This window comes from Procambarus clarkii, unplaced genomic scaffold (genome assembly GCF_040958095.1).
Source record: "Procambarus clarkii isolate CNS0578487 unplaced genomic scaffold, FALCON_Pclarkii_2.0 HiC_scaffold_904, whole genome shotgun sequence".
Classification (NCBI taxonomy): Eukaryota; Metazoa; Arthropoda; class Malacostraca; order Decapoda; family Cambaridae; genus Procambarus; species Procambarus clarkii.
The window spans coordinates 1-68,652 of record NW_027189936.1 but is presented as its reverse complement, the minus strand read 5'-3'; the positions used below and the strand labels follow the sequence as shown (position 1 = coordinate 68,652).

The window sequence follows — 68,652 nt, the reverse complement described above, 5'->3', positions numbered from 1 at the left end:
TCTCCTCTCTCTCTCTCTCTCTCTCTCCTCTCTCTCTCTCTCTCTCTCTCTCTCTCTCTCTCTCTCTCTCTCTCTCTCTCTCTCTCCTCTCTCTCTCTCTCTCTCTCTCTCTCTCTCTCTCTCTCTCTCTCTCTCTCTCTCTCTCTCTCTCTCTCTCTCTCTCTCTCTCTCTCTCCTCTCTCTCCTCTCTCTCCTCTCTCTCTCTCTCTCTCTCTCTCTCTCTCTCTCTCTCTCTCTCTCTCTCTCTCTCTCTCTCTCTCTCTCTCTCTCTCTCTCTCTCTCTCCTCTCTCTCTCTCTCTCTCTCTCTCTCTCTCTCTCTCTCTCTCTCTCTCTCTCTCTCTCTCTCTCTCTCTCTCTCTCTCTCTCTCTCTCTCTCTCTCTCTCTCTCTCTCTCTCTCTCTCTCTCTCTCTCTCTCTCTCTCTCACACACACACACACACACACACACACACACACACACACACAGCGTGTGTGTGTGTGGAGGTTTGTGTGTGCGTGGAGGTTTTCTTTTAGCGTGAGAGTAGTGGGGAAATGGAATGCACTTCAGGAACAGGTTGTGGAAGCAAATACTATTCATAATTTTAAAACCAGGTATGATAGGGAAATAGGACAGGAGTCATTGCTGTAAACAACCGATGCTCGAAAGGCGGGATCCAAGAGTCAATGCTCGATCCTGCAGACACAACTAGGTGAGTACAACTAGGTGAGTACACACGCGCACACACACATACACATACACACACCGAGACATGATCACCACACACAAAGTATTCACAAGGCTATTTGAAATGGATAGGGGCCACGAGGAAATGCAAAAGGACCCCCCGACTGAGTAGTAATCTTCAGTAAGTCAATAGAATTGGGGGGAATAAGTAGTTTAGGGCAACTATTTTTAAAACTCCACAATTCAGAGAGTTTACCGCTCTGAAACTGTTCTCGTTTACCGTAGTAAACAAGGTAAGTAAATGTGTAACTTCACTCGTGATGTGATTAAGTATAACGACATTCTAGCACAGAACTTGTTCAAATACGTTTAGAATGCATGCTATTGGTGGAGGGGTAGGGGATCCGGTCGGCCGAGCGGACAGCACACGGGGCTTGTGATCCTGTGGCCCCGGGTTCAATCCCGGGCGCCGGCGAGAAATAATGGCAGAGTTTCTTTCACCCTATGCCCTTGTTACCTAGCAGTAAAATAGGTACCTGGGTGTTAGTCAGCTGTCACGGGCTGCCAGCTGGGGCCGGATTCACGCAGCAGTTACGCAAGCACTTACGAAGCTGTACATCTTTTCTCAATCTTTGGCGGCTTTGTTTATAATTAGTAAACAGTTAATGAGCTCCGAAGCACCAGGAGGCTGTTTATAACAATAACAACAGTTGATTGGCAAGTTTTCATGCTTGTAAACTGTTTAATAAATGTCACCAAAGCCGTCAAAGATTGAGGAAAGATGTACACGTTCGTAAGTACTTGCGTAACTGCTTTGTGAATCTGAGTCCAGGACAATATTTGACCACAATTCCGGGCCATACCCAACCACAATCCCAGTCGTCAATACTCTACCACAATCCAATAGCAGAGCTAATATCCTTCGACAATCCGAACAAATACTGCTCTACAATCCCCCGTAATTGTCATTGATAATTCCGGTCAATGTTCGATCACACTGCTAAGACTCAACACCACCCCAGACTTTTAATCCGGTTTAAGATCCGGATTATCATCTTCCAGAACGGATAATTTTCCTCAAAGTAGGATTATATACCCGTCAAATCAATGCCGCATTTGTATTCTTTCCGCTGTTATTATTTAACCCAAATTACCGTCTCTTCGAATTGTTGTAACTAGATAACTGTCTACTGTAATAATTGCTGTCTTTTTGAAATTGGATTGATGTCTGGCGGAACTGCATTGCTGTTCTTTGGATCTACATTGATGTCTCTTAGAATCGGATTGATGTCTATAGGAAACGGATTAATGTCTATTGGAACCTGATTGCTGTTTTTAAGTTTCCGGATGGTTCTTAGACATAAACATGAAATGTGTGCAATGTGACTGGAATTATATTTGTAATCAAATCTTCAGTTGGGAAGAGGGAGGGACTGAGACCATCGGGACGAGGGGTAAGGATGGGCCCCCTAGGTCGGGGATAGAGAGGGATGGAGCCAGGGACATAGAGGGATGGAGCATCCCTCAATGGGATAGGAACAGTAACAGGAAAGCCAAGGAGAGAGGGAGGGAGTGAGGTCCTTCGTCAGTACAAAGAGGTATGCTGGCAGTATACCGTAGCAAATATGGTGGGTATACAGCATAGTGGTATAACTGTGTCTGGTATACTCGGGCCAGGAGTTTGACCACTCATCAGGCTAGGAGAGAGAGAGGGGGGGGGGGAGAGAGAGAGAGAGAGAGGGGGGGGGAGAGAGAGAGAGAGAGAGGGGGGGGAGAGAGAGAGAGAGAGGGGGAGAGAGAGAGAGAGAGAGAGGGGGAGAGAGAGAGAGAAACACTTGGGCAACTGATGGTATAGCAGCAGTTGTGATGATTGTGTTCGTCTTGGTGAAGAGTATTGATTCTCTCTCTCTTTCTCTCTCTCTCTCTCTCTCTCACTCTCACTCACTCATACATAACACACTGAATATAATACTATATACATTTATCCTTATATTTGCCCAACCCCCCATCAAAAGAAAAAGATATTGGTTCGTACTGAAGCAAAAAAATAAAAAAAACTATTTCTCTCAAACCTCGTAAACACCGACCAGGGAAAAGAGAACACGCATCATTCCCAGAAACACATGAAAATTTCCAGAGGAAAAATGAACACTCATAAGACAAGCTTCAACACACACACACACACACACACACACACACACACACACACACACACACACACACACACACACACACACACACACACACACACACACACGCACACACACACCACAAGAAAAAAATAGTCCCCAATCCATCACGCTTTTCGGAAGAGCCATGAAAAGCGCATTTGGGGCTCCACACTTTTGTGGGGGAGGTGGTGGGGGAGAAGGAGGTTGGTGGTGGGGGAAACTCGCACCACGCACGCCAAACATTCCAACCTCATTTTCCCCTGCCCGTTGAGTCTCCAAGTGTATCGGGTTTGGTGGTGTTATGAGTGTGTTGAAGGGGGAGGGGAGGGGAGCAGGAGGAGCAGCAGCGTCGTCGTGAATATCGACGCCCGGGAGAATATTGTCCCTGTCCCTCGGTGATGAGATATTGTGGTGATGAGAGTGGGAGGCTGTAATGCCCTCTCCCCTCCCCCCCTACCACCAGCTGGGGTCCCATCTGTCCACCTGGTAAACAAACATAGGGCTATCTGCCCTCCCTCCTCCTCTCCCGTCCTGCGGAATGAGACGGACGGGGGGAGAAGACTGGACCAAAAGGGGGGAAGGGGGAGATATCACCCCTCAGGTGGGGGGTGGGGTTAGTGTCGCAAGGATTGTGGATAGGTAATCCTCTTGAGAATAGATAAGCAAGGCGGTGAGGGAGAGAGAGTAGAGGTGAGGGGGAGAGTAGAGATGAGAGGGAAGAGACATCTGGTCCAAGTCTGATGACTCGGGTGGCCAAATGAGGTGTGTGTGGTGGGGGCGGGGGGGGGGGGGGTTAGACATTACCCCTAAACAAGAGGAAAGGTTCTGAGGTATTGAGGGGGGGGGAGGGAGTGAGAAAGGGGGGGGGGGCTGGGGGAAGGGAAAGGAGGGGGGAGAAGAGGGATGGAGGTTGGTTGGGGTTCAGAGCGTGGGGCGGGGATAGGTCGACTCAACCAAAATCAACCCCCTTACTTTGAGGTGCTTCCGGGGCTTAGCGTCCCCGCGGCCCGGTCGTCGACCAGGCCTCCTAGCTCTGCCATCTTCCTCAACGTCCCTATCCCCCCCCTCCCCCCTCATAACTTTCAACTCCATCGTGGCCTCGTCCTAGCTTCCTCTCTGGATGCCTTTCAACCATCAACTTCCAGTCGCTGCAATCTATCGTCTCGGGTCAATTGTCTATCTATCGTATTCATGTCGCCTCGTCTGGGTGGACACTATGGATGGTCATGATAGCAGCGTCGCTCCGTCGTCGTTCCGCGACGTTCAGCGTCTCTCGTTTCGTCGCTCCGTCGTCGTTCCGCGACGTTCAGCTTCTCTCGTTTCGTCGCTCCGCGACGTTCAGCTTCTCTCGTTTCGTCGCTCCGTTGTCATACGTCGTTCTGGTTTCGTTGCAGCACGTCGCATTTCGACGTATACTTTACCCCAAGGCTAAAAAATAATTGGTGTACAAGAAAATGGTATTGCGGACGAATTATGACACGAGGGCCCCGTTTTCTGTTCGAGGGGAGGAGGGCACTGGTTGGTTAGGTTAGGGGGGGGGATAGTACGTGTGTACGTACTTCCCCATCAATCTCCCCTTCGTGATTGATGAAGATTAAGCCACCCAAAAGGTAGCACGGGCATGAATAGCCCGTAAGTGGGTGGCCTTTTGAGCCATTACCAGTATCAAGAGCTGATACTAGAGATCTGTGGAGGTGCGACTGCACCCTGCGTGACGGGAGATGTCTCCCGTGCCCCCTTCCTCCTCCACAAACCCTTTTCTATCTCCATTCCTACTATCTCCACCTCATCCCCCCCCCCCCCGAACCACCCTTATCCTCCCCTCTCTTCTCCCTTCCTTCCCTCTCTTCTCCCTTCCTTCCCTCACCCCTCTCCCCTCTTCCATGTAACAGCCAAGCAACACAGCACATTATTTCTATCCCTTTGAGACCGATTTTATTGTCTGAATAAACGTACTTCAACGACACATACTTGACTATTATTGAGTTATTAAGTTCACTTGTTCTTTCATAACTGTGTAGTCGCCATGAAGAACGATAACGGGGTTAACTCTTGCATGAGAGAAACAACAAAAGGCGGGGACCAGGAGAACGAGCCTCGTTTCTACAGGCAGAATGTTGCAGCGCGCTATAGTACCTACGGGGTCACCATAGCCCGTGCTACTTGGGACTGTTTGTTCCAAGTAGCGAATCTTATAACAACATGGAGCGCAACTTGGGCCAGCTGCAGGCATGGTCTTAAAGATTGCTACTTGACTTTATTCCAAGTGTGTGTGTGTGTGTACTCGCCTAATTGTGCTTACGGAGGGGTTGAGCTCTGGCTCTTTCGGCCCGCCTCTCAACTGTCAATCAACCGTTTCTAACTACTACTACTATTTTTTCCACACACACACACACACACACACACACACACACACACACACACACACACACACACACACACACACACACACACACACACACACACTGCACTGCACCAGACCCTGGCACCATCCTGGCACAGACGAGACGGGAGGAGAGTGCCATCAGTGGCCCTGTTTAGTAATTCCTCTCTCCTCTCCCTCTTCCTCTCTCCTCTCCCTCTTCACACCCACTCTTCTTCCCTTCCCCCCCACCTCCCATCTTTTATTATCCCTTATATCTTGCCCCTTTTTTTTGTCACATCCCTTTCTCCATTTACTATTCTATCACATTTTTTTTCTTTTTCCCTTCTCTTTTGTCCCCTTAATAGCTTACCTTCCTCCTCTTACCTCTTCCCTTTCATTGTTTGCTTTCACCTGTTCTCACTTCGTATCCTCTCCCATTGCCCTCTCCTTCACCCTCTCCCAAGCCTGTTTCCACAATCCCAAATGGCAAAGTAGACTCGTTTCCGGCTATCTTTCTATTGTCTATCGTTACAGATAGAGGTGGTTCAGGAGGGCCGGTTGGGTGGGACGTTGCAAGGGGGGGGGATAAATTGATGTCTTGGGGCATTCGGGGGGGGGGTTACATCAATGTGGTAGGGTTGAGAGGGGATTGATTAGTATAGCTGGGAGTGAGCCAGGGGTAAGATAGGCGAGTTGAACTGGGGGTTGAATGGATTAGCTGATTAGAGGGATATTTAATTTAACTGTCTCTCAAGTTCTATACGGCGCTCGCGCGCGCGCGTGTGTAAACTCTTCTAGTTGTATTCACCTAGTTGTGCTTGCGGGGGTTGAGTTCTGGTTCTTTGGTCCCGCCGTTCAACTGTCAATCAACTGGTGTACAGGTTCCTGAGCCTACTGGGCTCTATCATATCTACATTTGAAACTGTGTATTTTAACCGTCGGAATGTACTGATGCCAGATCTATATTTCCTCTTATCTATTGCTATAATATTCTCACATAAATGCTTTGCCCATTTGTTTCTGCCTTGGCCGGGAATCGAACCCTGTCTCTTCGGACTCCGACTCTCGAGCACTGGACCGCAAGGCCCATAAATGTTAATCTTTTGCCTTGTGTGTGTTGAGCGGTAGTTCCTGGCCTCCGCCTTACCAAGTCTCGGTTATGTGATTAACATTGAATCGACTTGAGAATGGTCCAGGACGGACCGAAACGTCGTCGTCCCTTCAACTTCTAGTGTGTGTGGTCTGGTCAACATTGAATCCTACCTCATTATTTTGTACATGCTTTTAGAACTTGCATCGTCTCGTATGAGCGGCTTCGTGTGGGCCAGTAGAGCTTCTGCAATTTATTTTATGCCAATGTTCTCTCATGGTCCCCTGAGATTCTTGACAGGGTACTGACGCTTATAATACCAGGCAGTGTGAGGTCTCTCCACGCCCAGGTGGAGACGGGTATGTCTGGGTACATGTTTCGGCCGGGGGGGGGGGTGGTTATCAAGTGCTTTCCGGCAGTCCTGGAAGACACAGTCTGCCCTCCTGTAGCTATACGGCTCCATGTTTGTCTTCCCATATAGACATCTGTACACACACACACACACACACACACACACTCTCTCTCACTGTCTCTCACTTTGTCTCTCTCACTGTCTCTCTCTCTCACACTATCTCTCACCCCCACACACACACCTGCCCCCAACCTAACACCTTCTTCCCCCCCCCCCCCGCCCTTCCTCCTGCCCCTGGCATATGGTCCTAAACACTGGTCTATTGTAAGGGGCCCAAAATACGGGCGGCGTGTCACAATAGGTGGTTGTCTCCCAGGACACAGTGTGTGTGTTCCCCTCTTCCCCTCCATCTCTTCCCTGACGGTTAGTGAGTTTCTCGATTTTTGGCGAGATTTTTGTGTATACTGTGTGGTGGGGGGGGTGGGGAGGAAAGGGGTAGTGGTTGGTTGTGAGAGAAGGAGAGAGTGAGAGAAAAGGGGGGAGAGGGGGGAAGGTAGGGGTGAGAAGTAATGTTGAATGTGAGGGGTAGGAGGTAAGAGGATGTATTAAAGAGGGGTTTTAACGAAAGGGAGGTCTACGGGCTCACCATAGCCCGTGCTACATGGACACTTCGTTCTGAGTAGCTAAATCTGAAACAAGAAGAAGAAAGGGAGGTGGAGTTGGGGGGGGGGGTTCAAGAGGGAAGTCAATAGCAACAGAGAAGTAGAGATAGGAAAGGCCGCCTGTCTGAGAGCATGATCGACTTGACTCTTGGTGTGCTTGCATCTCTCAATCCGTCTCTTGACACTTCTGCCTGGCGGTTGTATATTAGCATATTCTGAAGGCATATGTACGCGTGTTTTCTTCCTATTGGGGAGTGTTGTACATTCTGCTATGGCGGTGTGTTCACTCACAAGATGAGTGGCGCTGCCCAATACTGTCACTATGGCGGTGTGTTCACTCACAAGATGAGTGGCGCTGCCCAATACTGTCACTATGGCGGTATGTTCACTCACAAGATGAGTGGCGCTGCCCAATAAACTCGCCCCTCGGGGCAAAATTTACATTTACGCGTGTTCTGGGCTAATTGTGCATGCTAGGAGGGAGCTCTGTCTCTTGGGCCCCGCCTCCTGGGTGCCGGCTGTCAGTTTCCACCAGCATGTGTGGGTGATTGTATTGTTAAGCGGTAACTACCTATTGTACACAAAGGCTACAGCTGTATTTGTTTTGACCCAACTCGCTTGTGTTGTGCAATGTTCCCCGTTATAAAATAAATCCCTGACACTACCAGTACACAAAGAAAACAGATTTATCATACAACAGGTCGTCGATAACAAGGCTGTACAAAATAGATCTTGTATTATACAACAGGTCACCAGTAACACTACAAAATAAATCTTGTATTATACAACAGGTCACCAGTAACACTACAAAATAAATCTTGTATTATACAACAGGTCACCAGTAACACTACAAAATAAATCTTGTATTATACAACAGGTCACCAGTAACACTACAAAATAAATCTTGTATTATACAACAGGTCACCAGTAACACTACAAAATAAATCTTGTATTATACAACAGGTCACCAGTAATACTACAAAATAAATCTTGTATTATACAACAGGTCGCCAGAAACAAGGCTGTACAAAATAGATCTTGTATTATACAACAGGTCTCCAATAAAACGGCTGTATAAAATGCAAACAAATACATTTGTATGATGCAGTACTTTTGCGACCCGAGTTCGATTCCCCGAAGCCCGTGAAATTAAATGTTATTTTATAACCGTTAATAATAATAGAAAAAAATATTAATGCTATTAATTTAAAAATATTTCGGCAGTAATTTTTTCTCAATTACTATCGTGTTTTTTTTTTCTTTTTTTGTATAATTTCTTAATAGATTTCCGTTTTCTTCCGTAGTGATGACGTGTGCGTGTGACGTCATGAGTCTGGCGGTGACGTCACAAGATGTGTAGTGGACGTCTAGTCATGACGTCACGATTATCATTCGGCATCGTGATTGGTCGGCAGTATTGATGACGTCACTGGAGGAAGCCCCGCAGGATCGTCCAGTAACGAGTAAGTATCGTGCGCATGCGCTCCTCTCCCTCTTACAACCAACACCCCCCCCCCCCCTAACAGCCACAAACCCCCCCCCCTATCAGCCACAATCCCCCCCCCCTAACAGCCACAACCCCCCCCCCCCCCCCCTCGGAACAGCCACAGTCGTTATAACACACTAAGATTCCTTCTCACTTCTCCTGAGACACTTCGCCGTCCTCCTCCATCTCTTTTTATCTCTTCTTGCGTCTCCTTCTTCGATCTTCTTGGGAGGAGGAGGGGGAGAGGGAGGGGGCGCGGGGGGGGGGGGGATGGGGCAGGAGTAGAACTTTCCGGCTATTTTTGGTAATTTGTTACTCGGATGTTTTTGTTCTGTTTTTGTTGTTGTTGTTGACAAAAGAGACGACGACTCTGCCGCCATTGTTTTTTTTTTTTGGGGGGGGGGATTTTGTTGTCTTTTGTGGGGGAGGGGGCTCTTGGGTTGGCTCTTTATCTTATTCTTTATTTGTTCTTTGTACTTGCTCTCTACCTTCCTCTTAGCTCTCTCTCTTTGATCTGTGTATATTCTCTCTCTCTCTCTCTCTCTCTCTCTCTCTCTCTCTCTCTCTCTCTCTCTCTCTCTCTCTCTCTCTCTCTCTCTCTCTCTCTCTCTCTCTCGTTGTCCCTAACTTGGCCTCGAACGTTACAAATGCAACCTATTAAGAAAAACCGTCATGCTCTCAAATATACACATTTCTGGCTAAGCTAAGAGGTTGGATCCTTTCATGGGGGGTTTTAACCAGTTCATTTATTGCTTGGATACATAGTTACAATTTTCTCACATTTCGGGGCCCTGTCCGTGCTGTGGTGGTGGTGTCACGTTTCGTGCCCTGTCCGTGCTGTGGTGGTGGTGTCACGTTTCGTGCCCTGTCCGTGCTGTGGTGGTGGTGTCACGTTTCGTGCCCTGTCCGTGCTGTGGTGGTGGTGTCACGTTTCGTGCCCTGTCCGTGCTGTGGTGGTGGTGTCACGTTTCGTGCCCTGTCCGTGCTGTGGTGGTGGTGTCACGTTTCGTGGCCCTGACCGTGCTGTGGTGGTGGTGTCACATTTCGTCCCCTGTCCGTGCTGTGGTGGTGGTGTCACATTTCGTCCCCTGTCCGTGCTGTGGTGGTGGTGTCACATTTCGTCCCCTGTCCGTGCTGTGGTGGTGGTGTCACATTTCGTGTCTTGCCTTTGCAGTGACGCCAGATTTCGTGTGGGGTCACCCAGGCAGTGATGCCATACACCCTTGGTCGGCTCCAGTGACATCTAATTTCCTGTTTGTAGAGTCGAGGTTCACAGTCTCATCCAGTCAGGGTGGTGGTGGTGGTGGTGGGGAGTCAGAGAGAGGACGGACGGTCTCTCTCTCTCTGTCTCTGTCTGTGTCTCTCTCTCTGTCTGTCTCTCTCCATCCCACCTCACTAACACCAAGCGCCTGGCGACTCCTGAGGCACAAGAACTTTTTACAAAGTTTCTCTCCCAAAGCGGGTTCCTTCTGTGCTCGAGTTGTATTGCTTTGAATTATGTAAATCTCTTGGTGGCCGCCTGGCTTCCTCCCTTCCCCCCCACCCCCTGATACCTGCTGGTGGTGGGCACCTGGTTCTTGAAGTGGTACCTCTGATTAGAGGTACCTGGTTCCACTGTGGGCACCTTATACCTGCCTGGATTGGTTTCTGATACCTGGTAGTTTGGCTGGTGTGTGGCACATGTTGGTTAAGAGTGCCGAAGGTGGCACTCGAAAATGTATATAGACATCGATATATAAAGGGATGATATTCGATACCAAATGGTGATGCCGAAAGGGCTGTACCCTCTATCAGGTGATGGTACGCAGTACCTACGGGATGAATGGATTATCAGGTGATGGTACGTGGTACTGGAGGCGGTATCTGGTACCTAGAAATACTAGAAATATCACCATGTCCGTCAAAATATATTACATAAATATTTCCAGTATATACATATCCAGTGGATATGTGGGCCTGCGGGGCCGCTCCAAGCAGCAACAGCCTGTTGGACCAAGCTCTCACAAGTCAAGCCTGGGCCCCGGGGCCGGGCTTGGGGAGTAGAAGAACTCTCAGAACCCCATCAACCAGGTACAATCCAGGTATATTGCTGTATACCTGAAGGCGATTCTAGAAGTTCTTCTACTCCGCAAGCCCGGCCTGAGGCCAGGCTTGACTTGTGAACTTGGTCCACCAGACTGTTGCTGTTTGGAGCGACCCGCAAACCTACATATACTCTACAGTGCAATGTTGCATACAGTGTGTTATCAAGACATGAAGATAATGTTTGGGTCCTGTAGCACATTGGGCTACATTCTCTGCGCACAACCCAGGGACCCGGGTTGAATCCTCGGCCGATGACAGAAACGATTGGGCCTCTTCATCGAGCAGTAAAATAGGTGGCCGGGAGTTAGGCAACTATTGTGGCTTGCATTCTGGGGAAGGTCAAGAGTAGGCCTAGGGGGGGGGGAACTCAACACGCCAAAGTATATATATATATACACGTATATAACAACATATATTTAACAACATATGTTTACAAGAAAGACTGCTACCAAAATATACTAATACGTATATAAATATACAGGCGTCCTGTCCCCGACAGCGGGAATTATAATCCAAAGGGATTTGAAACTCCTCATTTTTTTTTCTCTCTTAAGACGTCGGTTAAATATTCTTAATCATCTTGAAGATGAAATAATAGTGACGACGACCCTCCGAGGTGCTGCGACTGTCGGCTGTGCTGGCACCAACAGCTTAGCTGATCACTCCGTCAATAGGAAGAAGTTCGCGTAGCTTTGGCACACCCGACTGATCCCCACCACATAGCTTGTCCATCCATCCCTCCCCCCCCCAACCCCCCTCTGTCCGTCGCCCCCCCCCCAACCCCCCTCTGTCCGTCGCCCCCCCCCCTTCAGCCGAACTGGGTGATTGATGACACTGCTAATTGATGATCCTGGGGTCTTGCCTGACCTTGTTATGACGAAAGGGGGTGACCCCACCAGTGTTTGGGGTACCGGGACCCCCTCCCCCCTTTCTCCCCCTCCAGAATGGGGGGTTACCGGGACCCCACCCCACCCCCTCCCCCCTTCTCCCCCTCCAGAATGGGAGGTTACCGGGACCCCCCCCACCCCCTCCCCCTTTCTCCCCCTCCAGAATGTAGGGGTTACCGGGACCCCCCAGTTTAGGGGGGGGGGTCTGTAGAAGTCCCACAATCGACTTGAGAATGGTCCAGGATGGACCGAAACGTCGTCGTCCCTTCAATTTTCTAGTGTGTGGATTGGTCAACCTCCGGTTTAGGATTACCGGGACCCATCCCCAACAGTGTGTGGGATTACCAGCACCTCTACCCCCCCCCCCTCTCGCCCCAGTTAGAGATTACCGGTGACCCGGTAATTAAGTTTCCCTCAGGTAATCAAGGATCCAGGTGAGTGAGTCGCCACTCTAACGAAGGCAATCTAGCACGTTGTTGTTATAGATTCAGCTACTCGGAACAAGTTCCAAGTAGCACGGGCTATGGCGAGCCCGTAGCTTACCTGGCACAGGAGCCGGCTAGTACGTGGCTTTTCTGCTTGTCATATCTTTTCTAAATCTAAACGGAAGAACAGAAATCGAATTTTTAACCTATGGGGGGTGTATGTATCTTGAGACACATGGCAAGAGTACCATAGGCCGCTGTTAATATTACTGATCGGTGATGGTAGTAGGTTGGTATAGGCCTACTTAGGGAATGGAAATAAAAAAATAGATTCTGCTTGTACCTGCGAGATATCGTAGGTTTGTGTCTATTGATGAATGTCTTAGGTTGTTTGATGTTAAAGAGGTCTCCAGTTCCTTCTCGGTAACAGATTACAGGATGAGCACTCCTGAAAGTTTGTGTGGTTGTACATGATTGAAATTGAAATAAGTTTATTGAAGTAAAATACACACAAAGGGATGAGGTAGCTCAAGCTATTCTCACACCCCGTTCAGTACACCGTGTTAATACATACATATAAACACATCACAAACAATAAACATATTACCAAACATTCTGAGAGATAAACATCTACATTTCCTTTGTACATGATGTTATTCACAGGATGAGTGGCTGTGGTGGTGTATATAATTCGCTCCCAGAATGAGTAACATTAACTAACCCATTATTACGTTGCCTAACAAAAAATAGTTTTAAATAAAGAGCTAAATACTTTAGCTCTCTACCTCCACCGTGGTTTCTTTACAATTAACAAATTGACCAAGAGCTCTCTGAGCTTCATGTCACGCTTCCCGAAGCCCTAGAAAACGCCCGACAGGAAAGCCAGCACAGCCCAGCCCTAAGCATATTGGACTGAATTAGCTCTGGTCAGAAGCATTCCACCCACACACACACACACACACACACACACACACACACACACACACACACACACACACACATGGAGGCTGACTCCATACATAGTTTTAAATGCAGATATAATAGAGCCCAGTAGGCTCAGGAATCTGTACACCAGTTGATTGACGGTTGAGAGGCGGGACCAAAGAGCCAAAGCTCAACCCCCCCCGCAAGCACAAATAGGTGAGTACACACACACACACACACACACACACACACACACACACACACACACACACACACACACACACACACACACACAAGACTCTTGTCTTGTGACCATCGTGTTGGGTGGACGTGGGTTGGGAGCTCCAGGTTCACTAGTGGAGTGGGAGGGGTAATCAGGCAACTTCGAAGTGAAAAAGTGTGTACAAGTGAATGAAAAAACCTTGAGTTTTGGCCAGAGCCATAAAGTAGTGAAGAAAAACAGTTTAAATAGCGTAATTCAAAATAGTTGTAGTATTGTGGCAGTGTGTAGTGTGGAGCAGACCTCACCGACCTCTGACCGCGTGACCTCACCCCGGCAGCAACCCTCCTACCACCACGGGGACGACGCTTGGAGATTCACTCACCTATTGTGTTAGCAGGACGGTAAGATACTTGGAACCCCTGTGGGTAAGGTTGCATTATAGCAATGACTAGGTCAGGAAGGGCGTCTAGGTCCAGCAGTATTATGATTGAGGAAGAAGATAGGTTTGTGGAGAAGATGATTGGGAAATTTGTAGAGAAGAGGGATGTTTGGATAGGTGATCTAATCCAGGGGATTAAAAGTGAAGTCTTTAATAAGATACAGGGCGAGGTTCAAAGACTCAAACAAGAGTTTATGGATTATATTCAAGAGGAAATCAGGAAGAGCAGGGTAGAATGGCAAGGAGAAATATCTAGGCTTACTAATGAATTTGGCAGGAATAAGGGAAGCTTGGCAGGGGAAGGGGAAGTAGTAGTAGTAGGTGGAGTAGCGGGTGTAGGAGGGGTGGGGGTCAGCCAGGGAGAGGGCCACCAGCATGACCCTGAACTGAGAAAGAGGACAATCATAATCCATGGATTACTTGAAGCCAGGGCACCATCGAGGCAGGAAAGGATGGAGATTGAGGATTTGGAACTACAGGGGATCTTGAGAGACATGAGAGCCCAGATGGCAGGGAATGAGGTGCAAGTCCACCGACGCATTGGACCATACAACTGTAACAGGAAACGACCTGTCCTGGTACAGTTCACTAACGAAGAGGCAGTGGATTACATACTGCATCACAAACACCTACTCAGAGGTAGCGAAAATTACTACAACGTATTCATTGACAAATTCATGACGAAGGAGGAACAGATTGCCCACAGAGCAAGCAAACAACAATACGACTCTTCCCATTTGAGCGCAGCTACACACCCCAGTGCTAATCCACCCCATGCTAACCAGCTCACACGTGCTTCTCAGGTCACCCCTTTCCCAAATCAGCCGCCCCTGCTTATCTCCCCAGCACATCCCTTGACCCCTCTGACCCCACTGGAGTCAAATTCATCCCACATTCCAAGGACCCCCTCATCACCTCAACCCCCAAAACCCGTCCAGCCCTCGTCCCCTCAACCCCCAAAACCCACCCAGCTCTCATCTCCTCAACCCCCAAATCCCATCCAGACCTCATCCCCTCAACCCCAAGAACCCACCCAGACCTCATCCCCTCAACACCCAAAGCCTACCCTGCCCTCACCCCTCCTCATCCCCTCTCCTTCCATGTGACCCCCCACCCTTGCGAGGGAGGTGGGAGGTCCCCCCCACCCCCTCTATCCATCCCCCTCCCAACCTCTCAACCTCTATCTGTCTCCCAACCTTACGCCATCTCCCAACCCCTCTATGCCCTCCCTAATCTTCAGACCCAGTATGCCCTTCCTACTCCAGACCTACCTACCCAGGCCCTACCCCAGACCCTCCTACCTACCTTCCTAGAAGCCCAGCCCCCAGTAGCCCCCCAAGCACCCCTCCTGAACTCTTTCACCCCCCATACACCCCCCGGACCCCCCCAGACACCCCCTGGATCCCCCCGGACATCCCCCGGACCCTCCCCGCCCCCAGTCATCCCCCAGACACCCCCCAGATCCCCCAGATCCCCTCTGCCCCCAGTCACCCCCCAGACATCCCCCAGATCCCCCCAGACCCCCAGAGAAAGGGAGAACTCTGGTACAAGAGTTTCCATGAAGAATCTCAAGGTTTGGTACACCAATGCTGATGGGGTATCTAATAAAGCAGAAGAGATAAAAGAAAGAGTGAGTGAAGCAGATCCTGACATAGTTGCAATTGTGGAAACTAAAATTAATGACATGATCTCAGATGCTATCTTTCCTGAAGGGTACCAGGTGATACGAAAAGAGAGGACACAGAGACAGGGAGGGGGAGTAGCACTCCTAATAAAGCGGAAATGGAAGTTTGAAGACCTGGGAAATCGAGTTACCAATGAGTGCACAAGCTTCATACATGGAACTCTGACAGTAGATGGGAGGAAGATTGTGATCATGGTAATCTACAATCCCCCACCAAACAGTAGAAGACCCAGGCAGGAGTATGATGACAACAACAAAGCATGTATTGATGAACTGCAGAAGGCAGCAACACTAGCCCACAGAATGAGAGCGAAGCTGCTGATCATGGGGGACCTAAATCATGGAGAGATAAATTGGGAATCAAGGAATCCCCATGGAGGGGATGAAACGTGGGGAGCAAAATTAGTAGATGTTATAGACAGGAATTTCCTGACACAACATGTGAAGGAAGACACAAGGGAAAGAGGAGGAGATGCACCGAGCCTATTAGACCTGATTTTCACCCAGAACGTAGAAGATATCGAGAATTTAGAGCATGAAATACCTCTAGGGGCCAGTGACCATTGTGTCCTAGTCTTTGACTACATGATGGAATTCAAAATTATGACCATGGGACAAGAGATCTGGGAAAGGAGAGCTGACTACAGGAAAGGGGACTATATGAGGATAAGGGACTATCTGGGTGAAGTGCAGTGGGAGGAAGAAATTAGAGGAAAAACAGTCCAAGATATGATGGACCTAGTCATACAGAAATGCCAGGAGGCCGAAGAGAGATTTATACCAACGGTAAAGGGAAAAAATAAGAAGGAATATAATAACCCATGGTTTAATAGACAGTGTCAGGAAGCAAAAATGGCCAGCAGGCGGGAGTGGAGGAAGTACAGAAGACAAAGAACAGAGGACAACAGAAGCAGATACAACAGAGCTAGGAACGATTACATTAACATAAGACGAACATCGGAAAGGGACTATGAGAACGATATTGCAATCAAAGCGAAAAAACAACCTAAGTTACTACACAGTCATATAAGAAGAAAAATGTCGGTGAACGACCAAGTGACAAGACTAAGGAAGACAGAGGGGGCATATACTGAAAGTGACAAGGAAATCTGCGAGGCACTGAATGCCAGTTTCCATGGAGTGTTCACTACCGAGCCTGAGCAGCTCCCATTGTTGGAAGGGGTTACCCTAGATGAAAGACTATCAGATATAGAGGTGACAGCAGAGGAGGTAATGAAACAGTTGACAACTCTAGATGCAACTAAAGCAGTTGGACCAGACAAAGTATCACCGTGGATACTAAAAGAAGCAGCACAGGCCCTCAGCGTGCCTCTGGCAATGATCTTTAATGAGTCACTTATGTCAGGAGAATTGCCCAGTTGCTGGAAGAAGGCAAATGTCGTGCCGATCTTCAAGAAAGGAGATAGAGAGGAGGCACTTAACTACAGACCTGTATCACTGACAAGCATCCCCTGTAAAATACTGGAAAGAATAATTAGGCTACGACTGGTTGCACACCTGGAGAACATTAGGTTTGTGAACAAACATCAACATGGGTTCTGGACAGGGAAATCGTGCCTAACAAACCTTCTGGAATTCTATGATAAAATAACGAGGATAAGACAGGACAGAGATGGTTGGGCAGACTGCATATTTCTGGACTGCCAAAAAGCCTTTGATACAGTACCGCACATGAGACTGCTGTTCAAGCTCGAGAGGCAGGCGGGGGTGGGGGGAAAGGTCCTAGAATGGATAAGGAACTACCTAACAGGAAGGAGCCAAAGAGTTACGGTAAGGGGCGAGAAGTCGGACTGGCGAACAGTAACAAGTGGAGTACCACAAGGATCGGTGCTGGGACCAATTCTATTTCTTGTATATGTTAACGACATGTTTACAGGCGTAGAGTCCTACATGTCGATGTTTGCGGATGATGCAAAGTTGATGAGAAGAGTTGTGACAGATGAGGATTGCAGGATCCTCCAAGAGGACCTGAACAGATTGCAGAGATGGTCAGAGAAATGGCTACTAGAATTCAACACGAGCAAATGTAAAGTTATGGAAATGGGACTAGGAGATAGGAGACCAAAGGGACAGTACACAATGAAGGGGAACAGCCTACCTGTAACGACGCGTGAAAGAGACCTGGGGGTGGACGTAACACCTAATCTATCTCCTGAGGCACATATTAATAGGATAACGACAGCAGCGTACTCTACACTGGCAAAAGTTAGAACATCATTCAGAAACCTAAGTAAGGAGGCATTTAGGGCGCTTTACACTGCCTACGTAAGGCCAGTCTTAGAGTATGCCGCCTCATCATGGAGTCCCCATCTGAAGAAGCATATAATGAAACTGGAAAAGGTTCAGAGGTTTGCAACGAGACTCGTCCCAGAGCTACGAGGGATGGGGTATGAAGAGCGCCTGAGGGAACTGTGCCTTACGACACTAGAAAGAAGAAGGGAGAGGGGGGACATGATAGGAACGTATAAGATACTCAGAGGAATTGACAGAGTGGACATAGACGAAATGTTCACACGGAATAGTAACAGAACGAGAGGACATGGATGGAAGCTTGAAACTCAGATGAGTCACAGAGATGTAAGGAAGTTTTCTTTTAGCGTGAGAGTAGTGGGGAAATGGAATGCACTTCAGGAACAGGTTGTGGAAGCAAATACTATTCATAATTTTAAAACCAGGTATGATAGGGAAATGGGACAGGAGTCATTGCTGTAAACAACCGATGCTCGAAAGGCGGGATCCAAGAGTCAATGCTCGATCCTGCAAGCACATATAGGTGAGTACATATAGGTGAGTACACACACACACAAGGGGCCTCGTAGCCTGGTGGATAGCGCGCAGGATTCGTAATTCTGTGGCGCGGGTTCGATTCCCGCACGAGGCAGAAACAAAGGGGCAAAGTTTCTTTCACCCTGAATACCCCTGTTACCTAGCAGTAAATAGGTACCTGGGAGTTAGTCAGCTGTCACGGGCTGCTTCCTGGGGTGTGTGTGTGTTTGTGTGTGGTGTGGGAAAAAAAATAGTTAGTAAACAGTTGATTGACAGTTGAGAGGCGGGCCGAAAGAGCAAAGCTCAACCCCCGCAAACACAGCTAGGTGAATACAGCTAGGTGTACACACACACACACACACACACACACACACGCTGGCAACTCCACCCAGGTGTTGCCACACACAGGGGCTTAACTGCTAACATTCTTCCTCATAATCGCTCGATGGAGATGAATGAGTTTTGTGAGAGGGTGTTTCTGGTCTTGGGCGTAACGGAAATGATCTTGGAATCCTGGTTTTGTAGGCAGGCTAGGAGTTAAACAGGATTGATTGATACATAATTGCGACTACAGGACTACAAAGGTTTAAAGGAAGACATGATTACCAAATATAAAATCCTCAGGGAGGAAACATGGAATTTCAGTAAGATAAAGGTAGACTCGGTACACAGTTTTAAATGTAGGTATGGAAAAAAAGGTAGTCCAATAGGCTCAGGTCCCCAGAGCACAAACACACAGGGTCTGACCAAAGAGTCAAAGCTCAACGCCTCCCCGCAAGCACAACTAGGTGAGGACACACACGCCACGCGCGTACGCGCACACTCGCATAAAGAGCCAGAGCGCACCAACGTACGCACGAAGGGTGGACCCCATCTAGCGTTACATTCTTAAGCTCCTTTTCTGTCCATTGAGAGAGAGAGAGAGAGAGAGACGGAGGGAGCGTTGAGGTAAGGTTTCTCTTCATCCACAGAGGGAAGCTCCGTCCACCCCCCGTCCACCAAATCTCCGTCCACCCCCCGTCCACCAAATCTCCGTCCACTCCATCTCTACTATACATAACTCGTATTACACTTGTCACTCCTGACTATACACATACTATACTTGGGTCCTGACCTTGAGTATATACCCTTAACGTGACCTCCAGGTCCTGTCCTTGGGTATATACCCTTAACCTGACCTCCAGGTCCTGTCCTTGGGTATATACCCTTAACCTGACCTCCAGGTCCTGCCCTTGGGTATATACCCTTAACCTGACATCCAGGTCCTGCCCTTGGGTATATACCCTTAACCTGACCTCCAGGTCCTGCCCTTGGGTATATACCCTTAACCTGACCTCCAGGTCCTGCCCTTGGGTATATACCCTTAACCTGACATCCAGGTCCTGCCCTTGGGTATATACCCTTAACTAAGAGACCCCTCTCTATAAGGTCGTCTACAAGGAGAGGGCTCAAGAGAGAAATTGAGTGGGTTTTCTCTATAGTATATAGAGTTAATTGACAATGAAGCCCTTTATCAGGAGTGTAGAGAAGGGAGAACACACCTGATAAGCTGATTGGAGTTTATTTGGGAGAATTACCGAGATAACACAAGCCAGGAATGGTATGCTGATGGCATACCATTTGACTGCCTGAAACATTCAGTACTAGAGTATTTTACCCAATAGTCTCCTCCGCTGAGGAACTAGGCCAGTGTAATTCGTAATTTACTAGAATGGGTGAAAAGCTACAGGAAAATAGGAAATAGGGAGACAGCTGGGGGGGGGGGGAATTGGGGAATGTTACTAGTCAAGTTATACTAGGAATAGTAATCGCACCCTAACTATTCCTAGCATTCTTAGGCCTACAAGGATCACTCCTAGGATCCACCTAGCTTTCATGAAATATATAGTGGATCGACTAAAAAAAAAATTCAGTGCCAGTGTTGGTAAACAAATGGAATAAATGAAGAAATAAAGTAAAAGAGTAAGACTAGGTACACTATTTCAAAGGTAGATATGATGAGAGCCCAATAGGCTTGGCTCGAGGACAACAGTTGATACATGAACACCGCCTGAGAGGTGGAAGCAGAGAGCCGAGGCTCAACTCCCACAAGCACAATCGGGGAAGAATCGTCAAATTTCTGTGTATCCCCTCCTATGTTGGAATATGTGGGAATGAACGAGCAGATGTGCTGGCTGCTGAAGGCGCTGAAGGAGACCATATTGAATACTTCATACCCAAGACTCTACTACAAATTAGAGGCATCATCAGGCAACATCACCGTGACAAGGTTACTAAGGAAAGAAGGATAGAAGCACAAATCAGTGAATCTGTACGATGGTACAACATGGTTGCAGCTGGCAATCCAAATCATTATGGACGAAGAGGAGGTGGCCGTAGGAGAGCAGTAATATCAAGAATCCGTCTTGGATACAAATATCCATGGAGATTCGGAATGGACACAACAGTTGAGCAGTGGAGTTGCAGAATCTGTGATGAGAGTGACGGACACCGCCTTGACCACTACCCGAGAGAGTGTGAACATCTAAGTCATTAGAAATATGTGTAGAATAATAAACTTCACAATATTCGAGTTAGTAAAATACTACTTATCAAATAGTGATACTGTTCTTAAAAGATTCCCCCATTCTACACCCGCAAGATAACGTGAGATTTTAAGGGTTGACAAATGTTAATATTCTTGTTTGAGGAGCTGTTCACTTGAGACAGTTAAGCAAGTCCCAGCTGTGTCTGGGTACAAGTGACAGGATGAACAACCCAGCGGGTTTTCTTCCTATTGGGGAGTGTTGTACATGCTGCTATGGCGGTGTGTCCACTCACAGGATGAGTGGCGTTGCCCAATACTGTCACTATGGCGGTGAGTCCACTCACAGGATGAGTGGCGCTGCCCAATACTGTCACTATGGCGGTGTGTCCACTCACAGGATGAGTGGCGCTGCCCGATACTGTCACTATGGCGGTGTGTCCACTCACAGGATGAGTGGCGCTGCCCAATACTGTCACTATGGCGGTGTGGCCACTCACAGGATGAGTGGCGCTGTCCGATACTGTCACTATGGCGGTGTGTCCACTCACAGGATGAGTGGCGCTGCCCAATAAACTCGCCCCTCGGGGCAAAATTAAAAAATAAGTGGCTGCTGGAGTTTAACCTAGCCAAATGCACCGCTATGAGAATTTGGGTGATTACTCACACTCCCACACCTAAAGCCTCTACATTGTTTTGGAGGAATATATTTACTCGGAGACCCAAACTCTGCCCGCTGACAGCACTCTGCCACCGCCCTCAACATTTCTTTCACTCGGTACCATTAACAGAATGCTGACTCCTCTTATAAACTGATCTAGTCATTATCTCCTCACTAATAGGGGGGGGCCTTGCGTGTGTGTACTCACCTAATTGTGCTTGCGGGGGTTGAGCTTTGGCTCTTTGGTCCCGCCTCTCAACTGTCAATCAACTGGTGTACAGATTCCTGAGCCTACTGGGCTCTACTGTGTGTGTGTGTGTGTGTGTGGGTGGGTGGGTGGGGGGGTACCGGGTGTAACAGCGGGTGTGGGTGTAGCGAGGGCACCCGGAGAGATAATAACACCCACCCCACCACCAGTTTCCTGTGTCTCCCCTCAGACCAGACGTCGCCTCCTCCCCTCATTCTCTCCCCTTTCCCTTCCTCTCTCCCCCATCTTCACCCACATTCTCTCCCCCCCCCCCTCACTCCCCCACACCTGTCTACCCGTAAACTCTCCACGCCCGCTCCGATGCCCCCGAAGCTGTCAAAATGCCCAGGGCATTAGACAGGGGCACGGGAGGACTGGACCACAAGTGCCATCCGTGGTGGCCTTGCCGGAGGGCGGGAAGATGTTGCCATAATTTACCACATATATATATATATTTCGTAACGGTTACTCTGTGATACATAACCGCTTGCTTTTTGTGGTTGGCGGAGATGGAGGGCTGGCAGTAGGCGAGACACTGCTGCTGTTGCGTGTATCCCCGTGGGTGATAGTTGTGGTGAAATAATAGTAATATGGTAATATTCCAGCGTAATATTCCCTCCCCCTCTTGAAGCCGCTGGCATACTTCAGCAGTGTTGCCACATTGTACGCGGGCGGGCCGAGGGCCTCGATGGATTACGGGTCTCTTGTTGTTCTTCCATTGTTACGGCCACAATGGGCATTACGGCCAGCTGAAAATAACTCAGGGTGAGAGGCAGGGAGGGAGGAAGATTTCACGGAGAGATAGAGACAAAAATGATAAAAGGTTGAGAGTGGGGCGGCAACACTGGGTCTTTATTGGTATGGGTGGGGGGGGGGGGACTAGCGGTGCGCGGGGGCACACACATGCGCACGCTCACACGCGCAGGCACATGCACACACGCAGGCGCGCGACACACACACACACACACACACACACACACACACACACACACACACACACACACACACACACACACTCACACTCACACTCACACTCACACTCACACTCACTCACACTCTCTAATTAGGCAGGAAAGAGAAGGATGGGCAGACTGCATTTTCTTGGACTGTCAGAAAGCCTTTGACACAGTACGCCATAAAAGGCTGTTACAAAAGTTGGAGCAACAGGCAGGAGTAAAAGGTAAGGTGCTCCAGTGGATAAGGGAGTATCTAAGCAACAGGAAACAGCGAGTAACGGTGAGGGGGAGAGACATCAGAGTGGCGAGATGTCACCAGCGGAGTCCCACAGGGCTCTGTACTTGGACTCGTCCTGTTTCTGATATATGTAAACGACCTTCCAGAGGGTATAGACTCATTCCTCTTAATGTTTGCTGATGCAAAAATTATGATGAATCATGATAGATGAAGATAGACTACAGGACGACCTGGACAAACTGAATGGTCTAGAAAGTGGCTCCAAAAGTTCAACTCAGGAAAGTGTAAAGTAATGAAATTATGCGAAGGGAGCAGAAGGCTGAACACAATGTACCATCTGGGAGGTGATATCCTGCAAGAGTCAAATAGAAAGATCTGGGGATTGATATCACACCGGATTTGTCCCCAGAAGCCAACATCAAAAGGATATCATCAGTGGCATATGCTAGATTGGCCAACATAAGAACTGGCTTTAGAAACTTGTGTAAGGAATCGTTCAGGATCTTTTATACCACCTATGTCAGACCAATCCTGGAATATGCAGCTCCAGCCTTGAGTCCATACCTAGTTAAACACAAGACAAAGTTAGAGAAGATTCAGAGGTATTTTCCAGACTAATCCCAGAACTGAGAGGTATGAGATAAGAGGAAAGGCTAAGTGAGCTGAACCTCACATCCCTGGAAAACAGAAGAGTAAGGGGAGACATGATAACCACCTACAAAATTCTCAGAGGAATGGACGGGGTGGACAAAGACAAACTGTTTAGCACGGGTGGAACACGAACAAGGGGACACAGGTGGAAACTTTGTAACCAAATGAGCCACAGAGACATTAGAAAGATTTTTTCAGTGTCAGAGTAGTTAACAGATGGAATGCATTAGGAAGTGATGTGGTGGAGGCTGACTCCATACACAGTTTCAAATGTTGATATGATAGAGCCCAGTAGGCTGAGGAACCTGTACACTCCAGTTGATTGACGGTTGAGAGGCGGAACTAAAGAGCCGAAGCTCAATCCCAGCAATCACAGGTGAACACACACACACACACACACACACACACACACACACACACACACACACACACACACACACACACACACACACACACACACACACACACCATCTTAACCCCACAGACTCGAAAATTTCCCACATCGATCCTGAGCTGACAATATTCAGTAACTTGGCTCGTACGTCCCCATGCTATAAAGGTCATGTCCCCCCGATCTTGGCCTTAAGTAGCGCATAAGTGCCTTTGCGTCAACTGTGTGACGCATTGCTGCCTTGCGTCATAAGAACATAAGAACATAAGAACAAAGGTAACTGCAGAAGGCCTATTGGTCCATACGAGGCAGCTCCTATTCTATAACCACCCAATCCCACTCATATACTTGTCCAACCCGTGCTTGAAACAATCGAGGGACCCCACCTCCACAATGTTACGCGGCAATTGGTTCCACAAATCAACAACCCTGTTACTGAACCAGTATTTACCCAAGTCTTTCCTAAATCTAAACTTATCCAATTTATATCCATTGTTTCGTGTTCTGTCCTGTGTTGATACTTTTAATACCCTATTAATATCCCCCCGGTTATGTCCATTCATCCACTTGTAAACCTCTATCATGTCACCCCTAACTCTTCGCCTTTCCAGTGAATGCAACTTAAGCTTTGTTAATCTTTCTTCATATGAAAGATTTCTAATTTGGGGAATTAACTTAGTCATCCTACGCTGGACACGTTCAAGTGAATTTATATCCATTCTATAATATGGCGACCAAAACTGAACTGCATAATCTAAATGGGGCCTAACTAGAGCAAGATATAGCTTGAGAACCACACCAGGTGTCTTGTTACTAACGCTGCGATTAATAAATCCAAGTGTCCGATTTGCCTTATTACGAACATTTATGCATTGATCCTTTTGTTTTAAATTCTTACTAATCATAACTCCCAGATCCCTTTCGCAATCCGACTTCGCAATCACAACACCATCTAGCTCGTATCTTGTAACTCTATCATCATTACCTAACCTCAGAACTTTACATTTATCAGCATTAAACTGCATCTGCCAATCCTTTGACCATTTCAAAACCCTATCTAGATCAACTTGAAGTGATAATGAGTCCTCCTCCGAATTAATTTCCCTACCGATTTTCGTATCATCGGCAAATTTGCAAATGTTGCTACTCAAACCTGAATCTAAATCATTTATATATATTATAAACAACAGAGGTCCCAGGACAGAGCCTTGAGGCACTCCACTTACAACATTTTCCCACTCTGACTTGATTCCATTTATACTAACTCTCTGTTTCCTTTGGTATAGCCATGCCCTAATCCAGCTTAATATAGCACCCCCAATACCATGAGACTCTATTTTTTTAATCAGTCTTTCATGTGGCACTGTATCAAAAGCTTTGCTAAAGTCAAGGTATACAACATCGCAATCCTTACCACTATCAACTGCCTCAACAATGCTAGAATAAAAAGATAACAAATTTGTTAAACATGAACGGCCATTTATAAAACCATGTTGCGACTCAATTATTAATTTATGTTTTTCAAGATGAAGACGAATTTTATTTGCTATTATAGATTCGAGTAACTTTCCCACAATAGACGTTAGGCTAATTGGTCGATAGTTAGACGCAAGTGATCTATCTCCTTTCTTAAAAACTGGTATCACATTAGCAACTTTCCAAAACTCTGGCACTCTGCCTGACTCTATTGATTTATTAAATATGGTTGACAGTGGGTCACAAAGCTCCTCTTTGCATTCTTTAAGCACCCTAGCAAACACTTCATCCGGCCCTGGGGATTTGTTTGGTTTGAGTTTTACTATTTGTTTAAGAACATCCTCCCTGGTAACTGCTAAACTCGTCAACCTGTCCTCGTCCCCACCCACATAGACTTGTTCGGCTGAAGGCATATTGTTAAGTTCCTCTTTAGTAAATACAGATACAAAATATTTATTAAAAATACTACTCATCTCTTCATCACTATCTGTTATTTGACCTGTCTCAGTTTTTAATGGACCTATCCTTTCCCTAGTCTTAGTACGATATAACTGAAAAAACCCTTTAGGATTTGTCTTTGCTTGCCCTGCTATGCGAACTTCATAGTTTCTTTTTGCTTTCCTTATCTCTTTTTTAACATTTCTAACCAGTTGTACGAATTCCTGTTCTAAAGTGACCTCCCCATTTTTAATCCTTTTGTACCAAGCTCTCTTTTTACCTATAAGGTTCTTCAAATTCTTTGTTATCCACTTTGGGTCATTAGTATACGATCTATTCAATTTGTATGGTATACTACGTTCCTGTGCTTTGTTTAGATTATTCTTAAATAAGTTATATATTGAATCCACATCGAAATCCCCATTTAAGTCACCTATCGCTGGGTTCATGTCTCGCTCCAAGACCGGCCCACACCCCATACCCAAGCCTTTCCAATCAATTTGACCCAAAAAATTTCTTAGGCTATTAAAATCAGCTTTTCGAAAATCTGGCACTTTAACAGAATTTTCTCCTACTGGTCTATTCCATTCTATGCTAAATCTGATTTCTTTGTGATCACTGCTCCCTAGCTCACTCCCTATTTCGATGTCATTAATTTGCGTTTCCCTGTTAGTTAACACTAAATCTAAAATATTATTTTCCCGTGTTGGTTCCTTAATGTGTTGCGTAAGAAAGCAATCGTCAATTAATTCTAGAAAATCTTCTGCTTCACTATTCCCTGTTTTGTTCAACCAGTTTATTCCGCTAAAATTAAAGTCACCCATGACATAAATACTGTTAGATCTAGATGCTCTAGATATTTCATCCCATAGATGCTTTGCTTCCATTCTGTCTAAATTTGGTGGCCTATATATTACTCCTATTATAATATTATTAGCTTTTTCGTTTAATTCAATCCAAATAGTTTCTGTGTGTGGCTCTGTTTTGATTCCCTCTTTGAGACTACATTTCAAATTGTCCCTAACATATATGGCTACTCCACCTCCTCGTCTAATATATCTATCTGTGTGAAATAGTTTAAATCCATATATTTGATATTCAGCTAATAGTTCTCTATTTTCTACATTCATCCACGTTTCGGTAAGTGCAATAATATCTATTTTTTCTGTGCAGACAAGAGCATTTAATTCGTTAATTTTATTTCTTAGACTTCTACTGTTAGTGTAATATACCCTAAGTGAATTGTTATTTTGCGGACCTTCTCTTTCCCTGATCGTTTTGCCAATTCCTTTCTCCCACAAACACATACTTTTATTACCTCCTTCCTCCAAATCAATTCCCATACCTCTATCTACTAACAGTTTAAACCCAAACAAACCCCTCTAACCACTTCTTCTAGCGAGTTCGCAACAGCAACAACCCCAGCTCTCGATAGATGCACCCCATCACGAGCATACATTTCATTTCTTCCATAGAAGTGTTCCCAGTTGTCTATGAAAGATATTGCATTTGATTTGCAATATCTTTCCAGCCGGCAATTGACACCAAGTGCCCTCGATATCCATTCATTTCCCACTCCCTTTCTTGGAAGAATGCCACATATGATCGGGATTCCTCCCTTGCTCCTAACTAACTCTATGGCTGTTTTATACCTCTGAATCAGTCAACTTTGTGATGCAATATAGTGCGTGGCGCCAGGATGGCAGCGACCCCTAACTGGCAGTAAGAAGGACACTGTTAGCCCATTGTGTGACCCATCTGAAGAAGGGGGCTGCGCGAACTGCAGATACTGCAGATAACAGCCTCAACATAGGCCAGTAGACCTATTGGCCCATGTGAGGCAGCGTGGCCGTGAACCTGGGAACGCCCCCTGGTCGAGTGGTAGAAGGTATATTGGCCGAGTCGACCAGGTCGACCAGGCAGGAGGGCGGGGGGGAGGGAGGACAGCGTCGCATACCGAGAGCTGTAGGAGGAGGAGGAGGACGACCAGATTATGAAATGAATAGCATTCCTTAACTGGCCAAAATGCTCCTGATGCATATTCTCCTCCCTGGGCTGGTTGGGTCGGCTTCACGTTGTGTGTCTGCTGGCTCTGTCTCTTCTCTCCTAGCTCTGTGTCTGCTCCCACACATAGCTTTTTACTGAGCATAAATATATATAAATATATATATATATATATATATATATATATATATATATATATATATATATATATATATATATATATATATTATATATATATATATATATATATATATATATATATATATATATAATATATATATATATATAATATATATATATATATATATATATATATATATATATATATATATATATATATATATAACTGAAAACTCCACACCCCAGAAGTGACTCGAACCCATACTGCCAGGAGCACTATGCAACTGATGTACAGTGTGTATATATATATATATATATATATATATAATATAAATATATAGTGTATTGCATGTTCTTAAGATATTTAAGATTCTTAAGATTTCTTCTTAAGATTAAGGTTAAGTGTTGTTTGTGCCAAGGGTGAGGGGGCGGGGGGGGGGGAATGACTCTCCCAGGGTGTCTGAGGGTGTTCTTCACCCTCAGGGGACGTGTTCTTTCCAGGGGAACACCTTATATATATACACCTTCAATATTGTGTTCTACATGGTGTTCTTTTCCATCCACAACACTGCCCGGGGGGGGGGGGGGATAGAGGTGCCATACAGGCACAACTAAGAGAACACTGCGGCCACACCTGCGGCCCCACACCTGCGGTCAATTGCAGTTGGAGAACAAAAGACTAAACCAACTCCAAGGGGGGGCGGCAAGACATCCCCCCCCCTCCTATCAAGTGCCGGATCAGCCAGGTTGTGATGGGTAGTATAGTCCCCAGTCACACGCCTCCTCACCCCCCCCCCCCTCCCTCCCTCCCCTTTTGGAGCTCATACACTGCTTCATAAAGATGTAAACAAAGCTGCCATGGTTTGAGGGGGAAAGATGTACAGGTTTCGTTATTGGGCACGTATTATTAAACGATTAAATTATCGTAAAATACTGACGTTTTCTATACATCGGCCTCGATAGGTTAGGTGGGGTGAAAGGGTTCGTACGGTTCTGGTTAGGCAAAACAGTCGCATTTTGTACGGAGTGGTGAAAGAGAACGGGAATAGGCGATAGAGGGAGAAAGGGTAGTGAAGGAAGACAGTGGAAAGGGGGGAGGGGGACCTGATGGGGCATAGGGGTGGGGGGGGGGGTTCTGGAGGGTCAAAAGGGGGGGAGGGGAGGGTGCCCTGGTGAGGGGGGGGGGTGAGGCATAGTCAGGGCGTGAGTAAGGCCACTTAGTCGAGGGAATGCAAACTGTAGTGATAGGGCGGGCATGGGGGGGATGGGGGCAGGGTAGCCCCCCCCCATGGTAGTACCCGGGGGGGGGGGGGAGGGGGGGAGTGGCACCCATGGTAGTGGCACATGGGGGAGGGTGGCATCTCTCAAGCACAACTAGGTGAGCACACACACACTGCAACCCGCAAGAATTCGTGTATCTATTTACTATTAGGTGATTAAAGACATTACTAGAAAGGAAATTGACTTATTTGTTTCCCCACCTAGATCGGGTATCGAACCCGGATCCGTGGACTGCAAATTGCGAGCGCTATCCGCTGGCCCGTGTGTGTGTGTGTGTGTACTCACCTAATTGTGCTTGCGGGGGTTGAGCTCTGGCTCTTTGGTCCCGTCAATCAACCGTCAATCAACTGGTGCACAGATTCCTGAGCCTACTGGGCTCTATCATATCTACATTTGATGTGTGTGTGTGTGTGTGTGTGTGTGAGAGTGTGAGAGTGTGAGTGCGAGTGCGAGTGCAAGTGTTGCGTGAGGCACAACTGAACGACATGGCGTTCTGGCCCCTGAATTGGATGTCGGTCAGCAAAACAGCAACCTTGTCTGGTAGGTAATTAGGGTCAGGCAGGCGCTTATCGGGTCATTAGGGACATCGTCCTCTGTTCTCTCTCTCTCACACCCACACACACTGTGTGTGTATGTGAGTTAGAGGGGGACATGATCACCACATACAAGATTCTCAGAGGAATTCATAGGGTAGATAAAGACAGACTATTTAACACAAGGGGCACACGCACTAGGGGACACAGGTGGAAACTGAGTGCCCAAATGTGTCAGAGTATTAGACAATGGAATGCATTAGGAAGTGATGTGGTGGAGGCTGACTCCATACACAGCTTCAAGTGTAGATATGATAGAGCCCAGTAGGCTCAGGAACCTGTATACCTGTTGATTGACAGTTGAGAGGTGGGACCAAAGAGCCGGAGCTCAACCCCCGCAAGCACAACTAGGTAAGTACACACACTGGTGTACAGTAACAAGTGGGGGTACCGAATGGACCGGTGATATGACCAATACTGTATCTCATATATGTAAATGACCTGTACTCACCTATTAGTGTCTAGGAGGGCGTCAGGCGTAGCTCTTTGTACCCCGCTGACTAGTCTTGTACCTGTGGCGTTTCATCTTAACTACTTTTTCAACTTCGTCGAATCGGGCCTTAAAGTTGTGGATGGCGGTGGTTTCCACAACTTCCTCTTTTAGAACAGTCCACTTAAAATATCCTAAACCTCTTGGGCCTGTGTCTGCAGGTCCAAGAGCTAATGCTCGATCCTGCAGACACAAATAGGCGAAGAACTATAATGCATTAGGAAGTGAAGTGGTGGAGGCAGACTCCTGAATACCCTCAGAATACCAAAATACACACACATACACGTGTGTGTGTGTGTGTGTGTGTGTGTGTGTGTGTGTGTGTGTGTGTGTGTGTGTGTGTGTGTGTGAATACCATATGTACTCCTCCAATGACACTCTTCGGGAAGTTGTGTACACACACCAGTTGATTAATGGTTGAGAGGCGGGACCCAAGATCTAAAGCATTATTAGCTTTACCCGGCCCGTGGTGGTTCACTCTGGATACCATCCAGAAGTCGCCTCGTTGCCAATGGGAGATAAGAAGAGATAAGAGTAAGTTGTTGGTGAAACATATCATTGTATAGGGTAGATAGCTGACTGTGTGTGTGTGTGTGTGTGTGTGTGTGCGTGTGCTCACCTATTTATACTCGCCTATTTGTGCTTGCGGGGGTTGAGTTTTGACTCGTTGGTCCCGCCTCTCAACTGTCAATCAACAGGTGTACAGGTTCCTGAGCCTACTGGACTCTATCATATCTACATTTGAAACTGTGTATGGAGTCAGCCTCCACCACATCACTGCCTAATGCATTCCATTTGTTAACTACTGACACTGAAAAATTTCCTTCTAACGTCTCTGTGGCTCATTTGGGTACTCATTTTCCACCTGTGTCCCCTTGTTCGCGTCCCACCAGTGTTGAATAGTGTGTGTGTGTGTGTGTGTGTGTGTGTGTGTGTGTGTGTGTGTCGTAGGGTGTAGGAGGCAGTGTGTGTAGGTGTGTTAGTGTACGTTTAAATAGTGTGTGTATATAACACCTCCCCCCCCCCTCCTTCCCCCAAAGGCATTCATTCCTCCAGTATCAGTGAATCATTCACGTGAGGCTACTTAGCACCCCCCCCCCCCCCAACATTGCGTGTGTTTGTGGGGCCTTAACTCCTGGGCCCCGCCTCACCAGCTCGCGTCTAAGCACTACGGTTCCCAAACATGCCCTAACCGTTTGCTGTTATCCGGTAATACTGGATATATTTGGTAATAATGGATATATTTGGTAATAATGGATATATTTGGTAATACTGGATATATTTCTTATAGCCTAAGCCGGATACGATGACTCAAGTCACGTGCAGTAACTTGTATGGATACTATATATATGCCCTATATGATACTATATATGATACTATAACATTGGGTGTTAAGGACGCTTTTAAAGAGAGTTGTATTTGCGATTGTGCAGATCGTGTGCGTTCAAGAAATTACTTTTTTTGTTCTTTCTTTCAGGATGAAGCAGTTCTTCAGTGGCCGAGTTGTGAATGCAGCATTCTTAGATGGTGAGTTGAGACAGATAGACAGACACAGATAGACAGACTAACAAGACATTTGGTATATCCAATCTTCGTCCCCCATTGGTTAATGCCGACCAATGGATGGGACATACTCTGGAGAGGGGGGGGGGTGATGGTGTTGGGAGAGGGGGTGATTGTGATGGGAGAGGGGGTGATTGTGGCGGGAGGGTGGGGGGGGAGGCTGATGACTACTCTCCTCCCAACAGCTAAATGGCTGATCCTATATACCACGATCATGGCACGCTCCAGGTGTGTGTGTGTGTGTGTGTGTGTGTGTGTGTGTGTGTGTGTGTGTGTGTGTGTGTGTGTGTGTGTGTGTGTGTGTGTGTGTGTGTGTGCGCTCACCTATTTGTACCTACAGAATCCAGATATTTGCGGAGCTGTTGTGTGGGATTTTACCATCGAGTGTGTGATCCTAAGCTTTAATACACGGTATCCGAGGCCTATTATAGTACATATGTGTGCTATACTAGGCCTAGCAATATTTAAGTTTGTTTTTTTAGTTTAATATCTGTCGGACTATAAAGTGAATAGTACCAAGTTGTACTATCTAATTGCTTAGTACGTCAATCTTTGTACTATGGTGTACATAGTTGCTAAAACGACTATCTAAACAGGACGTTGAGGCTGACTTCTACTGTCCATCATATGCCTACTGGTTCCTGGGATCAATGCCCCTTCCCTCCAGTTTCTGTCCAGACCTGGTAGATGGTCTGGTCAACCAGGCTGTTTTAGACGCTGCTCTGCTCGCTCTCTGTCTGACGCTACGAGTCACAGCTCGGTAGATCAGGTATCCACTGGTAAACTGTGTATACTGTGTCGCTCTACATGTTTGTGTCATCTCTTTGCTGGTAAGGAAGGCTGGTTGCCTGGCTGGCTGCCTGGCTGGCTGCCTGGCTGGCTGCCTGGCTGGCTGCCTGGCTGGCTGCCTGGCTGGCTGACAGGCTGGCTGGCTGCCTGGCGGGCTGTGACAGGCTGGCTGGCTGCCTGGCGGGCTGTGACAGGCTGGCTGGCTGGCTGGCTGGCTGGCTGGCTGGCTGGCTGTGACAGGCTGGCAGGCAGGCAGGTTCTATGTAACATGCGAGGTAGTTAGAACCCCCTCCCCCCCCCCCCCCCTTCACCCTCCCCACCCCCTCCCCTGTGACTAGCTCGTTATGTTACAAGACGACAATTTGATCCTTCTAGTCTGGTTGGGCTAAGAGGCAGAAGAGGGAATTAAACCCCCCCCCCCCTCTCTCGTGGTTTAATTAAACCCTCTCTTATTGCTACTTAATCCCACCTTGGGGGGGTGCTAATTAACCCCCCTCTGTACTAGCTAACCGCCCCTCTGTACAAGCTAACCCCCCTCCCCCCCTCGGGGGCTAAACTCCCCTTTACCTCATGAAACTAGCAGATGGTAAGAAGGGAACTATCAAGGGAAAGTGCCAAGTCTATCCTGACTATATAGCACTGGGAAGGGGTCAGGATAAGGATTTGGGATGGGGACGGGGGGGGGGGGAAGGAATGGTGCTCACCAAGCACTTGGTGGACGGTCGGGGATTGAACGCCGACCTGCATGGAGCGAGACCGTCGCTCTACCGTCCATCCTAAGTTGTTGGTCGTGACGGGGGGGGGGGGGGGGGGGGGGAAGGGGGGACTGTCTAGTCTGTGGCCAGGCTTCCCTGGTGATTGTCTGGTCTATAATTGTGTTTGTTGATGAATGGTGTTTAAAACTGCATCATTCAAGACAACTCACAACCTACATGAGACCAGTATGAGAATATGCAGCTCCTGCGTGGACTCTGCCGTTCCTGAAGCAGTTAACTATGTAGGAGTTAACTACTTCAGAACACACACACACACACACACACACACACACACACACACACACACACACACACACACACACACACACACACGTGTCAGGCCAAGTGACAGCCTGCTTGGGTAAGGGGGTAGCTGCCCCTTACTAAATATTGCATGCAATCCATTGTTAACAATGCAAGACTTGCATTTGTGCGTTACTCCCCCCTCCCCCCTCCCTCCCGTGCCCAGGTTGTGTACCCAGTGTGGCCAGATGGCCGTCTGCCAGTAAACCCTTTAGCGTCGTGAGGCTGGCGACCGGTTAGTGGTGAGTTATTACATCATGTGTTTAGCTCGTCGATTGGCTATGCCTATTATAGGGCAGGCTTTTGGGGTATGAGAGAGCGCTGAGCATCATGTATTGGGCGGTGTAGGGGGGGGTGTGGTTGCTTGCCCAACCACCCCTCCTCGTCCAGACCTGAACCACCACCACCACCACCACCTTCCCCTCACTCAGCTATCCCCCCAACCAACCCCCTCCCCCCCTCCCCCCACCACGCCGACCATCATCCCCTCGTCGTGGATGCTGCTCATTCATCTCGCAGCTCCATCCGTATCTCAACCGGAAATTCCATAGGTCTTCACGTTAGAGAAGTTTCAGAGTTGAAGGAACGAGTTCAAATCAAGTATAGGCCCCCCCCCCCTCCTCCTTGGAGTGCTTTAAGGAAACCAAGGCGAGATAAAGCACTTGCTTGACCTACACACTTCTTCCTGAAAGAGAGAGAGAACATGCTGGTCAACCGAGAATTGCCTCAGAAAAGACAATGTACTTCCAATATATACAAAAAAAGAGGAGAAACAGGCACGAGGCATTAGACTACAAACCAGTGACCTTTATTTGTATACCAGGAGCCGGTCGGCCGAGCGGACAGCACGCTGGACTTGTGATCCTGTGGTCCTGGGTTCGATCCCAGGCGCCGGCGAGAAACATTGGGCAGAGTTTCTTTCACCCTATGCCCCTGTTACCTAGCAGTAAATAGGTACCTGGGTGTTAGTCAGCTGTCACGGGCTGCTTCCTGGGGGTGGAGGCCTGGTCGAGGACCGGGCCGCGGGGACACTAAAAGCCCTGAAATCATCTCAAGATAACCATCTCAAGATAACCATGGACGGAGATGGTAAATAGCCATACATACATGGAAACACACTTATGCAGGGAGGGAGGAAGTCACGAGGGAGGTCAAACACACATAGCGAGAAAGTCAAACACGTGCAGGGAGGGAGGAAGTCAATCACATACAGGGAGGGAGAAGTCAAACATATGCACGGGGGGGAATAACCCGTCATCTTACAAATTACGTCGCTTTTCACTCGTATGCGCTACGGCCGAATATCGACGTCATTCAAAATGAAAATTGATTTTCCAATTCAATTTGTTGAATTGTCTTTTCCCAAACAGCAAGTTAAGGATCCGCTGGTAGGTTACAGGAGGGCAGGAAGTTCTCCTAAGGTTATCAAAACGTCATGGAAAAAAAAACCATTAATTGAAAGTTCCCTCTCCTAACTTAACCGAGTAAGCCAGAGGACCCAAAACAGAAAACGGGCCAGTGCGTCAGTTTCGTGAGCTGATTGCCACAAGACTAATGTCAATATGGTTAGGGTCACCTAATCCACCTGGTTAGTGGATTCCCTAATCCACCCTTTACCACCTTACCATTAACCTGTTTTATCCTCCCCCCCCCTTCACCCTTTACTGACCATTTTCCTCTGCCCCCACCACCTAGAGGGAGAGGGGGGAGGGTGCTTGTCAGAGACCGGGCCTCGCAGACGTTGATCCCCGGGATAGACTCATCCCCCCCCCCCCCCCAGGTTGTTCCTGTAACCAGTAACTTGGAGCCGAATGAAGCCCATAAATAAGGTTAAGGGGGCGAGTCCAGGCAGGGAGGGGCCATTCTGATGCTTGTGGTCCCCTGCCCGAAGGCTCATTTTCCCCGCCGCTCCACCTTGCCCCTCTGAGGTCCGTTTGAGACGCAAGTGAAAATGGACCTTTGGCCTCCACCACCGAAGGTGCGAATTTGGATAAATTACGTTACGTACTCGTACACATACACACACACACACACACACACACACACACACACACACACACACACACACACACACACACACACACACACACACCACACTCACACTCACACTCACTCTCTCTCTCTCTCTCTCTCTCTCTCTCTCTCTCTCTCTCTCTCTCTCTCTCTCTCTCTCTCTCTCTCTCTCTCTCTCTCTCTCTCTCTCTCTCTCTCTCTCTCTCTCTCTCTCTCTCTCACACACTCTCTCTCACTCTCTCTCACTCACACACTCTCTCTCACTCTCTCTCACTCACACACTCTCTCTCACTCTCTCTCACTCACACACTCTCTCTCTCTCTCACTCTCTCTCACTCACACACACTCTCTCTCTCTCTCTCTCTCTCTCTCTCTCTCTCTCTCTCTCTCTCTCTCTCTCTCTCTCTCTCTCTCTCTCTCTCTCTCTGGTGGAGAGAGAAACATGGAGGGAAGGCCTCTTGAAACTAGGCACAGGTAAAGCTGTGGCGCCACCCTTCCCTTGTATATATATACTTTCTAACTTACCCATGGCTCCCTACCTTCCTTTATCCTTCCCCCCTCACCCCTAGGGTCCTTTTCCACCCCCTATTATGGGCCTTCCTTACACCCCTCCCCTCTCTCCTCTTCCTTCCTTCCTTCACATTTCCCTTCCCTTCTCTCATTTCTCTTCCCCTTCTACCCTCCTACTCTCCTTCCTCTCCCCCCCCCCCTCCTTTGGCGAAGCCCCCCGACAACTAAATGACTTCCAGAAATTGGCCAGGCTTCATTTTGAGTTAAGCTTCGTGCAACCCAACTTGAGATGTTTATTTGGTCTGTTACGGCCCCGCCAGACAGCCCACACACCTCCTCCCGCCTTTTCACGCCCTCCCGCTGCCTTCAGCTGCCTTCCGCTGCCTTCAGCTGCCTTCCGCTGCCTTCAGCTGCCTTCCGCTGCCTTCCGCTCCCTCCCGTTGCCTCTCGCTGCCTTCTACTGACCACCAACTTGTGTATTCTACTGCCGGCGTCTCCCTTCCACCGCCTCCTGCTGCTGCTCTATACCATTGCCTCCTATACCTATCTTGTTGAAACTCCTACTAATGTCTTCTACTTCCTCTTACTGATATCTTCTACTACTACTTCTACCAAGTGCTGCCTTCGACTGTTATCTACCGTTGTCTTTGTGCATCCCAACAGTTCATTTGATCCATTTTCACAGTCTTATGTGTCATAATGCCTCCAAAGAAAGATTTCAAGATAGACACACGTCTAGAACCAGATATTCCAGTATTTTCTAGGTCTAGATACAAACCGTTCCTCCCTCCCCCCGCCCACGTGGGCTCCAAGGAGTACAGTGCCAAACAGGTTTGACGTTGCCAGGGTACTCAGAGACGATTGTCGTAATGCGGTTAGCAGAGTCGGTGTTTCTCAGTCGTGTTCTCGAGGTCTGGGACACATTCTTAATGTAGGACACCAATGACGAAACCCTTACATCTTCAGTGGGTGGCGTCTTTGTTGATATTTATGAATAAACAGTGTATGGGCTCTCTGACGCCTAGGAGGGTTGTTTACAACAACAATAACATTGCTTTGTGAAGTTGCGAAGCTCTTTAAAACTCTTTCGTGATTGTAAATAAAGATGCCATGATTGAGGAAAGATGTACCGGTTTCGTAGGTGGTTGATGAAGCCTGGCCTTCGTGGGTAATAGTCCCTCCGCCTTCTCCTCCTCCCTCTTCCTGTGAATAAATAGGGGGGGGGAAGCTTTTTGGTGCCCTCTAAACTTAAGGTCTTATTAGAGCTTACACCTGTTGATTGATTGATTGATTGATTGATGGAAGATTAAGCATCTAGTTGTGCTTCTACTACCTGCTGCCCTCCTAAATCCTCACAGCTGCCCTCCTAAATCCTCACAGCTGCCCTCCTAAATCCTCACAGCTGCCCTCCTAAATCCTCACAGCTGCCCTCCTAAATCCTCACAGCTGCCCTCCTAAATCCTCACAGCTGCCCTCCTAAATCCTCACAGCTGCCCTCCTAAATCCTCACAGCTGCCCTCCTAAATCCTCACAGCTGTTCTCCTAAATCCTCACAGCTGTTCTCCTAAATCCTCACAGCTGTTCTCCTAAATCCTCACAGCTGTTCTCCTAAATCCTCACAGCTGTTCTCCTAAATCCTCACAGCTGTTCTCCTAAATCCTCACAGCTGCCCTCCTAAATCCTCACAGCTGCCCTCCTAAATCCTCACAGCTGCCCTCCTAAATCCTCACAGCTGCCCTCCTAAATCCTCACAGCTGCCCTCCTAAATCCTCACAGCTGCCCTCCTAAATCCTCACAGCTGCCCTCCTAAATCCTCACAGCTGCCCTCCTAAATCCTCACAGCTGCCCTCCTAAATCCTCACAGCTGCCCTCCTAAATCCTCACAGCTGCCCTCCTAAATCCTCACAGCTGCCCTCCTAAATCCTCACAGCTGCCCTCCTAAATCCTCACAGCTGCCCTCCTAAATCCTCACAGCTGTTCTCCTAAATCCTCACAGCTGTTCTCCTAAATCCTCACAGCTGTTCTCCTAAATCCTCACAGCTGCCCTCCTAAATCCTCACAGCTGCCCTCCTAAATCCTCACAGCTGCCCTCCTAAATCCTCACAGCTGCCCTCCTAAATCCTCACAGCTGCCCTCCTAAATCCTCACAGCTGCCCTCCTAAATCCTCACAGCTGCCCTCCTAAATCCTCACAGCTGCCCTCCTAAATCCTCACAGCTGCCCTCCTAAATCCTCACAGCTGCCCTCCTAAATCCTCACAGCTGCCCTCCTAAATCCTCACAGCTGTTCTCCTAAATCCTCACAGCTGTTCTCCTAAATCCTCACAGCTGTTCTCCCAAATCCTCACAGCTGTTCTCCTAAATCCTCACAGCTGTTCTCCTAAATCCTCACAGCTGTTCTCCTAAATCCTCACAGCTGTTCTCCTAAATCCTCACAGCTGTTCTCCTAAATCCTCACAGCTGTTCTCCTAAATCCTCACAGCTGTTCTCCTAAATCCTCACAGCTGTTCTCCTAAATCCTCACAGCTGTTCTCCTAAATCCTCACAGCTGCGCTCCCTAAATCCTCACAGCTGCCCTCCCTTAATCCTCACAGCTGCCCTCCCTAAATCCTCACAGCTGCCCTCCCTTAATCCTCACAGCTGCCCTCCCTTAATCCTCACAGCTGCCCTCCCTTAATCCTCACAGCTGCCCTCCTAAATCCTCACAGCTGCCCTCCTAAATCCTCACAGCTGCCCTCCTAAATCCTCACAGCTGCCCTCCTAAATCCTCACAGCTGCCCTCCCTTAATCCTCACAGCTGCCCTCCCTTAATCCTCACAGCTGCCCTCCCTTAATCCTCACAGCTGCCCTCCCATAATCCTCACAGCTGCCCTCCCTTAATCCTCACAGCTGCCCTCCCTTAATCCTCACAGCTGCCCTCCCTTAATCCTCACCAGTTCGTGTCTGTGGTTTCTATGTCCTCACGATCTGCTGCTTCTGGCGTTGAGCGTTGCTTCCGCTTCTCTTTGATCCTTCCTATCAATGCCCCATAGAATCTTGCACGTCGTTATCATGTCTACACTACTCCTGTCAAGAGGTCCAGTTCAATCAGTTTATTTTATAGCTCAGTCCTCTCAGTTCAGGAACGAGCCTTGTTCGAACGAGCACGTACGTGTGTGTGTGTGTGTGTGTGTGTGTGTGGGTGTGTGTGGTGTGGGTGTGTGCGTGCGTGCGTGCGTGTGGTGTGGGTGTGTGCGTGCGTGCGTGCGTGTGGTGTGTGTGTGTGTGTGTGTGCGTGTGCGTGCGTGTGTGTGTGTGTGCGGGTGTGTGAGTGAGACTCGCCTGCGCCTCAAGTTTCCATCCATGGTCCCTTGTTCTACTCTGCCCTCTACTGAATGTTTCATCTTTATCAACATTATTGATTTCCCCCCGAGTCGTTGTCATGTCTCCTCTATTCCCCTGAGAATCTTGTAAGTCGTTGTCATGTCTCCTCGATTCCGTGTATCTTAAAAGTGCCATGAGGTTCAGCGAGCCTTCAGTCTTTCTTTACAGTTCTGGTACGAGGCACGCTGCTTGCTTCAGCTCCTGGGGTCTGGCACTAATCTTGTCCACGTCTAGGAGCGGATTTAATGGCGGTCCTGAACACTCGGAGGAGGGGGGGGGGACTACGTTAGACTGCGTGTAGCGACGTCTAACAGCCTGGTTGATTGAATCGATCAGGGAGGCTGATCTTAAGGTAGTCCCCCGTGGCACAGTGGTAAAACACTCGCCCGGCTCTTGGCCATGGCTTCGTGGCCTGGGTTCGTATCCTGGCCCGGGGAGGATTGACTGGGTGCTAATTCTTAGCGGTAGCCTCTGTTCGCCCAGCAGTGAATGTGTACCTGGTTGTTAAACGATTTGGCGGGTCGTATTCCAGGAGGAAAAATAGGATTAAGGACCTGCCCGAAATGCTGCGCGCGCTGGTGGCTGTACAAGAATGTAGGAACTGTGTGTGTGTGTGTGTGTGTGTGTGTGTGTGTGTGTGTGTGTGTGTGTGTGTGTGTGTGTGTGTGTGTGTGTGTGTGTGTGTGTGTGTTCACCTATTTGTATTCACCTAATTCTGCTTGTGGGGGTTAAACTCTGTTCTTTCGGCCCGCCTCTCAACTGTCAATCAATCAACTGTTACTAACTACTAACTTTTTTTTTTGTAATCACACATACGCACACACACACTCAGGAAGCAGCTCTGTAACAGATGTCTAACTCCCAGGTACCTATTTACTGCTAGGTGACAGGTGCATCAGATTTGAAAGAAACTATTTGCCCATCTTTCTCCGCCTAGTCCGGGAATCGAACCCGGGCCACAGGATTACGAGTCCCGTGCGCTGTCCACTCGGCAACCAGACCCCCGTGTGTGTGTGTTTATAAATCTAGATTCTGTTTTTCTGATGTGTGGAGAGAGAGGGACAGGGGGTGGGGGGGGGGGAAGGGTTTTGGGGCCTCGTAGCCTGGTGGATAGCGCGCAGGACTCGTAATTCTGTGGCGCGGGTTCGATTCCCGCACGAGGCAGAAACAAATGGGCAAAGTTTCTTTCACCCTGAATGCCCCTGTTACCTAGCAGTAAATAGGTACCTGGGAGTTAAGTCAGCTGTCACGGGCTGCTTCCTGGGGGTGGAGGCCTGGTCGAGGACCGGGCCGCGGGGACACTAAAGCCCCGAAATCATCTCAAGATCTCAAGAAGGGGGGAATGAGGCAGAGGATGAGTGAAAATCTGATTAAAATTGCAATATTCTCCCTCTTCCCTTCTCTGCTCCCCCGTGGGGTGCATACGCTACCCATCAATTACCTATAGGTAAACTGTGTACCTTCCCTCCGTCGTGTGGGTTAAGGCAAGAGACGTTGTCAAGTAAACCTGGTCCTCTTCCGCCTCCCTAAAAGGCCCACTGGCACTGCCTTTTTTTTGGGGGGGGGGGAGGGGAAGTAAAGAGGAAGGAGAGGCATAGGTGAAGGGAAGTATAGAAGTGGGAAATACAGTGAGAGGTATGAAAGCAGGCGGGCTGTCCGCCTTGCTGACTCCATGTGTGGGTGTTGGCAGCTAAGCTAAGCTGGCTCCCTCTTGTCAGGGAGCTGTGAGTGTGTGAGAGGTTCTTCACATGTGTTTCACCATATGTGGATGTCTATAGACGAATACTGTGTAGCATTCATATATACACACCGATGCTTCCATACATGACACGAACAAGGGGACACAGGTGGAAACTTAGTACCCAGATGAGCCACAGAGACGTTAGAAAGAATTTTTTCAGTGTCAGAGTAGTTAATAAATGGAATGCACTAGGAAGTGATGTGGTGGAGGCTGACTCCATACACAGTTTCAAATGTAGGTATGATAGAGCCCAGTAGGCTCAGGAATCTGTACACCAGTTGATTGACAGTTGAGAGGCGGGACCAAAGAGCCAAAGCTCAACCCCCGCAAGCACAATTAGGTGAGTACAATTAGGTGAGTACATCGGTGGCGGGATCCAAGAGTCAATGCTCGATCCTGCAGACACAACTAGGTGAGTACATGTTGTTCTGTTTAAGGCTCTATTATTATTTATTGTTATTCATACACACACCTATACATATATACCCGTATACCTATGCATACACACAACTATACACATACACACATACATACTCAATTTTTCCAATTATTGGGGGAAGGATGTCTGGTCAGTATATCATCTGGGAATTATGTACTGTGGGACGGGGTTTTCATCTAGTGAATCGAGGCTCTTGGGCCACCAGCTGTGGGAGCGGGGCGTCTCATCTTGGGCCACCAGCTGTGGGAGCGGGGCGTCTCATCTTGGGCCACCAGCTGTGGGAGTGGGGCGTCTCATCTTGGGCCACCAGCTGTGGGAGCGGGGCGTCTCATCTTGGGCCACCAGCTGTGGGAGCGGGGCGTCTCATCTTGGGCCACCAGCTGTGGGAGCGGGGCGTCTCATCTTGGGCCACCAGCTGTGGGAGCGGGGCGTCTCATCTTGGGCCACCAGCTGTGGGAGCGGGGCGTCTCATCTTGGAGTAATCTTTCAAACATTGGGTCCTCTAACATTTGGAAGGTGTTCCACACCCTGATGGCTTGGTGCTGCAGTCTGATGTTTAGTGGCTGTATGTTCAGGAGTTCGTGGAGCTCCTGGATTGTCTGATCATATGCACCCAACTATTCTCACTCAGATGGAGTTGTGGGTAGTGGGGGTGAGTCTCAAGCTGATGAGTATGGGAACCCGCTCTTCCCCCCTCATCCTGAGTGTATTGTGTTCAAGCCCCTCCCTCCCTAGTCTACCCATCACCCTATTCCCCCCCCCCTCCTCTACATCATAGGAAAGGGGAAGCACAGTGGGTGTGAAGTAATGGGGGGAGGGAGGAGTGGGGTGGGGGGGGGGGGCAGTACAAGAGTCAATCACCGCTTGACACCAACACACACCGGGTGTTCGCCCGACGTACCAACGCCAGGCGACGTTGTCATACATAATGCCTCGCAGGGAAGACTGTTGAGATGTGAGGGAAGAGTTGAACAAAACTTTTCAATTTCCCGCGCTGGAGGAGGGAGTTGATTTAGCGGTGGAGGGAGAACCCAGCGCCAACATTAATCTCCGCCAATATGCAGGCTCTGGAATGAATGAGGGGGGTAGGGGGGGGGGGACGAGGAGGCTGGCCCAGCTGTCCTGTTTGTGAATGTGTACTCACCTATTTGTGACTCCTGGGGTCGAGTTGTCAGCGCCTGGCCCCCCTGCCTGCCTCGTGGGTGGTGGAGGGACCAATAGGTCTGAGGTAGTGACATCCGTCACTGAGGGCGAGTGACATCCACACACGTCACTCCTCTTATCGTCACTGCGTCACTCAGGAAGGCCCGCAGACTCGCCGCAGCTGTAAACTGCCTGTATAGAGACTGCTGGAGGCCACTTCTTGAATCACTTGTGATATCAACAAATATATTCATACATGTATTTGTATAAAAGAAAAAAATATCATTTTTGTAACTGGCTCGACAAAATTATTGATTGGTGAAGTGAATTTTGGGTTCAGTTCCTGAGCCCATTGTGTTCCTCCAACCCCTCTCCTACACGGCGCGGGTATGGGGTGAATAATAAATGACTAACCTCGCTAAACCCCCCCTTCCCTCCGTCCCATCCCAAATCCTTATCCTGACCCCTCCACAGTGTTATATAGTCGTAATGGCTTGGCGCTTTCCCCCCCCTGAATATTACCTTCCCTTCTACCATGCCTACTGTGTGTGTGTGTGTGTGTGTGTGTGTTTACCTAGCTGCTGTTTCCATGGTTGAGCTTCATCTCTTGGCCCCCACCCCTCCCGCTTCTTCGCTCGGTGTTTGTTCTTAATCCCTGCAACATTTCTTTCTACTTTCTCAATCATGATTTTGTGATTTGTATGGCAGTGGTTCCATGCTGGTGCTGCATACTCTAGCACTAGACACACACACACATACACACACACACACACACACACACACACACACACACACACACACACACACACACACACACACACACACACACACACACACACGTGCCGTACATGTGTTTTAAATGCATCCATGTCTCTAGTTCTCACGCGTGTGTTTGTTTAATATTTACCTTGTCAGCCTAGCATATGCTGGGGGTATGATGCTGTGAGCGCGCGCACGCACGCCAAGCTTAACACCTCTTAACGTCAATTTCTCATCCTCGCCGCCCCTTTGGGGGACTTCTGATGGTTGTTGCTCTGATCGGCAAGGCCAAAGTCCCCACAGTGGCGACGAGGCTGAGAAATTAATGTTAGAAGCATCAAGGAACGGGACGCCATTCGCAACTGTTGCCTAGATCTTACTCCCAGGTGTCTATTTACTCGCAGGTAAACTGTGAGGTATCAGATGAAAAGAAAAGTTGGCCTCCCCCTCCCCCCCCCCCCGTCTGGAGCCGGTCGGCCGAGCGGACAGCACACTGGACTTGTGATCCTGTGGTTTTGGGTTCTATCCCAGGCGCCGGCGAGAAACAATGGGCAGAGTTTCTTTCACCCTATGCCCCTGTTACCTAGCAGTAAAATAGGTACCTGGGTGTTAGTCAATTGTCACGGGCTGCTTCCTGGGGGTGGAGGCCTGGTCGAGGACCGGGCCGCGGGGACACTAAAAGCCCCGAAATCATCTCAAGATAACCCCCCCCACCCCCCAAATGCTTCTGTCCTACCTCGGGAATTGAACCCGGGATCTTTCGGATGTGACCCGACTGTGCTCCAGCAACACGGAGCCTTCAGTAGCCTCGGTAGCCAGTGGAGTAATTTAGCCAGAAGCGGATGAAGGCGTATCGAGACATGAGGGGGGGGGGAGGGGCTATCCTGGGAGGCTAATTTCTATGTTAATGGTCGCACAGGATTACTGGGACCAGCTAGTCTGGTAGAGTCCTAACCCCCCCCCCCCCCGCTCCCTCTCTCATTCCCATCCCCACAACACACACACACACACACACCTGGTTGATGGGGTTCTGGGAGTTCTACTCCCCAAGCCCGGCCCGAGGAAAGGCTTGACTTTGGAGAGTTTGGTCCCACTAGGCTGTTGCTTGGAGCGGCCCGCAGGCCCACATACCCATCACAGCCCGGTTAGTCCGGCACTTCTTGGAGGAAACAATCTAGTTTCCTCATGAAGATGTCCACGGTTGTTCCGGCAATATTTTTGATGCTCTCTGGGAGGACGTTGAACAACCGCGGACCTCTGATGTTTATACAGTGTTCTCTGATTGTGCCTATGGCACCTCTGCTCTTCACTGGTTCTATTCTGCATTTTCTTCCATATACGCATTTTCACTCCAGTACGTTGTTATTTTACTATGTAGATTAGGGACCTGGCCCTCCAGTATCTTCCACGTGTATATTATTTGATCTCTCTCTCGTCTCCTTTCTAGTGAGTACATTTGGAGGGCTTTGAGATGATCCCAGTAATTTAGGTGCTTTATCTCACACACACACACACACACACACACACACACACACACACACACACACACACACACACACACACACACACACACACACACACACACACACACATTTACATTTGAAACTGTGTATGGAGGCTGACTCCATATACAGTTTCCAATGTAGATACAGTATGATAGTCAAGTAGGCTCAGGAATCTGTACATCAGTTGAGAGGCGGGACTAAAGAGCCAAAGCTCAACCCCCGCAAGCACAACTAGGCGAGTGCTCTAGGGGGGGGGGGGTATAAGGTAGAGTATTTAAGCAACAGAGTTACAGCCCTGCTCCTGTGCCAGGCAAGTCCAATACGGGCTCACCATAGCCCGTGCTGCTTGGAACTTTTTGTTCCTAGAAGCTTAATCTTAAACAGACAACAGAGCTAACATAGGGGGTGAGACGTCACCAGTCCCACAAGGGCTCAGTACTTGTTCCTATCTTGTCCCCCTGATCTATATGTAAATAATCTTTCTGAAAGAATAAACTTATTTCTCTCATTGTTTGCTGATAATGCCAAAATTATGAGTGATTCAGTTGAAGGATGATGGCAAGCAACTACAAGATGACCTGAACAACTTGACGAAAGAATAGTCTAACCAATGGCTACTAGAGTTTAACTCGAGCAAGTGTTAGATAATGAAACTTGAAACTGGACAATAAGAGTCAAATAGAAGATTAAATCCATCACGAATGGAGCAAAGAGAAAGATCTTGGGGGTTGATATCTCGCCAAATCTGCCTCCTGAAGCCCACATCAAAAGGATATCATCAGCGGCGTATGCTAGGCTGGTCAACATAAGAACTGCCTTTAGAAATGTGCGCAAGGAATCATGTATTAATTACACAACAAGACTACAGAATGTAAACCTAATGCCTCTGGAAGAGGGAAGAAGCTGAGGCAGGCATGATTACGACGTACAAAATTATTGGGGAAAATGATGTAGCAGACAAAGATTGAGATAAGTGGAAACGAAGTACCCAAATGGGCAAATGAGATAATATAAATAAGATTTTCAAATGTAAAACTAGTGAGTAAATGTAATGCACTTAGAAAATACGATAAACCCAAATAGGCTTAGGATTGGATTGAAGGTTGAGAGGTGGAACTAAAGAGCCGAATCTCAACCCCCACGCAAGAACAATTAAGCAAGTGCACATACATGGACGGCACCGCCCACAAGCACATACACACACACTCACCCTACGCCCCCAAACACACTCTCTCTCTCTCTCTCTCTCTCTCTCTCTCTCTCTCTCTCTCTCTCTCTCTCTCTCTCTCTCTCTCTCTCTCTCTCTCTCTCTCTCACACACACACTCTCACACTCTCTCTCTCTCTCTCTCTCTCTCTCTCTCTCTCTCTCTCTCTCTCTCTCTCTCTCTCTCTCACACACACTCTCACACACACTTTCACACACACACGCGCGCGCGCGCACACACATTTCCTTTCAACACTCACACCAACTCGTCACCACAACTGCTCCCCCCTCCCCCACCACACAACTGCTCCCCCCCCTCCACCACACACCACACAGGGAGCACCCCCTGCTCCCCATCGCTGCTGCCCCCCCCCCCCTCCCCCCCACCACCTACAACAATGTTGGGGTCGGTCGCTTCGCTAAAAGAATCGCTACCGAATGCCCCGACGTACAGCCAAACAAGGACGAACTGCCTTGTTTGAGTTAATCAGGGGTCAGGGACGGTCGCCATTGGTGATCCATCCTAGTTAGCGCACCATCAACTCTCATCCTGATTGACTCTCAAAGGTTTCCGCCCACGGCTTGGCGCTCGAAACGTTTGTTTACATCTTTGTTTATACCTCACTAACGTTTACAGCTCTTGTTTACAACCTTTTCCCCATGCTTTTTTTTACTGGAAGGGGGGGGGGGGAAGGTCATAATCCTCTTTTGAAACGTTTGGTTCTGTCATTTTCGTTTATTTTGGATGTTTATGTTCACATGAACGTTCTAGTTGTCATTATGAACGTTCTAGTCATGCCTGGTATGTTTACGTGTTGGTAGGCAGGACTTACCTAAACCTTTTTATGACAGCTCTATAAATGATCAAAACATTAAATAGGCTCTTTTTTTTAAATGACCAAACGGACTGATTATTAACTCAACCCCCCCCCCCCCGTTTTGCATATTAGCGGGGTTCAGGCTGTCTCTGTACTGCCCGCTCTCCTCTGGTTCACCTGACTGTGGTAGTTTACAAAACGTATATATATATGAATATATATATAAGCATCCTGATGTTTCTAATCGTCATACTAATCTCCCTTATTATCCTGAATCATCATCATCCTCTTCTTCCTACTGCTATTCCTCATTATCGTACATGTGGAAATAGCCGTTAAGAGGTTTCAAGAGAAAAATGAAATGTCATCCTTGAGGAGAAAGGTCAGAGACGGCAAGTTACGTAACCCAATACCGAGTTACAGTTGAAATCAGAATGAGATTCATACTGGCCAGCGGTAACACAACCCATCGAACTGAGAACACCCTCATTGGTACACCAGTACACGACTCATACAAGGCCTTAGTGTACAAGTGGAATACATTGAAAAAGGGACGTTGTGGAAGCCACCTCAACCCACAACTTCAAGAGGGCAGCCAGAGGTTCAAGACCCGTGCTAGCATATTTATGTAAACAAACAATGATGCGATCTTGTTTAATATTTACCCCGTCTATTGATATTCAACCGTCTATTGATACTCATCCGTCTATAGATTCCGCCATCAGGTGGTTGCACAAAGCCCATCTTATTATTTCTGATTCAATTAACGATGGAATACAATGTTTGGTATATTATTGGGAATATTTGTTGCCTTTAAATAAAATATTATCATTTGTTGATTATGTACAACATTGTATCTTTATTCTGACGTTGATGTTTTCTGTCCACAGATGGCGCTGGCCTGTTGGAGCAGAGCTGGACTGGATGTGACCCCTGGCTTGCTTCCCGTCACCTGGCTTTCTTCCCCTGTCACCTGGCTTTCTTCCCCTGTCACCTGGCTTTCTTCCCCTGTCACCTGGCTTTCTTCCCTTTCACCGTCACCTGGCTTTCTTTCCCTCACCGTCACATGGCTTGCTTCCCCTCACCGTCACCAGGCATTTACACGAAGTACGAATATGTAATGATAATTGTTATTGACATTATTTCTAGCAATCATTAATTCAATGACAGCAACAGCCGCAGAATTGATAGTTTACAATAAATTGTTGTAATTATAGTGTTTTCTAAGAGGTAGTAGACATATAGTCTATTTGTATTGAGCATTTGTACCTCCATAATGAAGCATTTTAAGAGTAAATGCGTGTTGCATAGTTTTCCTAGACGTGATCATCGTTGCAGTGATTACAACATTTACATTTCTTAAGAGGTCTTGAAAAGTGAACAAACATTCAGTGCTTCTCCTGAGCAAGTTACAGGTCATGGGAGTACACTGCCAACCTGTGAGCGACGTGAGGAAGCCCGTGAGTGGCAGAGCAGTGAGGTGGTGGTGGTGCAGGCTAGAATGTGAGAGTAAGTACTCTTCTCCAACACTTGTTGTTGTACTCTAGCAACCCTTCACTCTCTTTCCCAGTTCTCCCCCGTCTCCTTTATTCTCCTCTAGTCACCTAGCTCATTCTCCTCTCCCTACCATCTCTCCTACCCCCTCTCCCTCCCTCCCTCCCCCCCTCTCTCTCCCCCCCTCTCTCTCCCTCCCCCCCCCCTCTCTCTCTCTCCCCCCCTCTCTCTCTCTCTCTCCTATGCGACATCGCTCCTTTGCAACAAAAACTCATTGCCTCTACTCTCTCCTAATTCCTTCCTTTGGCATCGACCTCTCCCCAGCATCCCAACTTTGTCACTGCAACACCCCCCCCCCCCCACACACACACCCTTTCCCGTCCCCCTTTCCACCATACGAGTGTGTTGACCACCCCCTGCTTATTGATCTCCCCCCCCGATAAACATTAAGCTCGTCCAGGGGGGCAAAACTAAGCTTACGATCAGTCGATAACTTGGGTAAATAGAGCGGTGAGGAGGACGGTGGTGAAGGCTTGATGGATAAAAGGGGGTGGATAATGTAGATAAAGGGGTGATAAGGGGAAGGAGGGCGGGGAGGCGCGTGCTGGGTGGGAGAGTGACCATGTGGTCTGATGGTGGTGGGGAGGAGCTAGCTACCTGGTGGGGTGACAGTGAGCTAGGGTGGTAGATGTGGTGGTGGGAAGGGAACGGGGAGGGGGTGGTAGATGTGGTGGTGGGAAGGGAACACGGGGTGGTAGATGTGGTGGTGGGAAGGGAACAGAGGGTGGTAGATGAGGTGGTGGGAAGGGAACAGGGGGTGGTAGATGTGGGAAGGGAACAGGGGGTGGTAGATGTGGGAAGGGAACAGGAGGGGGGAGGGTGGTAGATGTAATAGTTGTTTACCAGAAACCATTTTGAACACAATTAGTGTTTTGAACAGCCTTTGGGGTACATAATGTTTAGAAAGTTATCTGAAATTATTGCACTGGGAGTGAGAGATCCCAAAGAGATGGAGTAACCTCCATCAACTGCTCCAAGGAATCGGAAGACAGAGAGGGAGCGTAATTGAGGCTTGAAGTAGTTACTGCTGTTCTTGTTAGGTAGTTGGGAATTATGTAGCTGTTGGAACAAGAGTGTAAGTTCACCCGCGCCTCTGGTCACTGGAATTCAGGATTGAACAATGGTTTTCTTGTAGTCCCTCCCCTCCCCCCCACCACCACCACAGCTGCCCATCACAGTTAACAAACTGACATTCACAGTCATTGTTGTACTGGATGCCTTTCTCAATACAGTTAATGTGGTATTGCACCATTGCTGCAGTCACAATGGCACTGTATGTCTTAATCACTGTAAGAAGCCCACTAATAAGTAAGTCATTGTTTTAGAATCCCACGTATAAGCCACTGTACGAACTCCCACGTATAATCACTTAAGAATCCCACGTATAGTCACTTTAGAATCCCACGTATAAAGACACTAAGAATCCCACGAATTATTCTTACACAGAACTGTGAACAGCAGGACTCACTCACACCACCACCAGTAGCTCCACTCTCCACCCCGCCTCTACACACCCCCCCCCACCACCACAAAACTCCACCAGTCGGCCATTCCACTACATAACGCGAGTTTAAGACTGAAGTTCAGCCCGGGCCGGGTTATACTTAGTGGTACGAGAATGTGAAACTCGAGATATGGTCGAAATAAAGACGTTAAAGCCGTGGGATTATCCAACCTTAATGAACGCCTCCCCCACCCTACCCCCCAACCCTCTACCTCCTCTTCGCGGTCTTGCAAATTATTGTTTCCTAACTGGATTTCGTTCCGGCAAAATTAATACCGTTACTCTTATTAGTTAGGACTTCCTGCTTGGATTATTATCCCTCATATCTACAGCTAAATAAGCCTTTCTAGTCTTAACAGCATTAGCGAGGGATTTGAAAGAAACGTTCTTTTAGGTAATGGGCTGGGGGGGAGGGGGGGGAGGGATGGATTATAGAAAATGGTCAGCCCTGCATATAGTAAGGGAGAGAGAACGTGGGGGATGTGAGGGGTAACTTAATTAAAACCGAAGCTGAGAATTTCTGAATACATTTTAGATGGTTTCAGCAAGGTTCGTTTAGCGTTCAAGTTTATTGGCAGTATTTAACGTGTAATTAGCAAGGTATTGTCTTAATTTATTCATATGAAGCGGTCTCATCTTATTAATAAGTTGTTTATGTTGTGAAATATAAGCTACGTGTTAATAATGTTACTAAAGATTTCATTCTCTTTATGCCAGGTAGCTTTGCTGCGGATCCTACTGCCCTTATTGGTTCATTCTCGTGTTTCCTCGGCCCTCCCTCTCGTGAGTCTCTCCTCTGGTGTTGTGGCCGAGAGGAATGGTAGGAGAAGCTGGAGCCAACCTCATCAGGTTTTGTGAAGGAGAGAGACTACTAATAATCCTCAGCTGCTGCCAAAGTTTCTGAGTGGACCAACAAAGAAGAGTCTGACCGGGACTTCCTGGAAGGGAAGTTTGACAGTCAATTGGAGGAGAGAGAGAGGAGGAGCTGAGGAAGGCGGAGAAGAGAGAGGAGGACCAGAAGATGGAGGAGGCTGACGTGGAGTGGGAAGGAAGATGAGCCGTCGACAAGGAAGGAGGAAAAGTTTCAGCGGGTATCCTTATCACGTTTCCTTATCATTTCGTCAGTCCAGTTGATCTTGAGCACTGGACGGAGAACTGATAAGGGCTTGTGGGGGAGAAATACAACCAGAACTACGTCAAGAACTTTCAACACTTCTCTTGTGGATGTTCGTTTCATCGTTAGACACTATTTTACAACTGTCACATTATACTGAAATATGTAATCACCTAAAACTGTACAGAACGCCTGAATAAATTATTGCATTTTTGTGTGTGTACTTAGTGGACTCAAAACAAGTTAATTAAATTTTCTTAATGAAAGATGTCATTTAGCATGAACTGCTGAACTGACATTTTATAAAATCAGTGAGATTGTATATATGTATACAGTATATATAATCTCCAGAATGCACTACTTGGTTTAGGATGCAAGGCTCGATTTGCCTAACAGGCAGGGCAGAGTTTAAAAAATATTTCTTTTCAAATTGTTTTCTTATATATATATATATATATATATATATATATATATATATATATATATATATATATATATATTTAATATATAGTATAATATAATACACACAGGTACATTGGATTTATGAGAGTACATAGTATTGATGTTTTTACATTCTTGTCAAGCCACTAACACAGTGTTTCGGGTAGGTCCTTAATCTAAAAGATAATTTTAAGTAGGTAATTTCTAGCAAGATTGAGAAATGTTAACGGGTAGTGTAGGAAAATTTGATGAAGATTAGTAGGTACATTATAGTAAAATTTTATTATCAACAGGTACATTGTAGCATAATTTGAGGATTATTTCTAGGTATAATGTAATAAAATGCGTGTTCAATATAACAACCATGATATAGGATGATAGCCAATGATTACAATGAAATAGTTGAATGGCTTAGGCACATATATTGGGGGAGTGGATAGCACAAGACACAGTGCGAGCTTAAGGCACTAGGTAGGAAACTATGAGGATGAAATTAGGTACTTTTTGGTTACATTTTTTAATAAGGCATAGGTTGGACAGCTTTTCAATGGTTAGGGAGTGGATTCCAGAGACTAGGTCCCTTTATTTACATAGAGTATTTACAGATTTAGTTTGACTGGGGATATCAGAGATATTTATTTCTGGTATGGTGATTATGGGTTCTGTTTCCTCTGTCAAGGAAGAGTTTCAGATCAGCATTTGCATTTAAGAACAGGTTTTTGTAAATGGCACAAGAGAATGTGTAGAGTTTGTATAGCATGTTTAGGGATTTAAACAGATGGGGGGGGGGGCTGAGTGTTATCTAAAAACAGTTTGTTATTGTTCTGATAGATTTTTGCTGGGTGATGTTGGGTTCTATCATCCCCATCATGATGGTAGCTTGCAGTGGTTAAACCTTATTCAAAGATACCGTATGTAAGATAGGGATAGATTAATGCATAGTATAATAAGAGGAGAGCAGAGTTAGTAAACATAATATCTGATTTTAGAAAGTATACCAACCATTTTTGTGACTTGATTATGTGTTGTATGTGGGTGCTGAAGTTCTCTCTATCTCGTCTATGTATATATAGGCCAAGAAACTTTCCATTTTTATTGCTGATGTTAACATTGTCTTATCTGAAGCTGAATTGCATTTGTTGATTTACTACCAAATAAGATGTAGAAGGTCTTTTCTATGTTTAGTGTGAGTTTGTTGGGTTGACATCCAAAAGTGGAATTGTTTTTTAATTCGTTATTTACAACATTTAGCATGTGTGGGTTGGGAGCTGAGTAGATGAGGGTAGTATCGTCAGCAAATATAGGTTTAAGAATGTTAGTGACATTAGGGATCATTGATGTATATAAGAAATAGGAGGGGTTCTAGGATGCTGCCCTGTGGCACCCCTAAGTTAATGGTAGAGTGGGAGAGGTTATATCATTGATGGCTACATATTGGTGTCTTTCACTAAGATAGGATCGAATATAGTTCATGGCAAGGCCCCGGATTCCATAATAGAGTTTAAGAGGTAATTATGGTTAACAGTATCAAACGCCTTTCTCAGGTTAATGAAGAGTGCAATCGGGAACTCGTTTTTGTCAAGGGCTGTGTAGCTTATATCAAGCAGACTAATAATCTCATTGTTGGTACTCTTTTTGGTAATTAATATCACATTAAGAACATAAATTAGTTATGTTTGATTAAATTTCTTTTAGTTTTGACTATATACAGTATGTATATATATATATATATATATATATATATATATATATATATATATATATATATATATATATATATATATATGTCGTACCTAGTAGCCAGAACTCACTTTTCAGCCTACTATTCAAGGCCCGATTTGCCTAATAAGCCAAGTTTTCCTGAATTAATATATTTACTATAATTTTTTTCTTATGAAATGATAAAGCAACCCTTTTCTCTATGTATGAGGTCAATTTTTTTTTATTGGAGTTAAAATTAACGTAGATATATGACCGAACCTAACCAACCCTACCTAACCTAACCTAACCTATATTTATAGGTAAGGTTAGGTTAGGTAGCCAAAAAAAGCTAGGTTAGGTTAGGTTAGGTAGGTTAGGTAGACGAAAAAACATTAATTCATGAAAACTTGGCTTATTAGGCAAATCGGGCCTTGAATAGTAGGCTGAGAAGTGCGTTCTGGCTATTAGGTACGACATATATATATATATATATATATATATATATATATATATACACACATATATGTGCGTATGTGTAACGGAAAGCTTTAGAATTTCTATATGAATTTTTTTAAATGTTGGGAAAATTCAACTTGTTAGGCAACTTGGCCTATTAGGTATGACATATAATAAATATATACTGGCCCCCCCAAAAAATGTTTTTATTTTTAAATTGATTAGCATATCCTCTCATTGTGTTACAAGTTGTAAAATAATCCAACACTTAACATTTCAGCAAAATTAATTCATATTTAGTGTTGTCACGATATGACTTCAATTTTTACACAACTTATTCTTTTAACCTTATCAAAAGACAAAATTGCAAGTGTTTATACCTTTATCCAACATTAAGATCCTTGTCTTAGGAAAATTAAGATTCACTAAATTGTTTACCTCTTGGGTGTTGTGGAAATACTCCATTTATTACACATTAATCTTAAATTTCAATCATCTGAGAGAATCAATATTACTTAATTCTGCTGAGTTTTTATTTTTTTTATACAACTTGTAACACAATGAGAGAGTATGCAAATACATTTAAAAAAAAGTTGCTTTGGCCTATACATGTACTCTACATACATATGACTATAAGTCTGACTCCCCTCCACCCCTATCAGAACTCAGGCTACCAGGGCACTCTGGCACTGTTGGTGGGGAAACCCCCCCCCCCTGGTGCCCTGGGTTCGAATCCTTTGAGTAGCAAGTAATTATCAAAAGAAGGCACCAAGCCGAGATGGCTATGTAATCCTTTGAGTAGTGTTATATATACTGTAAATATATAGAGGGTACCACCTCTTGTTGCGTTTGTATATAATTATATGTATATATTAGTATATACCGGTAAATATATATTTCTAGATGTCGCAAAAGATTGTGCCATAGAGGGTAAGCCTTTTTAAAAGAGGATGGGGGCAATAGGGTCGACTCCGACCAGCCTATGACAATGCTCCCCCCCTCCCCAGTCACCATGCAAACTTGCATGACACTCCTCAAGCATCTGCCCACCATCTTTCTGTTTCTCACTAGAGTCTTTTTATAGGACAATAAATATAGCCAATATAGGTAATATACAAATGCCTTTATAAGTAGCATACATATGCCCATATACGCACCATGCATAGTAGTCTCTAAATACATGAGGAATATTGATATAATGTTATTTTGATTATCCATTTATTATTTAGCTCATTTTGATTATTATTACATTTTTTAAAACTCATTTTCCTTAGTAATTTGTTGAGAAAACACGATGATAGGTTTGATATTTGAGGTGGCTGTATCTCAGTAAATATGGCTGTATAGGCGTTAATATTTAAAATTAGCAAAGAAAGCCTTTAGAGAAAGAAAGGTAAATTGCTGTGGTAAACACAATGGTACCATTTTCAAAACGATTCTATGGCTGGTTTTGATTTTGAGTTTTGTGAAAAATGACGATTTCGCCAGGGCTGGGATTCTTTGCAGGCGGCGGGCTGTATGTACCCCATCTTTATCTTCGTCCGCTGGTCAAGTTTTTATTACTTGATTTAATCATTGTCTATCTTCTATATCTATAAAATACGGATGACTCTCTGTGTAAGGTAAAAGGTACGTAAGTACCATAGAGGTACGTAAGTACCATAGAGGTACGTAAGTACCATAGAGGTACGTAAGTGATAAAAGTAATTGCGAAACTCCAGTTATCTAATACTTATCATAAATTGTATAAAACCTTATACAAGCCAAGGGATTTGTAGATCAGTGTTTAAAAGGGAATTCGGAAGTAAAAATAATACAGCAGATGCCATCTGTCGGCAGAAGAGAACACTATCAACTGACTGGTCAACAGTGGCCATAAGATACAGCTTACGCCATCTGTTGACATCAAATTACACTTATAACAAATTACCCCACAAAATACAACTAACGCCATCTTGTTTTTTTCCAATGCACTATAAATAGCCAAACAGCAACCCATAAGGTGGGTTGTTGTGCTCGGGTAGGAGGTTCCAAGCTCCGCCCACAGGCAGAAAGGGATTAGCTAAAGGCTCCATCCACTTAATAAATCATCTTTATTCAGCACACCATCCATGCTTATGACATTCTGCTTCAACTTTAATCTACCTAAAAAGTGAAATGTTAAGTATTTAAAAGTATAAATATAGTGATAATTAAATACTGCAGGATGTAACGAGTGTTACAGAAACATGGGCTGGCTACCTAACTTGTGACGTCATCAGTGGGGGTTGCCTCACGCAAATAATATCGGCGATACAATGCCTCCGTCCTCTTATTATTCTACATTATTCAGTTAGATGGAAATGTCTGTCTTGTATAAAACAGAAATTGTTGTTCTTTTGTACAACAACACCAAGGTTGTTGAGCAAAAGGACGTATTTCTTATTTTGCATTTTATTCATATAAGCGTTGGCATTCCCCGCAACAGCCAATCACAGGAAGGTATTTGCTGGAAACTCTGCCTTCAACAAAGTTTATTCCTAATGAACTCTAACAATAAATTTGTTTAATAAACGAGTATTTAAGGTCAAGCTACAGATGAACATTATAGCATAACGTTGTTTTAGCTTGCAGCTTCGTTAGACAGAATCCCTGGACTTAATTTTAAAAATAACTAGAAAACGTATTTTATTGCTAACTTTTCGAGAAATTTTCCGGTTCTGCCCGAAACGCTGCGCGTACTAGTGGCTTTACAAGATTGTAAATACTATGCTATGTATTCTCACAAACCCAATGTACCTTCTTGTATATAAATAAATAAATAAATAAGAAATAAATCCCAGCCTAGAAACATAGAGGTACGTAAGTACATAAGTACCAAACACATACCCATAAAGGTACCATACTCAGTCCCATATAAGTGTCATACATATGCCCATATAAGAACAATACATATGCCCATTGAGGTACCATACAAAAGCTCTTATAAGTAACATACATATGCCCAAAAAGGTACCATACATATGCCCTTATAAGAACAATACATATGTTCTTATAAGTATCATACATATACCCTTATGCCAATATACCATACATTGTATACCATACAATGCCAATATATGTACCTTTTACATGGCCTTATAAGTACCATACATATGCTCGTGTAAATGCCATATATATGCCCATATAAGTATAATCCATGTGCCGTTTTAAGTACCATACATATGCATTTATAAGTATCATACATATGCCTTTATAAGTACCATAGATATGCCGTTATAAATATCAGACATATGTCTTTATAAGTACCATACATATCTTTAAATGTACCTTACATAAGTGCCATACATATGTCAATTTAAGTACCATATATATACCCATATAAGTACCATACATATACCCATATAAGTACCATACGTATATGTTTAAAAGTACCGAACTTTTATCTTTATTAGTACCATACATATGCTATTATATGTACCATACATAAACCATATAATTATCATACATATGCTATTATAAGTACCATACATTTGGCATTATAAGTGCAATACATATGCCATTATAAGTACCATACAAATGGCCATAAATTTACCATTCAAAATAATCTCTAAGCAAAGGAATAATATAGAAATTACTTTATTTTCATTACCCATTTTTTAATTAGCTGTTTATAATTATTATTACATGTTTTTCAACTCATTTTCCCTAATAATTTGTTGAGAAAACACGATGATATATCTGATATTTGAGATGGCTGTATCTCGGTAAATATGGGTGTTTGGGCCTTGATATTGAAAATTAGCAAAGAAAGCCTTTACAGAAAGAAATGTAAATTGCTGTGGTAAACACAATGGTACCATTTTCAAAACGATTCTATGGCTGGTTTTGATTTTGAGTTTTGAGAAAAATGACGATTTCGCCCGGGCTGCGATTCTTTCCTGGCAAACGGCTGTGTGGCAGAAAATGTAAGCTCCTCGACAAAGTGACGTACTGTCCCGTTTTCTGAGTTTGGTCCTCTGGTAGGTTAGGATAGGACACTTACAATTTACCGTTTTCTTGACGTTAGGAAACATTAGGAGTACCATATAAGTACCATACACATGCCCATATAAGTACCATACACATGCCAATATATGTACCTTTTTCATGGCCTTATAAGTACCATACATATGCTCGTGTAAATGCCATATATATGCCCATATAAGTATAATCCATGTGCCGTTTTAAGTACCATACATATGCATTTATAAGTATCATACATATGCCTTTATAAGTACCATAGATATGCCGTTATAAATATCAGACATATGTCTTTATAAGTACCATACATATCTTTAAATGTACCTTACATAAGTGCCATACATATGTCAATTTAAGTACCATATATATACTCATATAAGTACCATACATATACCCATATAAGTACCATACGTATATGTTTAAAAGTACCGAACTTTTATCTTTATTAGTACCATACATATGCTATTATATGTACCATACATAAACCATATAATTATCATACATATGCTATTATAAGTACCATACATTTGGCATTATAAGTGCAATACATATGCCATTATAAGTACCATACAAATGACCATAAATTTACCATTCAAAATAATCTCTAAGCAAAGGAATAATATAGAAATTACTTTATTTTCATTACCCATTTTTTAATTAGCTGTTTATAATTATTATTACATGTTTTTCAACTCATTTTCCCTAATAATTTGTTGAGAAAACACGATGATATATCTGATATTTGAGATGGCTGTATCTCGGTAAATATGGGTGTTTGGGCCTTGATATTGAAAATTAGCAAAGAAAGCCTTTACAGAAAGAAATGTAAATTGCTGTGGTAAACACAATGGTACCATTTTCAAAACGATTCTATGGCTGGTTTTGATTTTGAGTTTTGAGAAAAATGACGATTTCGCCCGGGCTGCGATTCTTTCCTGGCAAACGGCTGTGTGGCAGAAAATGTAAGCTCCTCGACAAAGTGACGTACTGTCCCGTTTTCTGAGTTTCTTCCTCTGGTAGGTTAGGATAGGACACTTACAATTTACCGTTTTCTTGACGTTAGGAAACATTAGGAGTACCATATAAGTACCATACACATGCCCATATAAGTACCATACACATGCCAATATATGTACCTTTTTCATGGCCTTATAAGTACCATACATATGCTCGTGTAAATGCCATATATATGCCCATATAAGTATAATCCATGTGCCGTTTTAAGTACCATACATATGCATTTATAAGTATCATACATATGCCTTTATAAGTACCATAGATATGCCGTTATAAATATCAGACATATGTCTTTATAAGTACCATACATATCTTTAAATGTACCTTACATAAGTGCCATACATATGTCAATTTAAGTACCATATATATACCCATATAAGTACCATACATATACCCATATAAGTACCATACGTATATGTTTAAAAGTACCGAACTTTTATCTTTATTAGTACCATACATATGCTATTATATGTACCATACATAAACCATATAATTATCATACATATGCTATTATAAGTACCATACATTTGGCATTATAAGTGCAATACATATGCCATTATAAGTACCATACAAATGACCATAAATTTACCATTCAAAATAATCTCTAAGCAAAGGAATAATATAGAAATTACTTTATTTTCATTACCCATTTTTTAATTAGCTGTTTATAATTATTATTACATGTTTTTCAACTCATTTTCCCTAATAATTTGTTGAGAAAACACGATGATATATCTGATATTTGAGATGGCTGTATCTCGGTAAATATGGGTGTTTGGGCCTTGATATTGAAAATTAGCAAAGAAAGCCTTTACAGAAAGAAATGTAAATTGCTGTGGTAAACACAATGGTACCATTTTCAAAACGATTCTATGGCTGGTTTTGATTTTGAGTTTTGAGAAAAATGACGATTTCGCCCGGGCTGCGATTCTTTCCTGGCAAACGGCTGTGTGGCAGAAAATGTAAGCTCCTCGACAAAGTGACGTACTGTCCCGTTTTCTGAGTTTGGTCCTCTGGTAGGTTAGGATAGGACACTTACAATTTACCGTTTTCTTGACGTTAGGAAACATTAGGAGTACCATATAAGTACCATACACATGCCCATATAAGTACCATACACATGCCAATATATGTACCTTTTTCATGGCCTTATAAGTACCATACATATGCTCGTGTAAATGCCATATATATGCCCATATAAGTATAATCCATGTGCCGTTTTAAGTACCATACATATGCATTTATAAGTATCATACATATGCCTTTATAAGTACCATAGATATGCCGTTATAAATATCAGACATATGTCTTTATAAGTACCATACATATCTTTAAATGTACCTTACATAAGTGCCATACATATGTCAATTTAAGTACCATATATATACTCATATAAGTACCATACATATACCCATATAAGTACCATACGTATATGTTTAAAAGTACCGAACTTTTATCTTTATTAGAACCATACATATGCTATTATATGTACCATACATAAACCATATAATTATCATACATATGCTATTATAAGTACCATACATTTGGCATTATAAGTGCAATACATATGCCATTATAAGTACCATACAAATGACCATAAATTTACCATTCAAAATAATCTCTAAGCAAAGGAATAATATAGAAATTACTTTATTTTCATTACCCATTTTTTAATTAGCTGTTTATAATTATTATTACATGTTTTTCAACTCATTTTCCCTAATAATTTGTTGAGAAAACACGATGATATATCTGATATTTGAGATGGCTGTATCTCGGTAAATATGGGTGTTTGGGCCTTGATATTGAAAATTAGCAAAGAAAGCCTTTACAGAAAGAAATGTAAATTGCTGTGGTAAACACAATGGTACCATTTTCAAAACGATTCTATGGCTGGTTTTGATTTTGAGTTTTGAGAAAAATGACGATTTCGCCCGGGCTGCGATTCTTTCCTGGCAAACGGCTGTGTGGCAGAAAATGTAAGCTCCTCGACAAAGTGACGTACTGTCCCGTTTTCTGAGTTTCTTCCTCTGGTAGGTTAGGATAGGACACTTACAATTTACCGTTTTCTTGACGTTAGGAAACATTAGGAGTACCATATAAGTACCATACACATGCCCATATAAGTACCATACACATGCCAATATATGTACCTTTTTCATGGCCTTATAAGTACCATACATATGCTCGTGTAAATGCCATATATATGCCCATATAAGTATAATCCATGTGCCGTTTTAAGTACCATACATATGCATTTATAAGTATCATACATATGCCTTTATAAGTACCATAGATATGCCGTTATAAATATCAGACATATGTCTTTATAAGTACCATACATATCTTTAAATGTACCTTACATAAGTGCCATACATATGTCAATTTAAGTACCATATATATACCCATATAAGTACCATACATATACCCATATAAGTACCATACGTATATGTTTAAAAGTACCGAACTTTTATCTTTATTAGTACCATACATATGCTATTATATGTACCATACATAAACCATATAATTATCATACATATGCTATTATAAGTACCATACATTTGGCATTATAAGTGCAATACATATGCCATTATAAGTACCATACAAATGACCATAAATTTACCATTCAAAATAATCTCTAAGCAAAGGAATAATATAGAAATTACTTTATTTTCATTACCCATTTTTTAATTAGCTGTTTATAATTATTATTACATGTTTTTCAACTCATTTTCCCTAATAATTTGTTGAGAAAACACGATGATATATCTGATATTTGAGATGGCTGTATCTCGGTAAATATGGGTGTTTGGGCCTTGATATTGAAAATTAGCAAAGAAAGCCTTTACAGAAAGAAATGTAAATTGCTGTGGTAAACACAATGGTACCATTTTCAAAACGATTCTATGGCTGGTTTTGATTTTGAGTTTTGAGAAAAATGACGATTTCGCCCGGGCTGCGATTCTTTCCTGGCAAACGGCTGTGTGGCAGAAAATGTAAGCTCCTCGACAAAGTGACGTACTGTCCCGTTTTCTGAGTTTGGTCCTCTGGTAGGTTAGGATAGGACACTTACAATTTACCGTTTTCTTGACGTTAGGAAACATTAGGAGTACCATATAAGTACCATACACATGCCCATATAAGTACCATACACATGCCAATATATGTACCTTTTTCATGGCCTTATAAGTACCATACATATGCTCGTGTAAATGCCATATATATGCCCATATAAGTATAATCCATGTGCCGTTTTAAGTACCATACATATGCATTTATAAGTATCATACATATGCCTTTATAAGTACCATAGATATGCCGTTATAAATATCAGACATATGTCTTTATAAGTACCATACATATCTTTAAATGTACCTTACATAAGTGCCATACATATGTCAATTTAAGTACCATATATATACTCATATAAGTACCATACATATACCCATATAAGTACCATACGTATATGTTTAAAAGTACCGAACTTTTATCTTTATTAGAACCATACATATGCTATTATATGTACCATACATAAACCATATAATTATCATACATATGCTATTATAAGTACCATACATTTGGCATTATAAGTGCAATACATATGCCATTATAAGTACCATACAAATGACCATAAATTTACCATTCAAAATAATCTCTAAGCAAAGGAATAATATAGAAATTACTTTATTTTCATTACCCATTTTTTAATTAGCTGTTTATAATTATTATTACATGTTTTTCAACTCATTTTCCCTAATAATTTGTTGAGAAAACACGATGATATATCTGATATTTGAGATGGCTGTATCTCGGTAAATATGGGTGTTTGGGCCTTGATATTGAAAATTAGCAAAGAAAGCCTTTACAGAAAGAAATGTAAATTGCTGTGGTAAACACAATGGTACCATTTTCAAAACGATTCTATGGCTGGTTTTGATTTTGAGTTTTGAGAAAAATGACGATTTCGCCCGGGCTGCGATTCTTTCCTGGCAAACGGCTGTGTGGCAGAAAATGTAAGCTCCTCGACAAAGTGACGTACTGTCCCGTTTTCTGAGTTTGGTCCTCTGGTAGGTTAGGATAGGACACTTACAATTTACCGTTTTCTTGACGTTAGGAAACATTAGGAGTACCATATAAGTACCATACACATGCCCATATAAGTACCATACACATGCCAATATATGTACCTTTTTCATGGCCTTATAAGTACCATACATATGCTCGTGTAAATGCCATATATATGCCCATATAAGTATAATCCATGTGCCGTTTTAAGTACCATACATATGCATTTATAAGTATCATACATATGCCTTTATAAGTACCATAGATATGCCGTTATAAATATCAGACATATGTCTTTATAAGTACCATACATATCTTTAAATGTACCTTACATAAGTGCCATACATATGTCAATTTAAGTACCATATATATACCCATATAAGTACCATACATATACCCATATAAGTACCATACGTATATGTTTAAAAGTACCGAACTTTTATCTTTATTAGTACCATACATATGCTATTATATGTACCATACATAAACCATATAATTATCATACATATGCTATTATAAGTACCATACATTTGGCATTATAAGTGCAATACATATGCCATTATAAGTACCATACAAATGACCATAAATTTACCATTCAAAATAATCTCTAAGCAAAGGAATAATATAGAAATTACTTTATTTTCATTACCCATTTTTTAATTAGCTGTTTATAATTATTATTACATGTTTTTCAACTCATTTTCCCTAATAATTTGTTGAGAAAACACGATGATATATCTGATATTTGAGATGGCTGTATCTCGGTAAATATGGGTGTTTGGGCCTTGATATTGAAAATTAGCAAAGAAAGCCTTTACAGAAAGAAATGTAAATTGCTGTGGTAAACACAATGGTACCATTTTCAAAACGATTCTATGGCTGGTTTTGATTTTGAGTTTTGAGAAAAATGACGATTTCGCCCGGGCTGCGATTCTTTCCTGGCAAACGGCTGTGTGGCAGAAAATGTAAGCTCCTCGACAAAGTGACGTACTGTCCCGTTTTCTGAGTTTGGTCCTCTGGTAGGTTAGGATAGGACACTTACAATTTACCGTTTTCTTGACGTTAGGAAACATTAGGAGTACCATATAAGTACCATACACATGCCCATATAAGTACCATACACATGCCAATATATGTACCTTTTTCATGGCCTTATAAGTACCATACATATGCTCGTGTAAATGCCATATATATGCCCATATAAGTATAATCCATGTGCCGTTTTAAGTACCATACATATGCATTTATAAGTATCATACATATGCCTTTATAAGTACCATAGATATGCCGTTATAAATATCAGACATATGTCTTTATAAGTACCATACATATCTTTAAATGTACCTTACATAAGTGCCATACATATGTCAATTTAAGTACCATATATATACTCATATAAGTACCATACATATACCCATATAAGTACCATACGTATATGTTTAAAAGTACCGAACTTTTATCTTTATTAGAACCATACATATGCTATTATATGTACCATACATAAACCATATAATTATCATACATATGCTATTATAAGTAAAATACATTTGGCATTATAAGTGCAATACATATGCCATTATAAGTACCATACAAATGACCATAAATTTACCATTCAAAATAATCTCTAAGCAAAGGAATAATATAGAAATTACTTTATTTTCATTACCCATTTTTTAATTAGCTGTTTATAATTATTATTACATGTTTTTCAACTCATTTTCCCTAATAATTTGTTGAGAAAACACGATGATATATCTGATATTTGAGATGGCTGTATCTCGGTAAATATGGGTGTTTGGGCCTTGATATTGAAAATTAGCAAAGAAAGCCTTTACAGAAAGAAATGTAAATTGCTGTGGTAAACACAATGGTACCATTTTCAAAACGATTCTATGGCTGGTTTTGATTTTGAGTTTTGAGAAAAATGACGATTTCGCCCGGGCTGCGATTCTTTCCTGGCAAACGGCTGTGTGGCAGAAAATGTAAGCTCCTCGACAAAGTGACGTACTGTCCCGTTTTCTGAGTTTCTTCCTCTGGTAGGTTAGGATAGGACACTTACAATTTACCGTTTTCTTGACGTTAGGAAACATTAGGAGTACCATATAAGTACCATACACATGCCCATATAAGTACCATACACATGCCAATATATGTACCTTTTTCATGGCCTTATAAGTACCATACATATGCTCGTGTAAATGCCATATATATGCCCATATAAGTATAATCCATGTGCCGTTTTAAGTACCATACATATGCATTTATAAGTATCATACATATGCCTTTATAAGTACCATAGATATGCCGTTATAAATATCAGACATATGTCTTTATAAGTACCATACATATCTTTAAATGTACCTTACATAAGTGCCATACATATGTCAATTTAAGTACCATATATATACCCATATAAGTACCATACATATACCCATATAAGTACCATACGTATATGTTTAAAAGTACCGAACTTTTATCTTTATTAGTACCATACATATGCTATTATATGTACCATACATAAACCATATAATTATCATACATATGCTATTATAAGTACCATACATTTGGCATTATAAGTGCAATACATATGCCATTATAAGTACCATACAAATGACCATAAATTTACCATTCAAAATAATCTCTAAGCAAAGGAATAATATAGAAATTACTTTATTTTCATTACCCATTTTTTAATTAGCTGTTTATAATTATTATTACATGTTTTTCAACTCATTTTCCCTAATAATTTGTTGAGAAAACACGATGATATATCTGATATTTGAGATGGCTGTATCTCGGTAAATATGGGTGTTTGGGCCTTGATATTGAAAATTAGCAAAGAAAGCCTTTACAGAAAGAAATGTAAATTGCTGTGGTAAACACAATGGTACCATTTTCAAAACGATTCTATGGCTGGTTTTGATTTTGAGTTTTGAGAAAAATGACGATTTCGCCCGGGCTGCGATTCTTTCCTGGCAAACGGCTGTGTGGCAGAAAATGTAAGCTCCTCGACAAAGTGACGTACTGTCCCGTTTTCTGAGTTTGGTCCTCTGGTAGGTTAGGATAGGACACTTACAATTTACCGTTTTCTTGACGTTAGGAAACATTAGGAGTACCATATAAGTACCATACACATGCCCATATAAGTACCATACACATGCCAATATATGTACCTTTTACATGGCCTTATAAGTACCATACATATGCTCGTGTAAATGCCATATATATGCCCATATAAGTATAATCCATGTGCCGTTTTAAGTACCATACATATGCATTTATAAGTATCATACATATGCCTTTATAAGTACCATAGATATGCCGTTATAAATATCAGACATATGTCTTTATAAGTACCATACATATCTTTAATGTACCTTACATAAGTGCCATACATATGTCAATTTAAGTACCATATATATACTCATATAAGTACCATACATATACCCATATAAGTACCATACGTATATGTTTAAAAGTACCGAACTTTTATCTTTATTAGTACCATACATATGCTATTATATGTACCATACATAAACCATATAATTATCATACATATGCTATTATAAGTACCATACATTTGGCATTATAAGTGCAATACATATGCCATTATAAGTACCATACAAATGACCATAAATTTACCATTCAAAATAATCTCTAAGCAAAGGAATAATATAGAAATTACTTTATTTTCATTACCCATTTTTTAATTAGCTGTTTATAATTATTATTACATGTTTTTCAACTCATTTTCCCTAATAATTTGTTGAGAAAACACGATGATATATCTGATATTTGAGATGGCTGTATCTCGGTAAATATGGGTGTTTGGGCCTTGATATTGAAAATTAGCAAAGAAAGCCTTTACAGAAAGAAATGTAAATTGCTGTGGTAAACACAATGGTACCATTTTCAAAACGATTCTATGGCTGGTTTTGATTTTGAGTTTTGAGAAAATGACGATTTCGCCCGGGCTGCGATTCTTTCCTGGCAAACGGCTGTGTGGCAGAAAATGTAAGCTCCTCGACAAAGTGACGTACTGTCCCGTTTTCTGAGTTTGGTCCTCTGGTAGGTTAGGATAGGACACTTACAATTTACCGTTTTCTTGACGTTAGGAAACATTAGGAGTACCATATAAGTACCATACACATGCCCATATAAGTACCATACACATGCCAATATATGTACCTTTTACATGGCCTTATAAGTACCATACATATGCTCGTGTAAATGCCATATATATGCCCATATAAGTATAATCCATGTGCCGTTTTAAGTACCATACATATGCATTTATAAGTATCATACATATGCCTTTATAAGTACCATAGATATGCCGTTATAAATATCAGACATATGTCTTTATAAGTACCATACATATCTTTAAATGTACCTTACATAAGTGCCATACATATGTCAATTTAAGTACCATATATATACCCATATAAGTACCATACATATACCCATATAAGTACCATACGTATATGTTTAAAAGTACCGAACTTTTATCTTTATTAGTACCATACATATGCTATTATATGTACCATACATAAACCATATAATTATCATACATATGCTATTATAAGTACCATACATTTGGCATTATAAGTGCAATACATATGCCATTATAAGTACCATACAAATGACCATAAATTTACCATTCAAAATAATCTCTAAGCAAAGGAATAATATAGAAATTACTTTATTTTCATTACCCATTTTTTAATTAGCTGTTTATAATTATTATTACATGTTTTTCAACTCATTTTCCCTAATAATTTGTTGAGAAAACACGATGATATATCTGATATTTGAGATGGCTGTATCTCGGTAAATATGGGTGTTTGGGCCTTGATATTGAAAATTAGCAAAGAAAGCCTTTATAGAAAGAAATGTAAATTGCTGTGGTAAACACAATGGTACCATTTTCAAAACGATTCTATGGCTGGTTTTGATTTTGAGTTTTGAGAAAAATGACGATTTCGCCCGGGCTGCGATTCTTTCCTGGCAAACGGCTGTGTGGCAGAAAATGTAAGCTCCTCGACAAAGTGACGTACTGTCCCGTTTTCTGAGTTTGGTCCTCTGGTAGGTTAGGATAGGACACTTACAATTTACCGTTTTCTTGACGTTAGGAAACATTAGGAGTACCATATAAGTACCATACACATGCCCATATAAGTACCATACACATGCCAATATATGTACCTTTTCATGGCCTTATAAGTACCATACATATGCTCGTGTAAATGCCATATATATGCCCATATAAGTATAATCCATGTGCCGTTTTAAGTACCATACATATGCATTTATAAGTATCATACATATGCCTTTATAAGTACCATAGATATGCCGTTATAAATATCAGACATATGTCTTTATAAGTACCATACATATCTTTAAATGTACCTTACATAAGTGCCATACATATGTCAATTTAAGTACCATATATATACCATATAAGTACCATACATATACCCATATAAGTACCATACGTATATGTTTAAAAGTACCGAACTTTTATCTTTATTAGTACCATACATATGCTATTATATGTACCATACATAAACCATATAAT

At 44.2% G+C, this 68,652-nt stretch overlaps 1 long non-coding RNA gene across 1 annotated transcript; it reads left to right on the top strand.

Annotated features, from left to right (window-relative positions):
- The first annotated feature begins 8,608 nt into the window (after positions 1–8,608).
- Positions 8,609–51,605, top strand: LOC138361850 (uncharacterized). The gene is made up of 4 exons (XR_011227224.1): positions 8,609–8,768; positions 31,793–31,842; positions 48,111–48,729; positions 50,996–51,605. It is a non-coding gene; the product is annotated as an uncharacterized lncRNA (long non-coding RNA).
- The last annotated feature ends 17,047 nt before the right edge of the window (positions 51,606–68,652 follow it).